Source organism: Myxine glutinosa, chromosome 1 (assembly GCF_964187855.1).
Source record: "Myxine glutinosa chromosome 1, kmMyxGlut1.1, whole genome shotgun sequence".
NCBI classification, from domain to species: domain Eukaryota; kingdom Metazoa; phylum Chordata; class Myxini; order Myxiniformes; family Myxinidae; genus Myxine; species Myxine glutinosa.
The window spans coordinates 53,553,199-53,625,287 of record NC_136261.1 but is presented as its reverse complement, the minus strand read 5'-3'; positions in this window follow the sequence as shown (position 1 = coordinate 53,625,287).

The window sequence follows — 72,089 nt, the reverse complement described above, 5'->3', positions numbered from 1 at the left end:
ACGAGCGAGTAACTCCAGAAGAGAACGAGTGATTCCCGGCTTCGTGTTGGAGCTACTGGCCGACCGTTCCTGCCGGCCTTGTGCGGTATTCCATCCTGTTACCATTTATGGTTTTGTGATCGAGCCAATAAATAATCGTGCCTTACCCCTAGAAGGCCGATTAAAACACAATTGTGTTTATTGCGTCTCTTGTTTTCACTCCGTGGATTACTTGAAGCCCGGACATTTACGTCCGTATTCCGTGCTGGGATACATTCCACAGACGGGATCGCGACAAATGGGTTGCTCGTCCTAGGATCATTCAAGTAAGAGCCATTCGATTGAGACGGGAATTCTGCAGTGGACGACATCTTCTGGCATCTGTTCATCGCCTTCTCACCAGCGGACGCCGTCTGGGAGGAACTTTCTCGCCGTAGGACGCTGTCTTGGGCAGAGAAGTGAATAGCCTCGGATCCCTCCAAACAACCGACAAAGAATAAGCGAATAGCCTCGGATCCCTCCAAACAACCGAAAAAAAAAAAAAACGTGAGTATTTGTACGTGGTATTTTTCTCATTGGCAATTTGATGTGCGGGTGATATTGCGTAGTTGTGTCGTATTTCCCCAACAGAGCGTTGTGTTTGAGCGTTGTGTTTGAGGTTGTGTTTTGTGCCTGGTCGTATGATAACTCGTAGCCAAGCTATGTCGACCAGGGAAGTGAGAGTTCAACCTGATCATGTTGACAGTCACGTGGGTGGCGAGGTGAGCGACGCAAGCAGCCTTGACCCGGGCACTCAACCCGAGATGTTAGGAAGCGATCCCATCATGACTAAATGCATGCGTTCGCCCTTCTGGACCGGGCTGACTCCGGTTCAACAACTTGACATGTATAACAGGGAGAATGACAGGGCAGAGGCAGAGCGTGCGGCAGCAGCAGAGAGAGAGCGTGCAGCAGCAGAGAGAGAGCATGCGGCAGCAGAGGGAGAGCGTGCGGCAGCAGCAGAGAGAGAGCGTGCAGCAGCAGAGGGAGAGCGTGCAGCAGCAGAGGGAGAGCGTGCTGCAGCAGAGAGAGAGCATGCGGCAGCAGAGAGAGAGCGTGCGGCAGCAGCAGAGGGAGAGCGTGCGGCAGCAGCGAGAGAGCATGCGGCAGCAGAAGCTGAACGCGTCAGAGAGCATGAGTTGCGAATGTTGACTGAACGACTGCGGGCAGAGGGGTCTGCTGCAAGAGTCCCGGAAACTGTTCATGTTCGTTTGCCGGACTGGACGGGAGACACGAAGCCAGAAGCGTATCTGGAGATGGCGGAGAAGTTGTTGGCTGCCGGTGGCATTGATGAGAGCTTGTGGGTCGGCCATCTTGTGAGCCATCTATCTGAGAAGGCGAGGGAGGTATATGCGAGGATGGCAACCGAGGACGCAAACAAATACAGGGCATTGAAGGCCGAGATTTTGAATGCCTATGCGGTGTCCGCATGTATTTATAGGAGAAATTTTTTCAGCTGGACTCGTGAGTCCAGTCAAACCTATGAGGAACATTCGCGGGCCTTGTTGGAACAGCTGCAGAGATGGTTCAAGGGGAGCAAGGTGGAGTTACCTCAAGCGGTTGCGGAACTCCTGGTGCGTTACCGTATCGATCAACAGCTTCCGCCTGACTTAGCATTGTTTCTTGTCGACAAAGACACTGTTTCCTTGGCAGACTGCGTCAACCTTATTGATAAACATGTTTTGGCGTGCAAAATGCTGCAAGTCACGCAGCCGCGTCGTACGACGGAGGAGTCTGCGATCAAGACCGCCCCCCGTCTGCCCGGCGGCTGGATCGAGGGGAAGGGTTCTCCGATGACCTCCACTGGTGGCGGTCGCGAGCCGCAGACCAGGGCAGGGCCCTGGTGCGATTTCTGCAAACGCGTGGGGCACGGTGAAAACCGCTGCTTCTCTAATCCCGCCAGTCCGGCCTACCGAGGCAACCCTCCTGTTAAGTCGGAGGGAGATCAGTGGAACTCATCCGCCGGGCCCTCGCACACGACGGTGGCATCGGTGACCGAGGTCACTGCCACCGAGGTTAATTCCATTCATCCACTGCATCAGGATTATTCAGGGACAGCCTTAGTGGGTGGCCCTGATTCGATGCTGAAGTTTGAGGCCAAATACCTTCGGGATACTGGGGCGACACGGTGTGTTCTCCGGGCGGGGGTAGTTCCGGCCTCTCAGATGCGTTATACCGGCGAGTATACCCTCCTTCGGGGCATTGACCGGGTTCTTGGCCGGTATCCCCTTGCCCTCCTCGAGGTTCGGAGTGACATTTTTAAGGGTCCAGTGACCTGTGTGGTAGTACCCTACTACCCGATACCCGGGGTCTCCTTGCTGATTGGCAATGATGCCATGGCCAGGGAGGAGTCATTGACTCTGACCTGTGGGGGGGTCACTAGATCCCAGAGTAAACAGGCGGAGAGAGTGGCGGAGTCAGACATATCTTCACTCGGGCCCGAGGAGCCTAGCGCCTCGACTCCAGTTTCCGACGGTGACGTTGCGTCAGCTGAAGCCCACCCGAGCCTCCCGTCAAGCCAACCTCAGGTGCCGTGCTCCTCAGGGACCGCTCCCGCCATGTCGCGATTCAGCAGGAACGCTAATGCTAAGGTATATGTGGGGAACCTGGGCAATGGAGCAGCGAGAGCCGAGCTAGGGAGGGTCTTCGAGCATTACGGACCACTCCGCAACGTATGGGTTGCTCGGAACCCCCCCGGATTTGCAGTTGTTGAGTTTGAAGATCCACGAGATGCTGAAGATTCGGTCAGAGCCCTTGATGGAAGGTTAATTTGCGGATCGTGTGTGTGCGTCGAAATGTCGAATGGCATGTCGCGGCGGCCTCGTTTCAGACGCCCTTTGGTCCGCAGGCCGTTCGACTCGAACGATCGATGTTACCAGTGCGGTGAAAGGGGTCATTACGCATATGACTGTCGTTCTCGACACCGGAGGAGTACCCGCCGCTCTAGGTCTCGGTCCGTTCCCCTCCTGTAACTGTTTCCCCACCGTGAGTTTGGCCCCCTTGCTTCTCTAGTGTGCTTTGTGTGAAGTGTAACTCTTGTGGGGTAGATGTTAATGGGGTGTATGGTGTTTAATATTGTGTGTGAAAAAAAAAAAAAAAAAAAACTTGTTCATTGTTAACCTGCCTGTTACCGCCTGTTTACCCTGTTAATGCCTGTTAACTTGTTGCGCTATTGTGTTGCGCTATTGCGTTGCGTTGTATTGTTGCGTTGTTGCGTTATTGTCGTTAATAAGTGTTAATAATTGTTAATCGCGTTAATTGCCTGTAGCGATTACCGCCATCATCTTGCCATGTGATTTGCACCTACTACAAATACTGGTTTTAAAAACGCCGTCTATTCGACGGGGTTTTTACTTAGGGGGGGAGGATTGTGAGAAACCCCCGGTGAAACCACCTTTGTTCTCACCCAAATGAGTGCCCCGCCCACAACGTGACGTAACCTCCTTGGAGCCTCACGCGATTGGGAGGCGATTCGGCACGTGATTGGTGGAGAGTCAGGAGAGCGCGGTCGCCATCTTATGGACGCACACGGCTCGAAGGCTCCGAGTGGGAAATATCATAAAGGGCTTTCCTTGAAGCCTCACGCCAGCCGAGTTGGGCTGGTCGATTACCGTTCTGTACTTTACGAGCGAGTAACTCCAGAAGAGAACGAGTGATTCCCGGCTTCGTGTTGGAGCTACTGGCCGACCGTTCCTGCCGGCCTTGTGCGGTATTCCATCCTGTTACCATTTATGGTTTTGTGATCGAGCCAATAAATAATCGTGCCTTACCCCTAGAAGGCCGATTAAAACACAATTGTGTTTATTGCGTCTCTTGTTTTCACTCCGTGGATTACTTGAAGCCCGGACATTTACGTCCGTATTCCGTGCTGGGATACATTCCACAGACGGGATCGCGACAATGTATGGAGACAAAAGGTCTGAAGGTGAATATCAGAAAAACTGGGAAGTGGAAGTGGAAAGAACTGGGAAGTGGCCGTGTGCTGTGTGCAGGAAGCATGTTGGAGTGAACTCCATTCAATGTACAATATGCGCTCAGTGGGTTCATCAAAAATGTAGTGGTCTGAGAGGGTCATTAACCAGTGTGGCGGCTACATTCAAGTGGAAGGTGTGCAGAGGGAGCTGCAGATGGAGGAAATGTTGAGCTGGATCTTGGAGACGGCGTGAAGCTGGAAGGTGTGAAAACATTTTGCTACCTCGGAGACATGTTGAATGGAGAAGGCGGATCCGACACGGCAACGGTTGCTAGAGTGAGATGTGCATGGAAGAAGTTTCGGGAACTGAGTGGCGTGCTGATGAGGAGGGGAGTGTTGTTGAAGCTGAAGGGAAAGGTGTTGCTGCATGTGTGAGAAGTGTTATGATTTATGGGAGGGAGACATTGGTAATGAACGTAGAGCAGCAACGAAGGCTGAAAAGGGTGGAAATGCGAATGGGTTCAGTGGATGTGCGGACTATCATTGAGAGAGAGGAAGACAAGTGATGAATTGCAAAAGATGATGGGAATAGAGCCTGTGATGGATGCTGTGAAGAGAAACAGTTTGAGATGGTTTGGTCATGTGTTGAGGAAGGATGAAAGTGACTGGTTGAGAACAATGATGGAAATGAATGTGGAAGGAAATAGAGGACGGGGATGACTGAGAAAGACTTGGCTAAAGGTGGTGGAAGAAGAAATGTGGGCAAGGGGGTTAACAAGGGGAAATGCAGAAAATAGGGCAAAATGGAGAAGATTGTTATGGGGCCCACAAGGCTAACCCCCACTCTCGCAGAGAAAATGGCCTTAAAATGCCTGTTGTTGTTGTATTTAAAAATCGAGGTCTAATGAGGTCTATGTTGTGAGGGGTGGGGTGGGGTGGGTGGAGCATTTGAGCTCCCCAAAATAGTTATTTGCTCACTCCTACGAAACTACACACACTTTCAATGAAATTTGGCCCCGACCTTCATCACCCATGATGCACCGAAGATTGTTCACAGCAACAAAAACTCGGAGTTCAAGGGGAAGTGTGGCGGGGCTGGGGAGGAGGGGGTATGAGCTCCGAAAATGGGTATTTTTTCTCTTATATAAAACTGCACACAATTTTGATCAACCTTGATCACAACCTTCATTAGCATGATGTAACAAAGTTTTTTCACAGCTATAGAAAAAAATTGGGGTCTATTGTCTCTATTTTATTTTTATTTTGTAAATTGCATTAAATTCCTCGGTGTTCCGTGTTAAACACTGCATTGAAGTTATCTGCATGGAAGAAGTGGTTTGTTATCTCTCTTTAGTCATGGAAGACTTATCCTCGTTTTCCGACACTTTTTTTAAAATATGAAGACGCTTCATTGTAGTCATATTGTAATCAGCTCCGTCTGTCCGTCTGAGTCATGCTATCTCCTCCTGAACAGTTGTGTAAAAATTCACAAACCTGGTTGTTATCATCACATGGAAATAAGGTGCAAGAGCAGTATCATTTGATCCTTCCCCCTGGGTCCATTACAGAAAATGGAATAACATAAAGTAGAAAACCAAAAAATGTAATTAGAGGTACATTTTTGAACATTTTTTTGGCATAGCCCATCGGGCAAAGCTGTCGAGAACAGTGTTTGTCTGTCCGTATGTATGTCCCCTCAAATGCACACCAATCAGAGCTGAAGATCTGGTCACATAACAGGGGTGATGTGATGTCATTACGGCTGTACAACGGCTGACTCCACACCGCCATTTTGATTATTTTGCTGTTCTGGCCAGACATATCGTTGAACCTGTCATGTATCACAATCTGCATGCTCTGCCTTTTCGTTTTTCATTCAGTGTGAAACACACGTGAAGTGAAACACGTGAAGTAAAACACGTGAAAATAAGGATCTTTTATAACACTCGATTGTTATCATGGCTGTGGTTGTTTGTGGGTTCCTTCTGTGTAGTTTTATATGTTTCTATTATCTCGCAAAATATCACTACTCTGTGTAATTTTGTATGCTTGTTCCGTGTCCTTCCAAAGCTGAGGTTCTTAACCTGGGGTATCCATACACCTTAGGGGGTATGGGGACAAAAATCTGGGGGTATGGGACTCATAATAAATTATAAGTTTATAGTTTGCTTTGTTTCTTTGTTGACGAGCAAAGAAATAAATAGGGAATGGGGAATCAGGCGTGGATCCCCGAACTTGACCCATTTTCTGGGTAATAAGTTACCAAATTTCATCCAAAAAAAAATAGGCAATTAAAGTAAAAACACCCCCCAGAATGCACCACAGACCACCAAGAAATCCCAAAAATTTATACGGGGACATGCCCCCAGTCCTCCTGAGCTGTGCGCAACTTTGATGCGCTTTGGTCAGTCAACAGTCTGGCGAAGGGGGTATTAGGACATCATGAGCAATCCGTTGGGGGTCTTGACAGGGAAAAAGGTGAAGAACCCCTGTCGAAAGGGTTTCTGCTGTCGTGGAATAATAAACGTTTCCGTTCAAACTGATGTCTGAATAAACCATACATCAGCGCTTCTTCCTCTTTCTAAACCTGCAAAGAGGCTTTTATAACCTGCAAACTTGTGATTGAACAAACCTTTTTTTTTTACAGCGTTTATGTTTGGTTCCTGTTTTTACAGCGTTTGTCTCTCCTTATGTATGTACGTCCCTCACATATTTATCCTATATATTGGGTGAGTTTTGTAGCAAACAATTACGCTTCTGAAAAGTAGAATGTAATGCCATTTGGCGTTGCCAGTTATGTTTCTTTCAACACCCTTTGGGGAACATTCATATATTACCTCGTATACCTGGTTGGGGCAAATTATCACACGATGATTGGGGGAACCTGGCAACAGGATGATATATGATGGGGGTGGGGGGGTGTGTGTATGCCCCCCAGATAATATAGAATTAAAACTTTGATGAAGGATTCTTCAAACATTGTAGCATTTCTTATGACTGCCTCCAACCACCGTAAGCCTGGTGTTGTTCAAGTCGTCCAATCTCCTGAAAGTCCAGGTCGTGTCATTTGTTTTACACTGTTTCCCTTCCCCTCCCCCTCCCCCAGCCCTCTCCCTTCCGCAGATCTACCACAGTCCCTGTCCTCTACTGTTGTTGTGCTTCCCTCTCTCTTTCCCTCTCTCTTTCCCTCTTGTCTCCCACTTCCTCTTTTGTGTTTTTAAGTGTTTTCTGTTTCTGTCTTTGTGCTATGTGTTGCTCTCACATGAGCCTCGACTGTGTTGCTCTTACATGAGCCTCGACTTTGTATAGAAAAAAAAAAAGGCATGTGCAGGTGAGGTCATCTGGAAGGGGGAACTAATTTGAAAATGGATATTCCTCAAAACATTTAGAACTCTCCTGTTCCAATGAAAGAGGAAAACGATGCATCAACAAAAGAATCCAGCAGCACTTCCCTGCCTAACGCCCACCAACTAATGCCGGCAGAGCAGATGCCAGTTTAACGGACGTCCAAGGGATGGCACATACATTGATGAATTACCTTCTCTTTAATTCCACCACCCCAAAACCTCTGTCCTCCCTCCACCAATCCCTAAATCACCTTCCCATCTTCCCATTCCTTCATATGCATAGTTCATGTTTTAAATTTTCCTCCGAGTGTCCAAAACTAATCAAGATGGCAATTAGCTCTGCCAGGCGGGCAGAGATTCAGAAACGAGGTTCGGCTCGGCAGTTTGAATGTGGGATCAATGGCGAGGGGGGGGGGGGGGGGGGTGGATGGTGGGAGGAGGGAGAGGGTTGAGGTGGTGTAGATGATGCAGAGAAGGGGGTTGGAAGAATTGTCTGTGCAGGAGACCTGATGGAAAGGTGACAAGGCCAGGAGGATAGAAGCTGTTGCACTCGGGTGTGGATGAAATGAGTCATGGCATTGAAATACTCGTTTCGGAAAAGATCACCAAGCAGGTGGTCAGAGTGGAAAGATGGGAGGCACGGATGGTTATGGCATGGGTGGTGTTTTAGAGGGAAATTGTGCGTGTTATATCTAAATATAGGCCACCAATGGTAAAGTCTAGGACAGAGAAGCAGAAATTCAGGAATGCACTGGAGAGGATGATGGGAATTGTTAAGATGGGGGTGATGCTGTATATTGTGAGTGAGTGTAACGCGCATGTCAGAGTAGCGGAGCCGGGTGAAGAGGAATGTGTTTTTGTCAATTTGGTTGCGGGAAAGGAATCGAGAGGATCAAGAGCTGGTGGCGTTGATGGCAAGGAATTGGATGTCCATGGCTGGTTCATTCTTTCAAAAGTGGGAAAGCCACAAGATTACCAATGGGAGTGGACAGAACAGAACTGGATTTGGTGGTGGTAAGGAAGTGACAGTGTGGAGGGTTAAGGATTGCACGGCCATGGAAGGATAGCATGTTACCTCCCAGCACAAGCTTGTGATGTTTGTGGTGAGGATGAAGAAAAGGTGTGAGGTTAAGAGCAGGCGTCAGAAAGTTATGAGGTGGGGGAAGTGTCGGGGAAACGTCACCGAAGATTACAAGGGGAGGGTGAGGGCCAGGTCTGAGCAACTTGGTGAAGAAGCGGAAGAATTGGAGAAGGAATGGAAGAAGTGTGGAGAGACATTCACAGGAATTGCAGAAGATTAAGGATGGAAGCGGAAGGCCAGTGACAGAGAGGGGTGCACGATTGAAGGTGTTTGAAGGTTATTTCAAAGAGTTGTTTAATCAGGAAGAAAGCAACAATGAGCTGGAGCTGCAGAGTTATGTGGAGGGAAAAGTCTAGTTCATGGAAGAGGAAGTGCGGACAGCATTGAAGAGGATGAAAAGGGGAAAGGTGCCAGATGTGGACGAGGTATGCACACAAATGATAATTGCATCGGTGGAAGTGAGAGTCAGGTGGACAAAGGTTCTTCAATGTATGTATGTGAGATGGGTCAATTCTGGAGGTGTGAAGGACAGGGTTAATTGTGCCAATTTGAAAGGGGATGGGGGATGTTCAAGATCTGAGGAAGTCCAGGGCATTACACTTCTTCGTCATGTCATGAAGGTGCTGGAGAGGGTTCTGGATGAGAGAACAAGGAAGAGTGTGGAGAAGCTTCTGTGAGATGACTCATTTGTAAATGAGTGTGTAAACTGTCATGGGGTGAACCATGTTTGTGAATGGAGTGAGAATGATTGTGGTGTGTATCGTGTGAATAAATGGTGTGCGAGGGATCGTGAAATGGCCGGTGTGTGTATGTTGTGTGTGTTGGAGAAGTACCACATGCGAGAGTGGGTGTGTTGAAGGTTACGGGGAGGCTCGAATGTGTGTGACGTCTGCAGAGGTTCCGCAGCACGAGCAGTGAATGTGGAGAACACGTTGGGGCTGCCCTATAGGAAATTCGCCGAATGTCAGTGCGAAAATTATTTAAATTAATTGGCAGGCTACGGAAGCACCGCCGAACTTCTCCACATGGAGGGACTCACTGAGGATAGAATATTGAGTACGGAAGGAGCTTAAAAGCTGCAATGCCAGAGCAATCGCTGCTGTTTGAACACGCTGGGTACCCGATGAGAAGATGCCTGCCTGCATGCCGTGGAGGGATCGCCTGCTGAGATTGATTGTGTTATGTTTGGCAGTCTCAATTGATGTCAGCAGTTGCTGAACATCCCGTCGGGCCACGAACCTATCCAAGGCACGGCGGCATGCAGGTCTGCAGGTTTGGAGGTCGGGGAGAGTCCGAGAAGTCCCACACATGATGCACCCCAAACACCGTGTCTGCAAGAATATTTTCAGTCTGTCTGCCGGCTTGGCAGTCAAACAAAATTGAAAATTATTCCAAACAGGAAACGTCCTGTTTCGAATGACATCATGAAGGACATAATCAACAGGCACCAATAACTAATGTACCGTGTTAGATCGAGTGATGGAATAAACACTGTGCAACTCCAGTAAAAATAAATTAAATAATTTTACAATCTTTATTTTATTTAAATTGAATTAAATACTTCAACACTGTTGAACATAAATCGTCTTGTTATTTCCAATAACCTCCAGTTTAGCAGTGCTTGTACATGTTAAATTGGGTAGTGTATAAGACTGCTTCAACAGCGCTCAATATCCGGAATTTTTCTTAAACAATCTTTAACTTCATTAGATTTAAATTGAAGTATACTTTGTGTGACGAAACGTGTTCTATGAACTCTTGAGATGGTTCTCAATGTCATTTCCCTGCAAAAGACAAACGCTGATTTGTACACAGGTGAGGTCGATCCTGTAAATGTGGATGGCAAACAACACAACAACGATTCATCTGTCACAGAAGATTCAAAATGTGCTTCTGCAAAGGAAGGTTCAGATGATATTCACATGACAAACGGAAGTGCTTCCTGTTTTGCAACTGGTGAGTGGAAACGTAAAAAAATTAACATACAATCTTTTGTGTTGAGAAAATATATAATTTTCAGAAAAGTGTTAAATATTTTGCATTTTTATTTTGACAAAAAAAGTAAATATTGTGTTCTTTGTTTCTGTAGAACAATCAAGAAATAATATGGGACAAATAAGGTCCAGTCGCAGCTTGACAGTGAGGAAGAAGCCTTTTTTCAAGAAACAATCACGACATCAAGACTCACTTCCTTTAAAATCCAAGTGCATGGCTGGGCCTTGCCACACCAAGATCAATATTGAATTAAACAAACACAAAAAGGTTCTGGAAAAGCAAATACGTTTTAAGTGTAATGTGTGCAGAATGGATTTTGCTTCAATGAGTAACATCAAAATACACATGAGGATTCACACTGGAAAACGCCCCCACAAGTGCTCTGTCTGTGTTGAAGTTTTCTTGACAAAAGGCAATTTGAATACACATATGAAGAGCCACACAGGAGAGCGTCCTTACAAATGCTCAATATGTGATAAAGGTTTCTCTTACAAAAGTGATTTGAATAGGCATATGATGATCCATACAGGAGAGCGTCCTCACAAATGCTTGATATGTGACAAAGGCTTCTCTGTAAAATGCAATTTGAAAAAGCATATGAGGTCCCATACAGGAGAGCGTCCTTACAAATGCTCAATATGTGATAAAGGTTTCTCTCGTAACAACAATTTGAAATTACATATGAGGATCCATACAGGAGAGCGTCCTAACAAATGCTCAATATGTGATACAGATTTCTCGCAAAAAATCAATTTGAAAAGGCATATGAGGATGCATACAGGAGAGCGTCCTTACAAATGCTCAATATGTGATAAAGGTTTCTCTGGAAAAGGCGATTTGAAAAGGCATATGATGATCCATACCCGAGAGCGTCTTCACAAATGCTTGATATGTGACAAAGGCTTCTCTGTGAATAGCAATTTGAAAAAGCATATGAGGTCCCATACAGGAGAGCGTCCTTACAAATGCTCAATATGTGATAAAGTTTTCTCTCATAACCACCATTTAAAAGTACATACAATGGTCCATACTGGAGAGCATCCTCATAAATGCTCGATATGTGATCAAGGCTTCTCTCTGAGCCACATTTTGAAAATGCATATGAGGATCCATACAGGAGATCGTCCTTACAGATGCTCAATATGTGATAAAGGTTTCTCTGGAAAAGGCGATTTGAAAAGGCATATGATGATCCATACAGGAGAGCGTCCTCACAAATGCTCGACATGTGATAAAGGCTTCTCTGAAAAAGGCAATTTGAAAAGGCATATGAGGTTCCATACAGGAGAGCATCCTTGCAGATGCTCAATATGTGATAAAGGTTTCTCTGGAAAACGTGATTTGAATAGGCATATGAGGACCCATACAGGAGAGCGTCCTCACAAATGCTCGATATGTGATAAAGGCTTCTCTGAAAAATGCAATTTGAGAAGCCATATGATGATCCATACAGGACAGCACCCTCACAAATGCTCGACATGTGATAAAGGTTTCTCTCAAAACAGCAAATTGAAATTGCATTTGAGGATCCATACAGGAGAGCGTCCTTACAGATGCTCGATATGTGATAAAGCTTTCTCTCAGAAAGATCATTTGAGAAGGCATATGACGATCCATGCAGGAGAGCGCCCTCAAAAATTATCTTTGTGATAAAGGTTTCTCTCAAAAAGCTATTTGGGATTGCTTATGAAGATCCATATAGGATAGCATCCTCACAAATGCTCGATTATGTGATAAAAGTTTCTCTCCAAACGGCAAATTTAAATTACATGTGAGGCTCCATGCAGGAGAGCGCCCTCACAAATACTTGATATGTGATAAAGGTTTCTCTCAAAAAGACTGTTTGAAAAGGCACATCACGATCCATACAGGAGAGCAGAAATCTGAAAAATGACGTCAAGAGGATTTTGAAATTGAAGAAACCTGAAATTGTACCAGTGATGGTTGGAGCAACAGTGAATCCTTATGGTCAAGAAAACCCAACTGAGTACTTAAAAGCATTCTGGGTAATATCACGATAAACATTCAACATGTGGAGGCTGTCAGAGGTTCAGTGAGGATTCTAAAACGAGCCCTTGGAACAAAGTTCTGAGAATGAAGCTTCACGAACTGGATCATGAATAATGATTCTTCAACGAAAAAGGAGTTGGAGATTTGAGTTCTGGGCGACCCTCTCCCACCTCCTGAAACCTGCATATGGAGATAACAACCAACGACAGCGTCCTTACAAAAGTTCTGTTTGGGACGAGGAGTATATTTCTAAATGGAGCTTTAACTTCCATAGTGCAACCCACGCTGGAGTGCTCGCATAAAAAATGCTCTGACTGTGAGAAGAGCTTTGCTGATAAAGGTTTGTTAAATTCACATCGCATTACCCATACGAGGTTTACGTGCCCCTCTTGTCAGCGTTCCTCAGCAGCAGACAAGATATTCAATGAACCAGTAAGGAGAAAGCTATTGTGAAAGCATGCAGCCCTTTGGGCATCTACCTTGTCAGCCCAACTCCTCAGAGAACCATCTGTAACCCCTGACAACAATCCGGCATGCCTGATCCCCTTGATGAAACCTTGATGAAAGTCATCTGGCTGGCTGTCACCAGAATGTCCACAACGATGACTGCAAACTGGTGTCCAAATGCAACAACAATCTCAATGCTTAGCCCATCCGTGTCTTTGCTACTCAAACTAAATTTGAAGACGACAGGTTAAAAAAAAAAAGTAAAATGTATTTATTTGGTTCTCCATGTTCTCATAAGAGCACTGTTGAAAAATCTATGCCAAAAATTAAAATGGTGCCATCACTTAATCTCTCAATCTGATCTTGGATCTCATCGTGCTTCTTTCAGGGCCTTCCTTCTATTGCAAGTTTGTAATTCTTGTCTCTGTCCGTCCCATTTATTCAGCCAAGTTCCATTTTAGTTTTTTGTTGAGTGTGACCAGTGTCTGAAAATTTGTTTTCACTTTGATTCACTTGTTTTTCTTGTCAGTTTTTGGTTATTCTCAGATGGCATCTTTCCATGGCAGTTTGGCCATCAATTTTTACTCAATCTTTGCTGTTGTCCATGTTTCATTGCCATGTGTGATATTGGGAGAATACCCTTGTTATAAAATCGTTTAGCAGAAGAAGACTCCTCCCTATGTTTTTCATAAAACTTGAACTTGTGAAGTGTTTCACAATAAAGAAAGGTCCTCAAAGCACAAATGCACTGCTTGTGTTCTTGTGAATATTGTTGCGGATATGAGAACTGTATATATATTTTTGATTGTGTGAATTGTTATTATTGTTTATTCTGCGCCCCCCTGCCTCCGGAGCTGTGTAAAGGTGAAAGGGCATCCCATAATTAGTCCACAAGCATACACGTCAGCCAAATAATAGAATACCCCTGTTTGATAGTTATCTCTTATTCTGTGTTTTAGGGTAAGGCGGTGTCTCCCATTAATTGAAGTACTCCATTGCACCAGTGAAAGAGAATAGATCCCCTTTCATTCCCATCCCCAAAATCTCCATTTCCTTTTACATCCCCTCTCGTGATTGCCGAGCCTCGATTGCCAATTACCTCCCCTCCAAAACCACCATTGAACATGTGCTCGGCTCGGGGAAGAAAGGCGTGCCCGCCCGTCGTCATCAAGGGCGGAGCGAGAGGGTCGCGTGACCAACCAGGGCCGAGGTGAGCACACCGATGGGCGTGTCCTGAAGGCCGGCGGCTTGATCGCTGGAGGCGCTATAAAAGGCGCGCACGCAAGAAGCAGTGGAGAGTTGGTCGTCAGAGGAGAGTCAGTCGTGAGTTGGTCGTCAGTGGTGGTGAGTGGTGGTCAGTGGTTGCGTTGGTTGCGTTGAGGAGTCGGAGGTGAAGAGTCAGTGGTTGCGTTGGTTGTGGTGAGGAGTCGGTGGTGAGGAGTAAGTGGACCAAGAAAGAGTTGAGGGTTTGGACCAACGAGTCAGACAAGTCCTGGGAAAGCAGCGGAGGCCACAGCAGCAACAACACCCAACAGCCACTTGGGGCCTGGACGGCGGTTTTGAGCAAGGCCGTGAAGGAACGGCGGCTGCTAAACGCGCCGATCGTGCTGCAGGACCCCCTTGGACCTTCCTCTCCCTCCAGCCATCCACCTCCTGCCCCTCCACCCTTCTTGTGGACATGAGTTTGTTCTGTGTGTCTTGTCCCTGGGTATTAATTAAGCTTGTATAAGTTAATAATTGCACTGTGTCTCTGATTCTTCTGTATATTATTTTATTATCTTTCCTTCTCCTTGGTTACTTTGAGCATGTAAATAGTAGGAATAAATTTCGTAGTATTTCCAACCTTTTTGTCTTCTTCTTCTTCTTCTTCACATCCGTGTCGCCTTTGTCTTTTCCCTATTGAATAGCTGCGGTGCGATCCGGCCAACGTTTGGGTGAAATCGGGTTCTAATCGGGGAGTAACTGTTCGGTCGCGGAGCCTTCGCTCGGCAAAGTAACATCTAAACCGCGATCAGTAACAATTGGTTGTCAGGAGTTGGGATTCGGACCTGGGACTAAATTTGTTAGGCCCAAATTTTGGAACACTAATTGTGTTATTACAGTAACAATTGGTGTCTGGGACTGAGATTCGGGGCCCGAACCAAAATTTTAAAACATCTAGAAAAAATTTGGTCGAAATTTGGAGCGGACGAAATTTGTTTTGTTTTAAAGCAAAACCCGAATTTTGAAATCGCGCCATGGCTGGTCAAGGCGACGGGATGCCGGTGGGAGAGATAGACAGGGTGGAATCGACCCAGGACCTCGGGGAAATGTATGTGGAGGAAAGGGAGGAGGAGAAAAATGGCAATGTGGTTGCGGAGGTTTCAGATGCACAAAATGGCGCTCTCGCGCACGTGGTTGAGGGGGCCACGGTCGCGGAACCAATGAGCGCGGCCCAAATACAAGCCTTCATGGCCCAATTCATGGTGGAAATACAGAAAGAAAACGACAGTATGGAACAAATGGAAAACAGAATAAGGGCTAATAGTGAAAAAATGGAAGACAGAAGGAGGGCTGATAGTGAAAAAATGGAAGACAGAAGGAGGGCTGATAGTGAGTGATTAGAGGGCCAAATGGGGGTAATGGGAAACCAAATGGGGGTAATGGGGAACCGGATGGATGCTCAGAGTGAGCAATTGGGGGTAATGAGGGACGAAGCGAGGGGTACCGGTGAGGGATTAGACAAGAAATTTGAGGGGTTAGACAATGGGATAAAAGAGGTGAAAAATGGGTTAATGGGGTTAGAAAATAGGATGGAGGACAAATTGCGGAAAATAGGGGAACAATCTGCCAGGGAAATCAAACGAATGGGGAACCAGATAGAGGAGGTGCAAATCGGGGTAGAAACCAAATTGGATGCTCAGAGGGATGAATTGGGACAGATGAGGGTGGCATCTACAAGGGAGATGGAGGAGATGAAGGAGGAGATACGACGAGGTGTGAGTGAGGAGGTCTCGGGGCTACGCGAGGAGGTAAAGCGAGGTGAGAAGCGTATGGAGAAAGAGGTGAGAAATAATACGGCTAGGTTACAGGGAGGAATAGAAGATCTGACGGAGGAGGTGGAACAGCTGACGGAGGGACAAACGGAGTTAGTGGAGCAGGTTCAAAGGAACACTGCAGTACTCGGAGGGTTAAAGGTGACACAAAAAGAAATTAAAAACGAATTAATAGCGACACAGAGGCAATGTCAGATGGTACGTGAGGAACTGACAATGAGGGTGGACGAGGTGACAGAGATAATGGAGACAAAGGACCGGCAGGTGAGGATGCACATAGTAGTGGGGGGGCCAATGTTTTCCCGTTGAATTCAAATGTTAATTTGTGGACACTGGTTGGGTTGTCTTTAGGGATGATAGAAGTTGTAGAAAAAATATGTCTCCATTTTTTTCAAGTTCTTTATAGCGGCCATTTTGGATTATCAAAATGGCGTTTGTTGAAAACCGAAATTGTCATTATCTTGGCTTCTAAATGACCTAGAGTGTTAATTTTGGTGTCCAAATGTACATATTTGCGGATACTTAATCCAATAAACACACATTTATACACCTACATATGATCAAAAGGGTTCTTATGGCAGCCATCTTGGATTTTCACGCACTTATGCCAACACATATATATATTTTTTTCCATCATTTTCACTTCTAAATCACATAAAGGCTGGACTTTAGTGTTCAAATGTACACTTATAATGTCTTTGTGCAATATTTTTAGTTGGCAGTGTTCATTGTTACATTGAAGGATCTCCATCCTCCTCATCATCAGTGTTATCGATTCCCATGGGGCGCTCCTGACCCGTGTTACCACACACCTCTTCATCTGCCCCACACATACACATCTCAGAACAGTTGAGATGCTGAGACCTGCATTGATCTCTGGTCGTGAGCGGGCCACGATCAGCATGCGCGCAAACAGTGACCTGTCGTCTTTCAGCTCTACAACCTTGTCTGCCAGTTTGTGCTTCACAGCTTTCCTGGCACTCTTCCACATCTTCAGTTTGACCTTTCCCATTCTGGCCCAAAGGTTGATTTCATTTGTGTTGATGCGCTCTGCAACAAACGTGTTATACGCTTTCTGACCAATCTCATCTTGGTTGCAGACATCCTTCTGTACTTCAGCTGGCATCACCACCTTGGTGATGATAGTCGTCAGGTCTTCACCCTCATGCGTCATGGGATTCATGGACTCTCTGATCACATTCTTCAGTCGACGAATGCTGTCTTCCTGCCGAGCCCAGACTGTGGTTGATAGGTCGTGGTGCTCCTTGCGTGTAGCTGATTGTGAGCCAGCCATCTGACGGGCTTCTTCAGCAAGCCTACTCAGCTCTGGTGCTGTCAGAAAGAACCTTTCGCGGGCACTGGCATTCTGGGTAATGCCCACAATACCCCCTGTCACCTTCATGATCCTGTTGATGTGCTCCAGTGCATGGTCCACACCTACAGCACAGAAGGGGATTTCATTCTTATGGACACTGAAGTTCCCATCCATGAACTCTTGGTAGATCCCTGGATCTGTCATCTTCAGGGCCTTCATCTCTGCAAGGTACCGGGGAGTCAGCCTGGCATATTTCTGTTTGTCATGTGCAAAGAAGTATATGCACATCTCATCCAGTGAAGACAGGTGAAGCTCAAATTGTCCATCACGGGTGGCACGGATGAATGTGTATATCAGCATTATCATCCGCATGTAGCGTCGCACAAACTTGAACAGTGGACTCTTGGCTTCTTTCCTCTCATCAAACTTTGCCATGGCCTCCAGGACTTCGTTTGACTCGAGGACAGCTAGCATGTTGTTCTGCGCGCTTGTCATCTCCTCTCGGTTGTGTAGATGACAGCTCTGGGCAACCTGTTGTGCTGACTGGGTACATGGGCCCCTCAGATGGGGATGCTCTTGGAAGAATTCGTCCACATAGAGGTCGAAGAGGGCTTGGACAGTGGTGATGTGGGCCTCCAAAGCCCTCTTCATGTGCTTGGCTTCCAGTATTTGTCTGGTCGTTGTTGGGCCATAGATATCAGCCTCAGACCAAGCCTCGTCAAGACCACTGTCCTCTATGGCATTCCCAGCAGCCCTCAGTGCAGCCATCACAGTGTGCATCTCCCCTAGTCGCAGTACCCACTTGCCTTTGCAGTCATCTCTGGTCATCTCCAGCTGTTTGGCTCGCTCATACAGGGCCATGTCTAAGGTGATCACTGTCTTCCTATCGGGACCCATGACCATGCAGTTGATTTGCTGTGTCTGTTTCAAGACTGTTATCAGTGTTTGCCATTCATGGGCTGGTGCTGCTACCAATGGCAGGGCGTTGACCTCTGTCAGAGGCTTCTAAGAGGAGAGCAGTGAGTTGTAGGCTGTCCAAGTTGGGATATCGTGATGCTTGATCCTACTGCCAGGTGGTTGTTTTGGATCGTGGACGAGTGACCCAACAGGGTCAGCATGCTGGGGTTCTGCAGCTTGCAGCTGGTCATCTGGTGGGATGATGTCGTCTTGTACGTCCTCAGCTTCAGCTGTTCGCATGATTGTGCGTGAAAGTAGCCACACTGTGTCCGTCGCAGAGTACGGCTTGGTGACATCTGGGTTTGACCGTGTCTTGAAGCTATACGTGGTACCTGTGGCAGATTGTTTGTTTGGTGCTTGGCAAGGAACAAAGTCTGGAGCAGTCAGAACCTTGAGTGAGCGGTGTCTGGCCTTTCGGTCATGTAGTGTCAGTGTTCTATGTTCATCTGTGGAGGGTGCATGTTCCCGTCGTTGGTAGAGTGCCCAGGCTGTAGCATGGAGTGTCCGCTTCCCATCAGGTGTGTCTTCATTGAAGTCACTGTTGTCCACTGCAAAGAAGACAAACGTCCCTATGCGCATGGTTCTTGGAAAGTATACACCCTGTTCTGTCGTAGACTCTATGACTGAGTTGGCCAGCTGTGTCTCCAACCGCAAGATCCGACTATAATCAACAGACAGACCGAACCCATGCAGGAAATCCAGAAGCTTCTTGTTTCTGGTGGACTGATGGACTACAATGGCAACGGCAAGCTGCTGTGGCCATTCTAAGCGATGGCGGAATGGTGCATCTGGCTCTTTGGGCTTGTACGTGACTTGGCGTTTTGACTTGTAGCCGTACATGATGTTCTGACTGATGGTTATAACATCTCGATGAATAGTGGCTGAGCGCATAGTCTCTGGCTCAATGCTCGTGGCTGGTCCTTCCAGTAGCCAGCGGAGGAAAGCATAGAGTACTTTGGGTACATGCTTTTCAGCATCATCAGTGTTCATTTCTCCTTCAAATTGCCATGGGTGCTTGTTCTGACAAGCAATGGCACTGCGGAGAACAGAGGCACTCTCAAACAGTTGTTCGATGTTTTTTTCATTTGTCTTCGTCATTGCATCTTCGACAGCTGCATCACGCACGGCAGTGGAGAATACACAGTCTGACTCGTTTCGACGTTTTGGTTTCATGAAGTGAACGTCATCAATGTGAGAGTTGATTTTCTCCTTCATGCCTTGGGTAGTAGGTGATGGGACATTGTGCACACCATTATTGTCAAGAATCCTGGAGTAAACCGACTTCAGGTCAGACATGTTGAGAATTTCACCAGCTTGGAGTAGAGAGCGAACAAGGCTGACAAACTCAATGTCTGCGGCTATTTTGATAACATTAGTTTCTTGCAGTATGTGTTCTTTGTCATCACTTGATGTCCCACTCTTGGGAGCACGTTGGACATTCTGCACCCAGCATGGGAGATGATACTTGACGTCGATCGCATGAGCATCATGTGCACTGATGGCAGCACTCAGCTGAACTTTCCACTTGTGGTTGCTGCCTTCTTCAACAGCTTTCTTCAGCTGTTTACCTGCGTTGAACGTGCATACAACATGTACACTTTCCTTAGTGACCTCTTGACAGAAGAAACAAAGGTCTCTGTTGAATGGAGTTGATGATGAACGTGTGAAGCGAAGAGTCTCGTCTTGCGTAGAACCTGAGGTACTTGCAGCGGCAGGTGCAGAAGAAGGACGTCCACACCTCTTATGAAGATGCTGGGTGTCGCCATGTTCGCAGGCTTTCTGGTGGCGAACTCTAGCACGCTCCAGGTGAGCAGTGTTGCATGTAGATCCATAACATGCCCGGTGCCACTTTGCTTTATTGTTCCTCAAGTCAGTGGCAGTGAAACAGCTTAATCGTTCGCTGATCTGTTTGAAGTCGGCATCACCATATCGTGCCCTCTCCTGGATGAACTGGAGAAACTTTGCATATGAGCCCAGTGCTGGCTCAGTCACTAGTGCACCTTGGGGATCCTGGCACTGAATGCAAAGTGTGAAATCAGTTTCTTTCTTGGTTTTCTTGCTTTTTGGCTCCATCATAGCTCAGGGTCACGAATCTGGAACATACAAATAACAAATAACAATTAAGATAGATGTGCATTAAGTTAGATTTTGGACACTGGTTCGGCTGTGCCATAAAAACCTATTTTTATCCCTTGTAGGTTATTAAAGAAGGTTTCATTCAATTCTCTATCCCCAAAAATGTACAACTGGACACCAGAATCGAAACTCTAGGTCATTTAGAAGCCAAGATAATGGAATTTTACGTTTTCGACATCCGCCATTTTGAAAATCCAAAATGGCCGCCATAAAGAACTTGAAACAATTGGAGACATATTTTTTCTAGAACTTATATCATCCCTAAAGACAGCCCAACCAGTGTCCAAAAATTAACAAGCAATTTCACCGGGCATTTCAATCTGCTACATTGGCCCCCCCACTATAGAGACGGTCACGGTAGTGTCGGAGAATGTGTTAAGACTCAGGAGACTCCAATATGACCGAAACAGCTTTATAAAGTAAGGATTTATTATAATTACTAAGTCACTTGTTTCAATTCAATAAAGACTACAATAGCTAAACGGATTGTTAATTCAAGTCGTTGGTTCTTCTTCTTCGGCCGGTCCTCTCTCAGCGCTGTTCACAGGGTTCCGTTCCGTTCCGTAGGTCAGAGCTTCTGGTGACAAGTGCTCCTGACTCATAGTTTGCTCTGGTTTATATGGGCCTTGTCGCGCTAATCCCTTCTCCGCAAATGCCCCGAGCTCATGCATGCTCGCCCCACTGGCACCAGCTCGCTCCCCTCCTGCTGCGAGTTCCATTTACCAAACAATAGGGGGGTGCTCCAGCCTGGGGCTGTGACCAGGTGGACAAGAGATTACCATGTTCGTGCACATTCTTGGCATTCATTTATGAAATCGTCTATCTGCTTCGTTACCAGTCTTAATCAATGAGTTACCAGTGCCAATCAATAAGTTACACTGAGTTACACTTCCACAATTCCCTCATCTTTTTGTTTTTGTTTATATTAACCATTAATCTAAACATCAATATAAGTAAACAATCAATCACTACAAGTAAACATCAATACAAGTATAAGTAAATAATCAATCACTGCAAGTAAACATCATTACAAGTATAAGTAAATAATCATAACTTTGGTAATCAAATTCCCTTAGGCATACACCGTCATCCTGCAAGAATCACAAAACATTTCGTTGGTCATGGCTCCTTCCATATTGTTCAATCTATTGCATTTGCATCACAAATATCTTTTCAAAACAACACTTCACCATCACCAAGATACAACAATTTCACTTCATTTTCAAGTTTTGTAAAGCATCTGCACCATCTGGCAAAAACGTTTGCCTCCACACAAATGTTGACTTTGTTTGAAAGGAAGGGCTGATCACTTGTGTTTGAATTCAGGTATGAAACATTTTCTTCTGTCTTTATGAACACCTGCACTACTTCGTGTAGGATTTCGCTGTTGTGGTAACGGTGCGGAGTCATAGACTGACCCTGCTCTCCATGTAGCATTCTTGCCACTCTTGCTGTGAACCATAATGATTCCTTGAACAAGGCCTTCGCCCAGTTGTAGTCGACTTGCCTCCTCCCTCATTATGAGTGGGCAGCAAGTGTTGGTGTAATGTTGATTGGCCAGCAAGATGTGGAACAGGGATGCCGGATGCATCCACAATGATGTTGGGACCATGGTGTTCAGGTCATTCATGGTCCTTACCAGGAGCAACCAGCAGAATCGTGCACAGCTGTTGTGACAAGGGCACAGCCGTTTTTTGCAGCTCCATGCTGGTTCCCCGGACGTTGGTGAAGTAATAACATATGTCCCCGCATTTCACAGAGGTTGCAGGTAAAATGTCGTTGTCCTGCAACTTCTGATGTGATGAATGTTCGAAGCCTTCGAACAAGAGTAAGTGATCGCCTTTCTTTCATATGTTGCAGTGTGATCCAGGCAAATGGTCACATAAATTTCCTTGGTGAAGGTAAGCATTCATCTCCAAGTTACACGGGAGAATGTCTTCATCATTCTTTGAGAAAGAGGGTGTATGCCACGATTAACTTCATTTTTTAGCCACAAATTTTCTTTCTCGAACTTCTTCCCAATTCCGTTAGCACTCCCTTCAAAATGTGATCTCGTCTTATCCTTATGCTCAGTCACATCTGAATCTGCTTTCCACACACACTGAATCAGATAGGGTACATCTTACCATGAAATCAGCATAATCATGTATATCTTCCGACAGTTTCACATTCAACAATTTGTTGTTTTCCCTTACAACATTCAAAAAGTTATATTCATTTATATGCGTCACACAAATAATATTCAATCAGGTATGTATTTTACTACTAAACTAAGAATAGCATCCACAATTGCTTTCAGGTTAATATAGTTCAAAAATTAACTTGTGCAGGTATTTTAGCACTACTCTAAGAAAATAAATTGTATATGATTACAATCACAAACAGGAATATCTAATTCCCAACAAAAATTTTCCCAAACCAACAAATTAAGCATAATGTATTATTACCATAATTCCTCTCCACTTTTTCTTTTCCCCCCTTTTTTTTTTTTTTTTTTTTTTTTTTTTTTTAACAGTGTGTCACTCGTGGTGATATGAGTTCACTGATATTGTAATTGACACAACTCATAACATTGTCGTTATGCCATTATCTTAATTCTACTGTATTCATTTGCAACATCACTTGATTTAATCTTTTAATCTCAGTATTTATGTCGCCATAAATGTCTTCCTTTTCTGGTTCCACATTTCTTTCCTCATTTGTCACTTCATGCGTTATCATCGTGTTGTTGGTTACCTTATTCAAACACACCGTCACTAAGGCTTTCAAGCAAGCCACCACTAAAACAATTGCCAATATAACTACTAAACCAACAAACAAATATTGGAGTATCTTAGCTACCACCCCTCCAAATGTGTTTCCCAACCATGCAAAGGCACCCCCTTTTATATAATCGTGGTATCTTGCTCCCTCTTGTCTGATTGTATCGGCTATGTTATAAATTTCTTCTGACTCATCAGGTATGTACGTACAGCAATCTGTACCAATGACTGCACATGTACCTCCTTTTTCTGCTAACAGCATATCTAATGCCATACGATTTTGTAATGCCATCGTTCTTGTTGCTGCCAGCTCTCTTGTAAGTTTTTCCAATCCACTAGCTGTTTTATTTGCCAACTTCTCCATAGCCAATGCCATGTGCCTGAGTTCTCGCCCTGCCTTCCAGGTTCCATAAAATGGAAATATTACCATTCCAATCCATTCCCCCATGCTAATAGTTCTTTTCTGCCTAGAATGCAGGATATGCGTTGGTGACTTTGTTAACAGGCGCATGTGTGGAAGCACAAACCCCAGAAAACATGTTCCGAACCATCCCGAGGGAAGATACGGATATGCCTTGTGTCCACATATAAAATACGTATTATTATATGTCCATGTGTTGTCCATTCCCCACATGCCTTCCCAATATAAAGCTAAACCCTTCGTGCCATTTGGTCCTAGTGGGACAGGTGTTCTCATCCAGCCTTCTTCATGACCATAATTGTGGCATTTCGAGGTTCCCATAGACCTGTTATGCGTAGGCGTTTGGGGTCTGGTGATACACATTAATCCTGTCATTTGCTGCTGGACGGTCATGTAAGAGGGCATTTTGTTCTTATCATATGTAGGTCTATAACTGTCCTTAAATTGGTTACAATTATATCCCCCTTTTTGCCATCCCACTTCCCCGGACAGTTGGCCGTTAAAATCTGATGCTATCAGGGTGTGAGGGAAGCGGCTACATAACTCCGCCCAACCAAAAGGAACTGCCTCCAATGGTACTCCGATCTCACTAGAATGCGGCATTTGTGTACATATCCAACAATTACTTTCATTTGCTATAGCAGCCCTTGTATGGGCTAAATGTAAAAAAGTATTAATCCCGTGTAATCCATCGGGTTCTAAAGGTGTGTCTTTATCCTTCATCAAACTTCTCTTCTGCTTTTGTCGTTCCGCATGATCATATATCTGTATATCATTTGCTGGTGTTGCGTTTTGTTCCCTCATTACCCCAAAATAATCCATACAACACAGAGTCCCCACTACTAGAGAACCCATTCCTAGGATGAATATCACCATTTTCAAGGAGTATCTGAAGTAGAAGTCTCTGGTTTCCCTCGATTGGTCGGCTTGTCTTGATAAGGTGTTTCCCTTTGTCCCACCTGTATCCATCTGTAAAACATGTGAGCTACCCCTTGTATATGTCCATACCTATAACATAATTACATGTCAATAAAATTCAACATCGTAACTAATAAACTTCCTAACAGGTTAATGAAAGAAAATCCCTAAAAATTCCTTATTATTTAACATCAATCTGATTATTTGCCTTTCCCTGATTCCCTCATATCCCGGGGTCCACCTAACTCCCTTGATCATGAGTGTAATTGTGCTACATTATCACTTATGCTGTACTAATATCAGTAGGTAATTGTATGTCATATAGGCAAATAAATGTCGCTATCTCAAGTAGGACTACTACATGATGAAATAAATCAATCACTACAAGGGGCGTTAAAATGTAATTCAAATGAATGTAAATCACGAGTATCATTTATCCGCCACTGAATGTTCTGCTGGGCTGCTAGGTGCAGCCTCATTTTCTGTGGGGCCATCCACTTTAGCACCATGTGCTCGCTTGCAATGAGAGGCATGAATCCAACTTGGTCTACCTTGGCATTTTACTGCAGTATGCGTTGTCAACAGCACCTGATGTGGTCCTGACCATCGTGGTGTCAACGCAGTTTTTCGTTTGAAAATTTTGATGTACACATAATCTCCAGGTTGAAAAGAATGACACTCATTCTCTGCAGGTTCTGGTAAAGCTTCCTTCACCTGGGAATGAAACATCTTCACGATTTTGGTCAATTCAATACAGAAAGAGTACATCAAATCATCCATCTGGTGAATATCCATCTCCTTGATCATCAGGGGAGGTGAATGAGGTACCCGCATTGGTCTCCCCATCAAGATTTCATGCGGGGATAATCCCGTTCTCCTATTGGGAGTAGCCCTCATTGCGAGGAGTGCAAGTGGAATGGCATCTGGCCATTTCAAGTTGGTGTCCGCACAGATTTTGGCCAGCTTGTTCTTTATTACTCCGTTATGTCGTTCCACTGCTCCCGCCGATTGGGGGTGATAAGGACAGTGAAGATGAAGGTTTATCTGCATTGTCTTACCCAATTCCTTAATAACATCTGCTGTGAAATGCGTACCCTGATCAGAAGAAATCCTGCAAGGAACTCCAAAGCGACATATGAAGTCCTTCAACAGAATCTTCACCACTGTTTTGGCATCTGCATGTCGACAAGGGTAAGCTTCTACCCATTTTGTAAACATGTCTACAATCACTAAGACAAACTGAAATCCAGCACACTTTTCCATTTGGATAAAATCCATCTGTAAATGTACAAACGGACCTGACGGTGCGGGATGAGCTCCTGGTGTAGTCTTTTCACCTTTGCCTGGATTATACGTCTGACACACCTGACATGTAGCACAACATTGCTCTGCCACAAGTGTAAACCCAGGTGCATACCATTGTTTTAACACTGATGCACACATTCCTCCTTTACCTGTATGACTCACTCCATGAGCCAGACGAGCAATCCATGGCAACAATTGGCGAGGAGCGACAACACGTATATCTGGAGTAGTCCATAATTTAGATTCTTTGTCAAATGTGCATCCAGTCTGTACCCACACCTCTTTTTCCCGGTCTTCCACCACTTCTTGCATAGCGCTGATGCCTTGCAGCGTCGGGGTATTTTCAGGAACCCTTACAGGTCCCTGTATGATCACCGGGTCTTGTTCCAAATGTGCCGCACGCTTCGCTGCTTCATCCGCCCTTGCATTTCCCTGTGAGACCTCATCTCTTCCTTGTGGATGGGCCTCACATTTTACCACTGCAATGGCCAATGGTAGAAGGATTGCTTCCAAGAGGCTAGCAATCAACCTCCCGTTTTTTATTTGGCTTCCCGAAGATGTCAAAAATCCTCTCTGTTTCCAGAGAGCACCATAATCATGAACGACCCCATGCGCATACCTGGAGTCTGTATAAATGGTTACTCTCTGGCTTTCCGCTAAATGACAGGCTCTAGTTAATGCATACAGTTCTGCCTGTTGAGCCGAGTAAGTGTTTGGTAATTTCCCACTCTCCCATGTCTCAGCATCTGTGCATACTGCATATCCCGTCAGTAGTGTACCATCCAATGCTCTTGATGATGATCCGTCAACATACAGTACCAGATCTGCGTCTGGGATGGGAATGTCCTTCAAGTCAATGCGAGGCACTAGTGCATGTGCCAATACCTCTGCACAATCATGGGGCTCACCATCTTCCTCTGTTGGCAACATAGATGCTGGGTTCAGCGTTGGGCAACGCTGAATGGTGAGGTTTGACGGTGCCAACAATCCTAGTTCATACGTTGTAGCCTTTGATGCTGAAAGGTGCTGTGTTCCTGCCTTCAGCAAAACCGTCGCCACGGCATGCTCAACAAGGAGAATTAAGGGGCACCCCAGGACTATTGTAGCTGTGGCTTCTACTGCATACGATGCTGCTGCCACTGCTCGCAAGCACTGTGGAAACCCTCGTGCTACTGGATCCAATCGAGTGCTGTGATACGCTATAGGGCGCAGTTTTCCCCCATGTTTTTGCGCCAACACCGATTGGGCAAATCCTCCTTTCTCATGTGAGTAGAGAAAGAAATTTTTTTCATAATCCGGCAGTCCTAAAGCAGGAGCTGATGCTAAGGTATCTTTCAATGTCGTAAAAGCTCGTTCAGCCTCCGGGGTCCATTTCAAAGGAATTGGACTGTTTGGTAAGCTGATGTCCAGCAGAGGGCGAGTCAGTGATGCATAATCAGCAATCCACTGATGGCAAAACCCTGTTGTCCCCAGGAAAGATTTCATCTGCTTGACAGTTGTAGGTTTTGGGAGTGCCCTGATCGCCTTTACACGTTCAGGGCAAAGTCGTCTCGTATCTCCTTTCAGAATATGTCCTAAGTATTTCACCTCTTCCTTACAGAATTGCAACTTATCTCTCGAGGCCTTGTGGCCTTTGTCTGCTAATGCTGTCAGTAGCACAACAGTGTCCTGTTTACATGCTTCCTTTGAAGTCGAGCATATGAGAAGGTCGTCAACATATTGTACCATCACTGAGCCTCCAGGAAACTCAATGTCGCTGAGGTCTTCATGTAGAGCACGTGAAAACAAAGTTGGGCTCTCTGTGTACCCTTGTGGTAGAACAGTCCAAGTGAACTGTGAGCCTTCGTACGTGAACGCGAACAAATAACGTGAATCCTCATGAATGGGTACACTAAAGAACGCCGAACATAAGTCCACCACGGAGTAGAACTTTGTATTGCTTGGAATACTTGACAGTACAGTGATGGGATTAGGGACCACCGGATAGGCTGGGATGACACAATCATTAATTGCTCGAAGATCCTGTACAAATCTCCAGGTAGTCTTGCCTGGCTTCTTCACAGGTAAAATAGGAGTGTTGCACATGCTCACGGTGCGAACTATAACTCCCTGATCCGCCAATGATCGAATCACTGGTGCAATACCAGCTTTTGCCTCTGGTCTCAATGGATATTGGCGCTTTCTAGGCAGTGGCTTAGAATCATCTACTGTGATCCTTACCGGTGCCACACTCTTGATCCGTCCCACATCATTCGGATGCGTTGTCCACAAGCATGTTGGTATTTGATCGAGTGGGTCCGGATCCCCGTTGGTGTCGGAGCTGAGTAGGTATAGCCCAACATTTTTAGTGTTAATTGGTTCATCAATCATGATGAAGGTTGAAGAAAGCGCCTGCTCTACAAGCTGCCAGCAAAATCCGTCTCCATCTAAGTCATAAAGTGGGGCTTATTGAATTTCTCCCATGTATCTCATGTTTTTGCAATCTTTCAAAGTTGCAATCATTGTTCCAACATCTTTTGCTTCATATCCTTGTGCCACCGCTAAGGTGACGTGTGGGGTTGTTGTTTCTGGTTGATTCCACAGGAGTTGTTGATCTGGCGTCAAAGACACTGACATGCCAATTCCCTGTTCTCCTACCCACAGTGATGTTATATGTACATCATACCTTGTGTCCAGGTATCTAGAAACCTTCTCTGCATAGGACACCTCCTTCCCTATAGGGTCATGACATGTCGTACAGTGAAGATCAGTCTGCCATTTCAGAGAGTCCATCAAGTAGCTGTCTACCCACTCCTGTACTTTGGGCATTGCAACCTTCAATGTCATAAAACTATCGTACAAAAGTTCTGCCATTTGTGTATCATTGATTTCCCATCGATGTGTTCTTGGTTCTATTGCGCTTTGTAGCATATCAATGACGAAGTCGTGGGAATGTTCTGGCATTTCTAGATACACTCCGTTTTTCTTACATATGACAGTACAGTTCAATTTGCACAATAAATCTCTTCCCATCAAATTTACTGGAACGCCAGATGCCACAAGAAAGGCATGTTGTGCAGTCAACGGGCCAAGTTGGACACGTATTTCCTATGTGACAGGCGTATGTATGGGAACCCCTGATACTCCTACCACCGTCGTATAGTGTTTTGACAATGGTATATTGGGAAAGTCTGCTCGTCGCAACGTGGAACGTGTGGCCCCCGTATCGACTAAGAAAGGAGCCTTGCATCCGCCTACTGTCAGATTAACATTTGGTTCCTGTGCAGCCGACCTTGAAATTAAAGGAAGTGCTGCCACTTGGTCATTCTGATCTAGTCAGAAGGGCATTGCAGACCATTTATTCTGCTGAGGTCCTCCCTTAATTGGGGCGTTCCTCAATAGAGCCCTATCTGTTGGCTGAGGTGGTGGTAGTTGGTAGTATCCCTGTCCTTGGTTTCCCTGTCGAAATTGTCTTCTGTTGGGGTATGGGCATGCCCTTTTCCAATGTCCCCTCTTTCCACAATTGAAACACCGGTTTCTGTCGTTACCTGGTATGTCCACTTGTTGACTTGTCTTGCTGGGTTGCATGTCTGGGTCTCCGGGTTGCCATTTTGACCTCTGGTTTTCTCCTGACTCATAGTTGTTGTCTGTTGCATTGTTGCGTTGTTGCATAGAAAACCTATTGCGTTGGTTCGTAGTCATCAGGGCTTGTGTCTGTAGTTGCATCAATTTTTCGGCATTTATAGCACTGTTCCTGGCCTGAATTCGCTGATGATGCAAAGCATAATTCAATATTTCTTGCATCGGCTTGCCTTCCCAAGCAATACACTGTCTTTCCACTTCACTCTTCAATTTCGGCAACAGACCATTAATAAAAAGGGGTTTTAGGGCATTGTCGATTTGTGCCCGGTCTATTCCCGAATATAGTCGAAAAACATCTCGCAATCTGTCTAAATAATCACTAGCATCCTCTCCTGTTTTCTGTTTGCATGTAACCACTTTATTCCAATCAGTCACGGGCGGCAATTTTTGTATGGCCTCTATTAATTTATTTATCTGTGCCATTTTAGCCTCCGCGGGTATGTCTAATTGTCCATTTACTGCATGTACCCAGTTTGCCTCACTCATTAATGTCTTCAAAGTGGTGGTATTAGGAATTACCCACTTTAAGAGTATTTCCATGTCTCTTATAGTCGGCAATTGCGTCTCCACAATCGATCGTAGCTCTTCTGCGAATTGAAGTGGATCTGTTTTGATTGATGGCATACCGCTCTGTAATGCCTTCAATTGGTGTATTTGCCAAGGTCTATACATCAAATCTGGGCGTTCCTCATTTGCCCCTGGAAATTGCCGTTGCGGGAAATTCATAACGCCACATTGTTCAAAACCTCCCTGTGGGAGAGTCAAGTTTTGAATGTTCATTGGCAGATCATATTGATCGTTGGATAGATTGGCATTCATCACAGAACCCTTACTCCTTGTATGGTGGTATGGGACGTATGTTGAAGTTGTTGCAGCTGGTTGTATTGCTTGCCCACTTTGAGTCGGTTCCTGTCCTCCAGTTGCACCCTCTGGGGTAGTTACCTCAACTGGGGCACTGCTTTCACCTGTCTTCTGTCGGCTAGAGCCAATCGTTTCACTCTGTACTGGCCCTTCGGCAGGTAGAGGTACAGGTACCTGTACTTCCTGTGGCTGATATACAATATTTTGCCGATAGGGTGGAGGAGTTTCCTCTTCTAGTTCATTTATCTCATATGACCTTGCGTCTGGGTACAATCTGGACTGGGATCGCTTTCCATTGCTAACTTCAAGAGGCATTTGAGTGGATACCTTTTCCAACCTATGTTGTATCTGCTTCATTTCTTTCTTCACACCCCCCATTTTCGTTTTGGTCTCCCTGTCTCTAGACTCGATGTCCCAGTAATAAAATGGTTTCCAATCCACCTTCAACTTCTGTCTGTCTCTTGCTTCTAATTCTTATCTGAGTGTTTCCAATGTGTTCCTGTCAAACGTGCCATCCTTGGGGAATTCCTTCTTTCTCCCTTTTGTCCATTCATGCCAAGATTCCAAATCTTTAAGTGAATGTGGACCATATTGCTGATACATGTGGTTGACGCAAGCACCTCTTTGGGACAAGTCCAGCTGACCTTGTTTACCCTTGCAGACTCCATTTCCCATTTTGCCTGTATGTGAATAACACTCAATATTCACTCAATGTACCAGGTAGATTACTAGGATCTGCGCTTTGGAATGCACCTGTACACACCTGTACTATATGTCCTATAAATAAAATCTACTGGAGTTTGTTCCACCTTTTATCAAAGTAGCGTTGGATGTGTTGTAGCTTGCTCCAGGTTCCTCTAAAGCTTCACTCGTACTTCCAGGAAGGATCTCTCCACCTGTTCACACGGTGATTTCCAGAGAATCTCTCTCACCTGTGGCTTTTGCACAATCCAATCTCACAGATCAGTATTTGCAGATGAGCCAAAGGGTCAGTATGAAATGGGTGAATCCTCAGGTATCCGCTCTGTTGAAGGGGAAATCACACAATGGTAACCGCACATATATATCTATATATAAACTCACCACCTTGCTCAATTTTCCAAGGTTGTCTTCACATTGATAATATCTCACAAAGATATCAAAGCTTCTTTCTTGAGACCGCATTTTCATCAATCAAACAATCAATATATTCAATTCAATTTATTCAGTTCAATTTATTCAGTTAAATTTATTCAATTAAATTTATTCAGTTCAATTCAATTATTCAATTTCAATTAATTTATCAATATTCATCAATAAATCAAATTAATCATTTTGGAATGACTCCTTGCATAAGCCCTTTCCCAAATGATGTCAGGACAGGTCCATCTATTGACTGAGTTCGAAGCTCCTCGGTCGTCACCTCTGGTTCATACCTCATGTCAATTGACGAATCACTGTTCTGTCCTAGGGTCATATCTGACCTATTTTTCCATTTTGCCTGGTCTTCACAAATTTTCTTTGCAACCACTAAAGGCAACTCATCCTTCATTCGTAAGACCGCCAAAATGGATGGCAGATATTAAAGTTCTTTGTGAAAAATATCTCATCATTTTTCTTTTAATAGTACCCAAATCTCTTGGCAATATAAATTTCGTAAAACTCCTGAAATAAGACTGTAAAATTCCTTCAATCATGCTAAATTTTGAAACTCCATCGCTTGTAACACCCAATTTATCCCATAGGGCTTGAAAGTTCTTTCCCAAGTTCATGCAATCATTCTGCATTTGAACCCTATGATATCATTCATAATAATCATCATGATTTTATAGTCATGGTCCTATCATAATCATCTATTTAAAACGAACATTTCCTTTATCACCACAGCTATGTGGTATAATCACCAATATAATAAAACTGTGCATAGCAACAGGCTACCTCATGGCCACTTAGTATACCTATTGACAATAAGTCATAACAATATCGAATAATCATTGAACAATTAAAAAATCGCTTCCACTGCTCCAGCCGCAGCATTCGTCATTTTGTCTGCTCATCCGCGTGACCAAAACGAAATAAAGGGAGCTCAACCATTACACAGCGCTTTTAATGGCGCATGCCATAGGAACTCAACGCAATTTCGACTCGGCCAGAAAACGAGCAAATTTTGCAGGATGTTAACTGGAATTAGTCGTGAAAATATATCCAAAATACACAAAAATACACACCCACAAAAATAAACAACAAAACCCAAACAAACCTAAGGTCGACCATCTTACACAGTAAATTACATCATTTCAGCATCGTATCGATTGCTGAAATATTCCAGGGTTTATACACACCTTAAAAGAGGTATGCGTGGTGTTGCCCCCTCCCACGTTTATTCCAGGGTTTATACACACCTTAAAAGAGGTATGCGTGGTGTTACCCCCTCCCACTTTTAATTCCTCATTAAATTCCTCATTAGATTACTCATTAAATTACTCATTAAATTACTCATTAAATTACTCATTAAATTACTCATTAAATTACTTATTAAATTACTCATTAAATTACTTATTAAATTACTCATTAAATTACTCATTAAATTACTCATTAAATTACTCATTAAATTACTCATTAAATTACTCATTATCTTAACTTACATAGTTTCAGCATTGTATTGATTGCTGAAATATTCCAGGGTTTATACACACCTTAAAAGAGGTATGCGTGGTGTTGCCCCCTCCCACGTTTATTCCAGGGTTTATACACACCTTAAAATAGGTATGCGTGGTGTTGCCCCCTCCCACTTTTAATTACTCATTACATCGTTTCCATTTAAAAAAACATCGCTTCTACTGCTCCAGCCGCAGCATTTGTCACTTTGTTTGCTCATCCGCATGACCAAAACGAAATAAAGGGAGCTCAACCATTACACAGCGCTTTTAATGGCGCATGCCATAGGAACTCAACGCAATTTCGACTCGGCCAGCAAACGAGCAAATTTTGCAGGATGTTAACTGGAATTAGTCGTGAAAATATATCCAAAATACACAAAAATACACACCCACAAAAATAAACAACATTTATTCCGTTCAACAGAACAAACATTTCCTATATCATGACATGCATGTCTTCAAAATTATATGACCAAGAGAAAAAGTAAAACTAATTAAAACTGCGGGCAGTGATAATCCGGGGACCATACCGCTCCATCCTGATTGGACGGGTGCGTGCTAAAGTCGTTAATAATGACAGTCCAGATCCGATTGTTCGAAATTTCAACTCAATCGATCGAAAAATGAACGCAGGGATGCATTTTAAAGGTGCAGTGGCACTAACTGAGTTGCCACGAATATGGCCACGAAATTGCCAATATGGCCATCACAAAATATTTTCCTTAATCAATTGGCTCATAGCATAACCAATCTGCAAGTATTTCATCCGAAGATGTATCTCTGAGGACTTTTAATTAAATAAGTCATTTATAAATCAACGAGTTAATTTATTAAATGATTAATCAATAATTCAAAATTTTCCTTGACAGCCACATCACTTGGTCAGTGTCATGTCCAAATATCAGCTTCCTTACTCAAAAGGTGCCTGAGTTAATGTAATGTAATTACTGTAATAAGATTACTGCAATTACTGTAATGATTACTGTAATTACTGTAATTACCGGAACTGTAATTACTGTAATTACCTCAGGTAATTACTGTAATGTAATTACTGTAATTTAATAAGAAATGTAATTAATTAAATAAGTACTTCATTAATCGCTAATAATTAAATAACCCGTGAATTCTTATCCGATTTACTTAACATTTGAGTGTCCCCAAAACGTTGGAGCAAAACGTTGCAACAACGAAAGTGAAACGTTGTAGCGACGTTGTGGAAACGTCAGCAAAACACAACATTTGAATGTTCCCAAAACGTTGGAGCAAAACGTTGCAACAACGAAAGTGAAACGTTGTAGCGACGTTGTGGAAACGTCAGCAAACCACAACATTTGAATGTTCCCAAAACGTTGGAGCAAAACGTTGCAACAACGAAAGTGAAACGTTGTAGCGACGTTGTGGAAACGTCAGCAAACCACAACATTTGAATATTCCCAAAACGTTGGAGCAAAACGTTGCAACAACGAAAGTGAAACGTTGTAGCGACGTTGTGGAAACGTCTTACAACAACATTATTTGGAAGTCTTTTGCTGTCAAAACACAATTTCTCTGCTGTCAAAGGCCCAAAACCCGGCCTCTGTGACTTCTCAGCCAATTGTCACTTTCTCTTGACAAAAACAAACATCTTCTATATTTATTCCATTAAAATCCCATTAAAATCCCATATCTTGTCACCCTTTGCATTGTTGAAAGCAATTAATTCCATAACTCAATATTACCTCACATCGTTACATCCTTACATCCTTACATCCTTACACCCACTTTTGTCCACAAATCTTTTTAGAAGTGAAACAAAATTTGTCTGTACTTTGTCTCATAGAATCCACAGTACCAGCATCGCAACCTCCCATCTGTCTATACCTTGTCACAACTCCAATTCATTCTTCAAGGCACAACCCAGAGTGATTTGAGAACTATACCCAGAGTTCTATACAATACCCAGTTTCAGAGAGTAAACAATTATATACTTTTTCATTATTTTTCCATTTAACTTGTTCAAAGAACGTTCATTTCGCAAAATCGAACCAACCACAACCTTCGCCATTAATATCTATTGTAAGCGTGCCGAATCAATAAGTATCACTTTTCCTATGAGCCTCGACCAGAGGGTGGTTGTTACTCACAAACACTCGTCGCTAGCTGTTCCATTGTCTGTTGATTTTCATTCTGCTGCCGATTTCCATTGAGCCATCAGAGTGGAATTTGGAATTACTATTTCTCTGAGCTCATGAAAGTGGTGACATTGGGTGGTTTGCCATTGCTTTTCCACAAAAGCACTTAATTATTGTCTTTCATTCAACCATGAAGCATGTCTCAAAGGCTTAGTGATGGACCTGGACAAAATTTGATGCCATTTTCATCCAATCGCCATCTTTCATAATAATTCTGGACCGGTATGAGATGGGGTTGTCTGTCATGAATTTATTTGTTGATCGAACGAGTTTTAGGTGTTTTAGAAAATGGCGGGAAACCTTGTACCCACGGCTTTGGTCCTACACAATTTCGTTTAATTTATCTAAAAAACATTCTGTGGACCTGTCGTCTTAATCGCACACCTTGAGCGGACAGCTCAGGGGTACGTTTTCAAGTGCTAAACAAATGTACCGGCCTTACAAGACTTGGGAGCAAATGGTCGCATGGTGCACTCATGCCCCGTTTGCTCCCAGGTCACAGTAAGGCCCTTAATGACCAGCGTCGACCTGGCGCATTTTATTTAGACAGCGCAAAAATAAGTATTTACAGAAATCATTTAGAAAAACACGAATAATAGCTACAATCGTTTAAAACGTTCCATCCGTGACTTTGTCCGCTTATTCACTATTCCTGATTTGCCATCAAGGACCTCGATCATTCCCCGGCGTACTAACCTCCGCTTTTGTAAATGAGATTTCAGCAGGATTACGACTCAAAGGAAAAAAAACGAGCAGACATTTTGTAGGACGTTACCTCGGACGATCGTTAAAATCGTTACATCTTAATCATACAAAAAATGGTTCTTTGGGTAGTAGCCACAGCACCCGGGAGTACCAGCTCAGCAATGGTTCTTTGTGATCCACTACCCAGCACCCTAGACCAACTCAAATGGATCTCTGTGTCGCGAGCACATCACCGGAGCCAAAAGGTCTCATCTATATCTTCCTTCTGAGGGCTCTCCTGCACCAATAGTGCGTGGAGAAGCCCAAACACCACTTTCTCCATATACATACAAAATAACTATACACAGGTTCGTATATCATAATGGTCAATCCACAAGAAGCCATGCTTACCTTGGCGATGTCCACTTGATCCATGTGCGGTAGCCACCAAGTTGTCGGAGAATGTGTTAAGACTCAGGAGACTCCAATATGACCGAAACAGCTTTATAAAGTAAGGATTTATTATAATTACTAAGTCACTTGTTTCAATTCAATAAAGACTACAATAGCTAAATGGATTGTTAATTCAAGTCGTTGGTTCTTCTTCTTCGGCCGGTCCTCTCTCAGCGCTGTTCACAGGGTTCCGTTCCGTTCTGTAGGTCAGAGCTTCTGGTGACAAGTGCTCCTGACTCATAGTTTGCTCTGGTTTATATGGGCCTTGTCGCGCTAATCCCTTCTCCGCAAATGCCCCGAGGTCATGCATGCTCGCCCCACTGGCACCAGCTCACTCCCCTCCTGCTGCGAGTTCCATTTACCAAACAATAGGGGGGTGCTCCAGCCTGGGGCTGTGACCAGGTGGACAAGAGATTACCATGTTCGTGCACATTCTTGGCATTCATTTACGAAATCGTCTATCTGCTTCGTTACCAGTCTTAATCAATGAGTTACCAGTGCCAATCAATAAGTTACACTGAGTTACACTTCCACAGTAGCCTTAGAGGACGAACTTGAGGAGACGCACCGGGAAATAAAAGAGGTTAAACAAAAATTAGAGGAAGTGGAAGAAGAGGTGAGTGAAATTAAGAAGGGACGGACAGAAACTAAGAGGGAGATAAAGGAGGAAGTCATGGAATATGTACAAGGTCGGTGCTCAACTCATGATGTGCTTCTCACTAACCAAATAAAGAGTTTGCAGGTGGCAAAAGAGGTGCGGAGACGAGGTGCCAAGGTGAGCGGCGATATAATCGGAAATGTACATGATGTGAGGAAAGCTTCAGTCGGCTTGGGGATTGGTTTGGATCCGGGTGTTCGTGAGAGGCCGTTGGTGAAGTGTGTGACAGGTCAGGTGTGCGAAAAAAAGAGGTGTGCGAGAATGTCCGACCATGGGGTGTGTGAGGAAAAAGTGCACGCCAAGGAGTGAGTGTGCCGTCAAGAGTGAGTTGGTCGAAGCGCGTGTGCGAGGGGGTACATGGAAGCGCGGTGTGGTAAGTGTTACGGAGGAAGTAACGAAAGAGTGTGCGCGAGAGGATGCGCGAGAAAGGTGTGTAACGGACGGGTGCATGGGGAAAGCGCATGCTGTCGGGAGTAAGGGTGAGTGCGCGACCGAGAGTGGAGGTGAGAGTAGTGAGAGTGACACGGAGCATGAGTTGGTTGTGACAGGTGAGCGAGGATGTACACCTGGAATGGAAGGATGCACACCTGGAATGGTAGAGCGTGTGTGGGAATGCACACTTGATTTGGTCGTGAGGCACGTGGTTGGGTGTGCGGGTGAAAGCACACCTGTGATTGTCACAGAGGAGGTGACCGAGGAAGGGGCGCGAAGAGGTGTGTTGGTGAGGTGTGCGAGCGCCGAATGTGTGCCAAGGTGTTCGGTGGTCAGGTGTGTGACCAAGTCGGTGAGCGGAATGAGTGTACCGATGTGTGTAAGGAAAGGTACGAGGAGCATGGGAACAGCTGGAGGTATGAGCAAGAAAGGGGTAGCGTATGCGTGTAAGCATCCAGGTGAGGCATCGACGGTAACCGGGTTAGAGGTTAGAACGACTTTTAGCAAAATCGGGCCCTCGGTGCGTGCCGGGCTTCGCGTGCCGCGAGGACCAGCGGGGATCCGAACCACGGCGGTTTCGAAAGGACTGCCGTACGCGATCCACGCTGGGCCTCGCTTGGAACGGCCGCGTCCGGGCTCCACTAGGCGGAGCGGGCAGCCCGATAGGAAGGGTCGTCATGGCGACCACTTTCTATTGAGACGTTCCGGCAGGTCGAGATCGGGCAATTGGATGGCTCCGCGCCGAGGTGGTGCGTGGGATGTCGGCACGGGTAAGCCCCCATCCCTGCACCGAGTGCCGGACGCATCCAGCTGCCGGCACCAAAGAACCCGCGTTCATTGCTCGGCTGTACGAAGCCGAGCTTTAGAAGGGAATTGGCGCACCGAGAGGATATAATAAGTAGACGAGTGATGAGGTTAGTGTTTTGGACCCAAAATTAGAAAAAGGCGAAATTTGATGATTGGTACGGTGATTAGCGGTAAATGGCAAATTTTTGATTTGTTGGATTTGGATGAGCGAAATTGATAGGACCTCCCCGATGTGGTGGGATGGGCAATCCACCATCCCTCACAGAGTGGGGCAAATGCGCTATAGCTTATGGGGTGTATGGCAGTGAAAACTAGCCCGGGTGGGTTAGGATATTGTGTGTAGGGCCCTAGAAGATGACATTAGGTAACGTTAAGGTTAGTTAGTGACGAGGATACCTGTAGTGGGGACGCAGGTAGATTAGTATGGATGATAATGACGTGGGAGCGCAATAGTTTAAAGGGACGACTGGGAAGCGCAAGTTTCAGAGGGGAGTAGTTAGAAGAGATGATGCCGTGGGTGTGAGGATTGAACAGGAGTGATTGCACAGGTGTGCAACTGAACAGGTGTGTGGAGCAGTGTATGAGTGAGTGAAGGTGATTGTGTATTGTGCTGACCCAATGGTCCAGGAAGAGGAGGAGGGTGCAGGTGGCACCCGGTGTGAGTGCACAGGTGTGCACCAACAGGTGTATGGAATAAATGGTATGGAGTATTGGAATGGATGGTCGTGGAGTGAGTATGGTGGAAATTGTGGAGTGGAGTGGATGGTGCGAAGGTGTGAATGGGGGAAGAGTGGACCCCCATCACGGATACCCGGGGCGGGTAGTGTAAGTGTTAGGTAGAGGGTATAGGTAAATTGTGGTTGGATATTGGCATCTGTGGTGCGGGTGAAAGAATGGTCTTTGGATGGGTGCATTAGTGTTGTGGAAATGGCTGGGCGTGTAGCCTGTTAGTGTGTGTAGTTGGTTGGGCGCTCCACCACTGTGAGGATGTCGGCCAGGTGAGGCCGCAGGTGGGCTCTGGGAGCCGGTAGTAGTTGTTGTGGATGGGGCCCGAGGATCCGGAGGACGGACCCGGGTAGCCCAGTGCCAGAGGGCACCGAGTGGGGTGACAGAGCCAGGAGGGGCTTTCCCCAGTTAGTTAGGTTAGGGTGAGGAGCTAGGTAAGCTCGGGTGGCAACTGCAGTGGTGGAGGTGTGCAGGTGGGTAGACCTGCTGGGAGAGCTACACGTCACAGCCCAGAAATTGTGCAAGGGCACCGGGAGATGAATCGGGGGAGTGAGACCCCAAATTGAGAAGCACCACAGTTTGGGCAATGGGAATTGGTTTTTAGAACCCAGAGTGTAAGTTGGCCAATGGATTGGCAGGGAAAGACCCCGGGTAGTGTAAGGTGTGTTAAAATCATTTAGAGGATAGTTAGGATGAAGGATCTCCTCGCACCATCTGCATCCACTCACCTGAGGTGACAGGTACTCCACACCATGCCATGTTTTGATTATTTTTTATGATGCAAATGTTTGGATTGTGAGACGCATCATGACGTGGGTGTGACATTGTGCTTGATGTTCCATCTCTTCCTCCTTATGAGGATTGATGATGAATTTGGTGATGGCAAATTTTGGATAGAGGGATTGTGGTGACGAATTTGGTATAGGAGAAATATGGGGAAGACGTGACAGTAGTGACGAATTTGTAAATGGGTAGATTTTGTAAATATGGGGTAAGGGCAAGGGTAGTGTAGGTGACAGGGGGGTGACGTACGGTAGGGGGGTGAAAATATTGACATTCAAGTCGATGTGGCCACTGGCCAGACCAAGGAGCAAGAATTATTCCAAAAACAGATCCTTGCAACAACAGACCAATCATCCTACTCCCAATCATCAGCAAGGTCATGGAATCCATCATCACTTCTGATATTAAATCCTTCCTCTTCTCCAATGGCTTGATGGTTGGATCATCAATATGGATTCAGACAAGGCCACTCTACTCTGTACATGCTCCTTCGGCTGTCTCAACAATGGATGGATGTCCTCCACGCCAGGCAGGAAATCAAAGCCATCTCCCTTGACATATCTCGTGCCTTCGATACTCACTCACTGACTTTCTCACATACACACTCACTGACTGACTCACTCACATACACACTCACCTACTGACTGACTCAATAACTCACACTGACTGACTGAGTCATTCACTCACTCAGTTCCTCACTGACTTGACTCGCTCTCACACTCCATCACTTACCTATGCACATTGCTCGATCATAAGTTTAATGGACTCAAGTCCAGGTGAGCTAAAAACGAGTTTCTTCCGTGGTAAAAAGTCAGACAAGTTTTAGGAATTGTTTTTAACGTTACACAAATGTAAGTACACATGGGAATGGTGCGAAGTAACTCATTTATTTTATATCAGTAAATTACAAAAAACGAAGAATATCAATTAATTATTAAATGGGGAAATATCATTTCATTATCATCCTTTCCACCTCAAATTGAACTTAATTTATTTATTTTTTTGTGTACAGAAATGAGGTTCATGTGAGATCTAACACATAGAACATGAAAACATGCACAGACACATACAACATACAATGAAGGGAGCGGGAGACAAGAGGGGGAGGAAGAGGGAAGCACAACAACAGTAGAGATCAAGGACGTCGGTAGATCAGTGGAAGGGGGAGGGAGGGGGTACACGGTATAAAGCAAATGAACACTACCAGGAATTTCAGGAAAGAAGTTGGGGATTGAAAGAGGTGGATTTGGGATGTTTTAATGGTGGAAGAAAAGATCAAGATTTTGGATGGTGGAAGACAAGAGATTGGGATGAACAGCTGTTTTGAAGACCTGGAGGCAGGAGTGGGATTGAAGAGGGTGTTGGCAGATTGTTCCAGAGGCGGGAGAAAAGAAGAATGAAAGACTGAAGGTGAGCAGAGTCTTGATTTTGGCAGTTTCACCAGAAAAGGGTTGCTGGCAGATCTTGTGCGTCCTGCAGGAATATTTGGGGGAAAGTGCAGGGGGAGCAAGGCCGGATCAGAGTCGGTAGAAGACAGAAAGACCACCTACCTGCCTGTGGTGAGAGAGAGGCCCTCAGGATCAGCTTCATTGCGGGAGATTCCAATGATTCTGAATGCTTTGGTTTCAACCGCGTGAAGCCGAGCAAGGTGTGAGGCAGGAGCGCCAGCCCAGAGGGGAGAGCAGTATTCCATTGAGCTGTGGATGAAAGCTTTATATGTGGTGAGGAGCTCAGGTGTGCCCAGAATGGACTTCGCACGACGGAGGATGCCCAGTCGGCGACTTGCTTTGGAGGCCAGCTTGGAAATGTGGTTTCCCCAGGAAAGATCGTGGCAGATTGTGAGACCCAAAAGCTTGAGTGACAGAACTTCTTCAAGAGGATTGTTCAGAAAGTAGATGAGAGGGTTGTCCAGACAGTCTTTTTGGAGAGGCAAAGTAAGAGTGTGAGATTTGTCAGGATTAAAAGACATGTTCCACTTCTTTGACCAGTTTGTGATATTGTCCAGGTCTGCAGAGAGTGAAGAGGCTGCTGGAGCGGCAGAGAGTGGAGTCATCAGCAAAGAGAAAGAGAGGATTTTCCAAAGAGTCAGAGAGATCATTAATGAAGAACAGAAAAGGCACAGGGCCCAGAACACTGCCTTGAGGAACTCCAGCCTGAACAGGAAGGGGAGATGAGAGAATTCCATTCAGGGCGACATGTTGATTGCGACCAGTGAGGATGCGTGGACGTTTTCATGGACACCATATGAGGAGAGTTTGGTGAGCAGGGTGGGGTGCCAGACCTTATTGAATGCACGAAGGAGTGCGTTTGGTGAAGGAGTGTTGCATCACATAATGTCGGATATGATTTTACATTGATCGTTTCACAGGGAATCGCATGGATTCACTGGATTATTGGATTCGATTAAATTTGTGTTATAATGCTAATATACAGTGTATTATGGAAATGTGCAATGCAAGTATACTTGATGCATGTATACATGTCACAGGATGTGATGTAACACAGGGGCAGAGTCTTGCGTGTTGAACTGGCGGTGAAGGATGTGTTGTTGTGAGCTCTTGGGCACAGCCTTATTATCTGACACCCAAGTAGTGACTGGTTTGCTTTATACGGTAACTAGCAGGAGTACCCGGCATTGTCGGGGTGAGAGGAGGGGGAGGCAGGAGAGGGAGGGCTGAGGAAGGGAGTGGAAGGGGGAGGGAGGAGGGGAGAACAAAAATATTGTCCTGGCCGTAGCCAATGAACACCAGCCTTGGACGAATAGCCGAACGGTCCTTGATTCCGAGGCGAGTAGCCGAAGATGACGGTTATTTTTATGGCGCGTGCTGGACAGAAGGTTGCGAAGGCACTTACCTGAACGTAAGCACACGGGTTTATTCCCGAACCCACAACGAATTAACAAACAAAACAAATGAAATATGCAACACAATTAATTTAATGAAATTAAATAAAAAAAGAAATGAATGTTGAGGTAAACTAATATTTTCTACTGTGAGGCATCTCCCCTCAGTCACAAATACAATACACAGGGCAAAGATTTTTTTAAAAGATGTTCCTTTAGCCGGCTGGTCCTCAGCTTTGGCCCCAAATGATTTTTAGGAGCTTGGTGGTCGTCAATCCTCAAATCCAACGCGTGGGAAGCGCACAAAATGGCAAGGAGTCGCTCTCCACAGTGCCACAAACGTGAGGTAATTCGTGAGGGCCGGCCTCTTTCATGTCCCTCTGCCCAAAGCGCCAAGAGCCCCACAAACCGCCGCCTCATTGCTCCTGTTTAACGGCCGCATCAGCCTCCTCCTCAATGTGCTAAAAGTCCACACAGCACAAGCACAGAAAATGCCCAGAACGGACAAAAATGGCCCAGCTTTCTTGTCCGTGCAAAAAGACCAAAGCAGCGACTCCTCTTGCTTGAAGCTTCTCTGCTCTGACGTCACCATGACCAATCGCAAGCTCAGGGGCGTGGCCTGCCGGTTACGATCTTATGGATGTGGGGTTTAGTTTGGGAGCCTGTTTGTTGGCCTTTGTTGGTGGTTCTTGTTGCTTAAATGAAGGTTTTTATGGCCACCCTTATTATAGTTGTAAAAACGTAGGGAAAAGCCACAGGGGCAATAACATACTGGGGGAAAACTAACCTTAATCCCTGTCTAGTTAACACAGCTTCATCCCCCACACCCCCCCCCCCCCCCCCGTGTGAAAACACGTAAACGATTTTAAGCACCAGTTTTCCGACTTAAATACATTTTCCCTACTTAAATACATCGCTATGTCTCCCATGCGTCCACGGTCCATGCTATAACTATACAATCCTATCTTTACTGTGACATTCCATCATCTACCCCCACAAACGTAACAATACATGACATATTGTAAATAATAATCCCTTGTAAATAATCCCCAAAAATATCCCCTCTTCTAATGTTAAAAGAGAGCACCATAGATAGGCCACGAGCAACACGTCGGACACCATAGGATCTTCTTTAGTTATTTCATTAGTATGTGTTTCAGGTAAGGCTCTGTTCCCAATAGTTTGAATCTACGTTGCATTAATGAAATAAGGATAGGCCCTACAGCTCCCTCAACATCAGTGCGATTGGTTTTCTAACCCATGCGACGCCATTACGCACGTGGTCGTCTTGGAGAAGAATGGGGAGGAGTCAGCCAAGCGCCAGGAACAAGGCGTGGCCCTGTCAACGCCTCATCAAGGGGCAGGACCGGTGAGCCCTCGCGACCAACCAAGGCCGAGGCGAGCTCACCGGTGGGCGTTTCCAAAAAGCAGGCGGCTTGATACGCGGGTAGCCAATATAAGCGCCGCCGCGGACTACTTACGGGGTCGAGCTAAAAAGGGGAGAGAAGGCATGCACAAGAGAGTTGTGGAGAAGGCCTTGGTTGTGTTCATGAACTTGTTGGAGGCGCGTGCCGTGAAAGAAGGGTTGGAGAGGGCTCGCTAGCACGACTATCCAGCTATTACGTACGCGAAGGATCCCAGCTTTCCCCCGCTGTATATAATTGTCCGGCCGCGTTCAACGACACGCGGAGCTGGTTGCCGGGTTTCGCCTCGAACCCGGAGCATTGACCGGAGCGTGAGGTTGGGGCCGGAGCTCGATGCCTACCATCTGCCTGGACCCTTCTCTTCCTTCCCACCATCCCTGCGATTCCATCCTTTCGTGTAAGTGTGTTTGTTCTGTCCTGGGCATGTTAATTAAGACTGTGTAAGCTTGCCCTGTGTCCTTTTATTTCCTCTCTTGTATATTCTTGCCCTTTCATTTCCTCTTTAATCATTACTGTACAAATAAACCATATTTGTTCTTTCTTTACCCCTTGGTTTCTTCTCATCCGATCGCTTTCGTCCTGTCCCCAATTGATATACGTGGCACGATTTGGCCAACCGCTTAATCGGGTTTCGTCTTATTGCTAACGGCCCGAGTCGCGGCTCGCTTCGCTCGGCGTATCCATTAACGCTGCGGCTCGGGCAGAAGTTATCTCCCTGTTTTGCGGAGAGATTGGCAAAGGTATCTGGGAGCCCATCTTGACCAATCACCCTGGCCAATCTCAACCCCGCAAAGGAGCGTTATAATTTCCAGGACTGGGGGATCGGCCAGTGTAAAAGACAAGGGCATTAACCCCCCCCCCCCCTTGGTAAGGGGAGCGCCGACCCCCGGATCCACAACAATTGGTGTCCGGGAATGGGATTGAACCCGAACCAAATTTTAATACATCTAGAAAAATTTGGTCAAAATTTCGAGCGGCCGAAATTTTATTATAATATCCAAATTGAGTCGTGCCATGGATACTCAAGGTGATCGGATGCTGGTGGGGGAGAATGAGGAGGTAGAGGAAGAGTTGGAGGCAACCCAGGACCCCAGGGAACAATTGGGAGTGATGGAGGAGGAGGTTGAAGAAGGTGTGGTAGAGGGGATTGCAGGCACACAAAATGGCGACGCCTCGCATGTGGCCGTGGTAGCCGAGCCCGCTGTACCAGCGGGCTTTGACATGCAGCAGTTCATGGCACGGTTCAGCGAATATATGGCGGAGTCAAAGTGCGACGATGAAAAAAGAAGTAGGGAAATGAAAGAAATAATGGACGAGGTAAGGGGGAGCAGGTGTGAATTGACCGAAAGAATGGGTGGTCACCTGAAACAAATGAAAGAAGGGTTAAATAATTTGGAAAACAAAATGGGGGAGCCAAATTGGGGGGCTAGCAGCCAAATTTGGGGGGTTAGGAAGCAAATTGGAAGGATTCGGAAGCAGATTAGGGGGCATAAATGCCCAAGCCAAATAAATTAACGAGGGGCTGGTGAGGGGGCAAGCCCTGTATGTTGCAAAAGAGTATGAGAGGGAGAGGGACCGCAGGTCGAGCGGGAAAGTCACACGGGTGCACAACGAGGTAACGCAGTTTGAGAAGCACGGGGTGAGCGAAGGTGAGCAAAGCAAAGTCACGTGGACGGGTATAGAAATCGCGACCCGGGGTATGGAAAAGCCAACGGCCGCAGAATTAAAAGAAAATTTTTTGAGCGCTTCGGCGGTCGTTGGGCTGGAAAAATAAATCGAATCAATCGAACCAATAGTTGAAATTGGGTTGGAAGAGACACCGGACTTAGAAGAGCAACAGCGGAAGGCAGAGATGGAAAATGCACAAAGTCTGGATTCGCATCGTGATGCTGTGCTTATTAACCCGAATAAAGATTTGCAGGTGTTGGAGCGGGGAGGAAGAAGAATCCCGAAGGTGAGCCTGGTGATATATGGTGCAAAAAGATTTTGCAGGAGAGTGTTTGCTGCGACAAGAATTTTCGCACGCTTGGGATCGAGACGGCACCTGGGCATTTGTGGGAGGTCCGTGGTGCGCTGTGTGAGAGAAAATGGCACGCGTGTGAGGAAAAAGTGTGCGTCGAAGAGTTAGTGTGTCACAGAGTATGGAAGTGAAACCGAGAGCGAGGGAGAATGCACATCGGAGTGTATGTGTGATGAATGTGATACAGAGAGTGAGTTGGTTGTGGCGAGTGTGCGAGAATGCACACCTGAGTTGGTTGTGGAGCGCGTGATTGGGTGTGTGACGAGGGATTGCACACCCATGAGTAGGTGTGCGCTGAATGGGTGGATGCAAGAGTGCACCCCCATGAGTGGTACGGAGTACGTACCAAGGGAGAATGCACGAGGAGGTGCGTTAATGAAGTGTGCGCCAAGGTGTGTGGTGGTCAGGTGTGTAACGAAGTCTATGAGCAGAATGAGTGTGCCTGCGTGGTGTGCACGGAGAGAGAGTGCGGTGACAAAATGTGCGGAGTGTATGGAGACACCTGGATGTATGAGTGTAGAACGGAAAGCGTGGTGTGAGCATGCGAGGGGAGCATCGACGTTAACTGGGGCAGCGTTTAGGCCGACGTTTAGCCGACGCGAGCTCTCGGTCCGTAGTGGGCTTTGTGTGCTGCGGGAGCCCGCGGGGATCGGTGTCGCGTCGCTCCTGTTCGGAGCGTCGTGCATGATTCGGGCGGGCTCCGCCCTGCACGGTCGAGTCCGCGCTTTGCCAGGCAAAACGGGCGGCCCGGTTCGAGGGGAGGTAGGAGGGGTCGGCGTGGCGCCCCCTTGTGGTGGCGACGCTCCGCCCGGGCAAGGCTGGGCCACCGCGCATGGGAGCGAAAAGCCCTGTGCCGGGATGGTGCTTGGAGCCTTGGCCCGACAAAACCTCCTCCCCTGAATCTGAATGCCGGACGGACCCAACCTGGAGGAGACCAAACCACCCGTATGGATCGCTCGGCTTTTCGAAGCCGAGCTATGATGCAGATGTAACAATGTACCGAGAGGCTCAAGCATAGTGGACGATTAATGGTAGCAGTAATTGATGGCAAATGGTATATGGTGTCGAGGGATGGTAGATTTACCATCCCTCACATCATATCTTTGGTGGCACATGAGCTTTAGTTTTATGGGGATTGGCTGTGAAAACTAGCCCGGGAGGGTTAGGTTATTGATAGGATCTAGGAAATGACAATAGGTAACTTTAGATTTAAGTAGTGACATGATACCTGTAGTGGGGACGCAGAATAGATTGGAGGGATGATAACGACAAGGGAGTGCTTAGTATAAGGGAAGACGGGGAGCACGAGTTATAGAAGGGCAGTAGTTAGATCAGATGATGCAGTGGGTGATTGTGCATTGTATTGAGTGAATGGTCCTGGAGGAAAGGAGGGTGCAAGTGCCACCAGGTGTGTGGGCACAAGGTGTGCAAGTGGAAGTACAGGTGTATGGAGAATGGTCGTATGGACTAGATGGTATGGAAAAATGGAGTATGGAATGGATGGTGTGGAGTGAGTATTGTGGAATATGTGGAGTGGAGTATATGGTGCGAAGGAGTGGATGGGGAAAGATGGACCCCCTTCACGAGTACCCGGGCAGGGTAGTTTCAAAGTAGGTGGAGGGAGTAGGTAAATTGTGGTTGGATATTGGCATCTGTGGTGCGAGTAGTAGCACAGAAGTGTTGTGTTGGGTGCATTAGTGGAGTAAATTCACTGGGCGTGTGGCCTGTTAGTACGTATGGTTAAATGGGCACTCCGCCACTGTTAGTCTGTCGGCCAGGTGTGGCCGCAGGTAGGCTCTGGGAGCCAGTAGTGTTCAATGGGGCCCGAGGATCCGGAGGACGGATCCGGGTAGCCCGATGCCAGAGAGGGCGGTAGTGGGGGTAAGGGAGCCAGAGGGCCTTCCCCAGGTAGGTTAGGGTGAGCAGCAGGTAAGCTCGGGAGGCAACTACAGTGGTGGAGGTGTGCAGGTGAGCGGACCTGCTGGGAGCGCCACACGACCCAGCCCGGAAATTGTGCGAGGGCACAGGGAGTAGAATCGGGGGAGTGAGACCCCAAATTGGTGAGCACCACAGTTTGGTCAATGGGAATTGGTTTTTAGAACCACATTGAGTAAAGATGGCCAATGGTTTTGCAGGGAAAGACCCTGGGTAGAGTAAGAGTGTTAAAGTCATTTAGAAGGTAGATAGGATTGAAAGTCTCTTCGGACCATCCGCATCCACTCACCAACGTGACAGGACTCCACACCACCGTTTTTTTTTTGCAAATGTCTGGGATGTAAGACGCATCATGACGTGGGGGTGACATTGTGCTTGTGATTCCATCTCTTCCTCCTTAGGAGGGATTGATGAGAAATTGGGATTGATGGCAAATTTGGTATTAGGGGAGATATGGGGAAGACAAGACAATAGAGATGGAATTTGTAAATTGTGTAAATACGGGGTAGGGGCAAGGGTAGATTAGGTGACAGGGAGGGGAGCGTACGCTAGGGACGACCTTTCTCCGCTCGCTCTCCAGCGCCCTTCCTGTCTGCATTACCTTGTATTGATGTGTACCCTTGCGATCTTGCCCCGCTGCTTTGCTTGTCCTTCTTCCCCCACTCACAGATTTGTTTATTTTGGGCCCGGGGGGAGTGCGCAGGTGTCCGCAGTTGTGTGCCCGCGCCCTCGCTGCTTGCCTGCCTGGACCGGTACACCACTTATGGACCACAGGTCTGTGGCCGAGCACCACATTTATGGACCCCACCTTTTGGGGCCTGGCACCTCTGCTGGGGACCGGCCATTGTGGCCAGCGAAATCTTGCTTGCGGACCACGGTTGAGGTGGCACCTAAGCCATACATGTGGCCCACCCTAGTTGGCCCCTGCTGGCCATAATTAAAAGAAAAGCGGACGCGTTGTGTGCCCTTTTTATTTTCAAATAGGCCGCAAGCAAGAACAAGAACATCAAGAGACATCGGCCCAGCACAGCAGAGAAGCAAGAAGACATCATCGTCAATTATAATAACAAATGTGATGAATGTGCACTGGATGGTGCTGACTGTGGTGCTTTTGGTGCTTTTTGTTTATTGGTGCTTATGGTGTATCGGTGCAGTGCAGTGCATGACTCTTCCTCTTTTCAAAAGATATTTTTTGTCTCCCAGATGACAGGTCCTGGGTTCGCGTTGTCAATACAAAATAGTGTTCTTGTAAATAATGCTCCCCACCGTCAATGTGTAGTTTCAAAATAATTCCGTAATTCGGTTATTCTATGGGCGCGAGTCAGTTAGATAGAATGCAACGCAGCAGGCGGGACATACTTAATTGTTTTTAAAATGTCACACTCAGGGTGAAGTTAATAGTAGAGGGTTACCACACCTAAGTGTCACATTAAAGGAGAACGGACATGACCAAAACAACTTTGCAGATTTCGAAACATAAACATATTGTTACGGTCCGCGGATATGGATGTTGTTTGCCGAGCGAAGGCACCGCGGCCGAACAGTTGTTCCCCGACTCACCCGATTCACCCAGACGTTGGCCGTATCGTGCCACTGCTATTCAATCGGGAAAAGACTAAGACGGCGAATGCAAAGAGGAAGAAGAAGACGTACAGAAGAGTAACGGGGTTTATTATTATTTACACACACATAAGCAAAAAGAGCAGTCACGGGTATTTACAGCGGACATGAAAAAGCAGGTAACACAGTGCAAATTACTAGCTTATACTGACTTAGTTTACTACCCAGGACAGCACAAACAGAACAAACTAACGTACGCAAATGGATGGAAGGGTAGGAATCGTTTGGAGGGATGAGCAGGTGAGATCACAGGGCACAGCGAGCAGGTCCACTCCGGGCGGGAAGCGAGGAGCCGGCAGCTCCTTGTATTCGGCTTCACAGCGCACGCCGGCAGGGTCACTCGCTGCCCCATCAGGGCTTCACGCGGCTGGTTGAAACGGGGCTGGTTGAAGCGGCTCTTTGTCAAAGGCTTTTCGTATCTCTCATGCAACTCCGGTGCAACTCTGAACTCTCTCCCGGTGGACTGCCAACCCTCTTACTCACCTGGACTCATCTGCCGTATCCCTCGTGTAGCTTGTCCCAGCGATCGTCGCACCCTTCTGTCCAAACTGTCGCACCCTTCTGTCTGTTGAGATCTCGCGAGATCTTGGAGACGGTGGTCAGGGGTTTTCGACGGTCCACACGGTCTCCACGTTTTTCAAAGTTAAGTCTGTTCACAATTGTATTTTGTCGAAACTGTATTTATCGTTCGGTGTGTGAACTTATAGTGTCCCCCTTGGAAGTTTCTTGGTGTTAACTTTCATATATTAATCGCTTGTTTGCCGCGTCGCGAGCAAGGCCTTGCAGCCTCAGGCTTCCCCCGTCGAAGGTTGTTCATTCCTTCGCTGTTTTGCTCGCTTTTTTGATTTCCCCTTCTCCACCAAGCTTCACCAAACATCTACTATTTGTCTAACGTTGTAACCCCCACACCCCCCCCCCCCAAAAATACAAAAAAAAAAAAAAACAACCAAAAAAACTTTTATTTCCCTTTCTCCTCGTGTGCTTTTGCCTCTGCCCACGTGCGCTGTCTCGCCCCGCCCCCATTTTCCCCTTGCCTTCCACCTTTTGCCCTGTTCAAGTGACTCGTGGTCGTCGCGCTAGGCTTCCTCTCCCCATTGGTATTTTTGTGAATATACGATTGTTCTTCACAGTTCTGTTTAAATATGTTTCAACTATCCCCTTCATTGTTTTATTCAGTGGTTTATTACAACACGCTGTTTTTCTTCTTATTTAAAAGGCTCCTTTCAATTTCCTCTTCATCTCATTCCATTTCAAAAAAATATTCAATCTCTTATGATTCCAAATCACTCCATGCTCTAAATTCTCATTCATTCCATCCCTCCTCCATCGTTCTTAAACGAATCGCTAACTTGAAAATCACAACAAACCCAATTTGTTATATATGTGCATCTTTCATTAATCATCCACTTTCTAAACTCCCACCTTGCCCCTCCCCTTCAAATCTCCCCCCCAACCATCCCTCCCAAATTCTCCCTCCTCCCACCTCCTTCTCAAAGCTGCCTCCTCCCCACTTCCTCTCCCTCCTATGTCATACCCCCACCTCCCCCAACCTTCTACTTTCCTCTGCCCCCCCTCAAACAAACTCTCACTGTGCCTCATTCCATCACCATCAAACCTTTCGTCCTCCTCATCCTTCCCTTTCTTGTAACTCCTCTGTAATCTCTGACACACTATCAACTGCTCTTCCTACATCCCCCTCTCACCCTTCATCTGACCCTACCCCTCCCCTCCCCTGTCCTGCACCCGATGCTCCCCATCTCTCCTCACTAACGGTATGGACCTCAAACATCCGGAGCCTTCGCTCAAACCTGATTGATCTCTCCATTCAGGTTGCTTCTGAAAATCCAGACTTGATCTGCTTAACAGAAACTTTCCTCCTTCAAGATGTCTCTGATTCCTTAATATCTCTTCCTGGTTACTCCCTCCTCCGGTACGATAGACCTGATCCTCGTCCTGGTGGTGGGGTGGCTATCTTTATCAAAAACTCTCTTCCTCACTCTCCCTGCACTGCCCTCTCTCCACCCCACCCACAGGAGTACCTCTGGCTACGGCTTCCTCTCCGCTCCCACCTTTTGTTCATATGTGTTCTGTACCGTCCTCCAAACAGTGATGACTCCATTTACATTTCTCTGTCGGACAACATGGACCAACTTCTATCAACTCATCCAAACTCTCTCTTCCTCATATGTGGTGACTTCAACTGTCATCATGCCAGCTGGCTGGGTGTGGGTTCATCTCTCACCAGCCATGGCACCTCAGCAAAGGACTTCTGCGACTCATTGGGACTGACACAATCTGTCAATTTCCCAACCCGGATCTCAGTCAATGGAGTATCTTCTCTTCTGGACTTGGTTATGACTAACTTCCCTGCAAATGTCTGCTGCTCTTATTCTGCTCCAATCGGTTCTTCTGATCATGTGCTTGTTAAAGTGGACATCTCACTGGCCATTCTCAGAGAGCCTCCTCAGCGCCGACGAGTCTGGCATTTCACTCAGGCCGACTGGCACGGTCTGCAAGCAGCCATCAATCAACTGGACTGGTCTCCCATCTCTAATGCCTCTGACATCAATTCTTCCTGGGAATTCTTCCAAAGCAAACTGCTCTCTCTTATGCACAGATTTATCCCATCTCGTCTTCAGTTGTCTTACCCTTCCTCCCGTCCATGGTACACAGAATCTTGTGGTGAGGCAGTTGCCCTGAAACAACTTGCCTTTGCCTCTTGGAAGGCAAATCCAACTGAAGGCAATCTCAGTTCCTTCCACCAAGCTCGAAACAAGTGTGTTTCTACCCTCAGGAGTGCCAGGAAGCACTATCTCTCCACACTCAAGTTTGAACTCTCAAACCTGTCTCCTTCCTCCAAATCCTGGTGGCGTCTGGTCAAATCCGTTTCTGGTGTTTGTTCCCCCTCCATCCCCTCCCTTACCTCAAATGGCTACACAGTTGACACCGCACGTGACAAAGCCGAATGCCTCAACTCTGTGTTTGCCTCAAAATCTTGTGTCCCAAACCCATCTCTCTCTGTTCCCACCTTTCCCAGTCGAACCCAACTGCTCCTGGACTCTGTGTCCTTCTCTCCTGACAAGGTGGAGAAGTTTTTATCAAACCTCGACTCTGATTCTGCAACTGGCCCAGATGGCATCAGCCCTCGGGTCCTAAAATCCTGCTCTGCCGCTCTATCTCACCCTCTCTCTGTTCTTTTCACCCTCTCTTTTGCTCAAGGTCATCTGCCAGCATCTTGGAAATCAGCAAACATTACCGCTTTACACAAAAAAGGTGCAAAAACAGATCCTTGCAACTACAGACCAATCAGCCTGCTCCCAATTATCAGCAAAGTCATGGAATCCATCATTGCTTCAGATATCAAATCCTTCCTCTTCTCCAATGGCTTGATCTCTGATCATCAATTTGGATTCAGACCAGGTCATTCTACTCTGGACATGTTGCTTCTGCTGTCTCAACAATGGATGGAGGTCCTCAATGCCAAACAGGAAATCAGAGCTGTCTCACTTGACATATCACGTGCCTTCGATACAGTCTGGCACCCAGCTCTGCTCACCAAACTCACCTCCTATGGTATTCAGGGAAATCTCCACTCATGGCTTGCGGATTTCCTCTCTGGTCGTAGGCAACGTGTGGCCCTGAATGGATTTCTCTCATCTTCCCTTCCTGTTCTGGCTGGAGTTCCCCAAGGCAGTGTTCTGGGCCCTGTGCTATTTCTGGTCTTCATCAATGACCTCTCCGACTCTCTGGAAAATCCTCTCTATCTCTTTGCTGATGACTCCACTATCTGCCGCTCCATTCCTCATCCCTCAGATCGGCAGTCTGCAGCCTCCTCACTCTCTGCAGACCTGGACAAAATCACAGACTGGGAAAACAAGTGGAACATGTCTTTCAATCCTGACAAATCTCACACTCTTACAATGTCTCTCCGAAAGGACCGACTGGACAACCCTCCCATCTACTTTCTCAACAATCCTCTCCAAGAAGTTCTGTCGCTCAAGCTTTTGGGTCTCACTATCTGCCATGATCTTTCTTGGGAAAACCACATTTCCAAGCTGGCCTCCAAAGCCAGTCGCCGACTGGGCATCCTCCGTCGTGCGAAGTCCTTCCTTGGCACACCTGAGCTCCTCACCACATACAAGGCTTTCATCCACAGCTCAATGGAATACTGTTCCCCCCTCTGGGCTGGTGCTCCTGCCTCACACCTTGCTCGGCTTCACGCTGTTGAGGCCAAAGCTTTCAGAATCATTGGAATCTCCTGCGATGTAGTCAACTCCGAGGGCCTTTCACTCACTCACCGCAGGCAGGTTGGTGGTCTTTCTGTCTTCTACCGACTCCTCTCTGGCCTTGCTCCCCCAGCTCTCTCTGTGCTCTGTCCCCCAAATATTCCTTCAGGTCGCACAAGATCTGCCTGCAACCCTCTTATGGTTAAACTGCCAAAGTCTAGGCTCTCTGCTCACCTTCACTCTTTCATTCCCCTTTTCTCCCGCCTCTGGAACAAACTCCCCCACTCCATTCAATCCCACTCCTCCCTCCAGGTCTTTAAAACAGCTGTTCACCACCATCTCTTATCTTCCCCCATCGAAAACCTTGATCTTTTCTACCCCCGGTAATTCACCCCAGAGTCCTTGCAGCGTTCATATGTTTTATTCCTCTCCCACTTCCCCCCAAGTCCTCCCGATGTCCCTGCTCTCAAATGTTGTGTTTGTGTCCTTCCCCCTCTCTCCCCATCTTGTCTGCCGCTCCCCTTGTTTTTTTGTGTTTTGTGTGTCGGTTTGTCTTTTTTGTGATTATTGTTAGCTCTTTCACGAGCCTCGATCTTGTATACAAAAAAAAAAAAAAAAAAAAAAAACCTTCAGCGCGGGTCTGACACGCCCTCCTCGGTTTCGCTACCGCCCTTCCCCCCCGTGCTCTGTTTCGTGACCTTGTATGGTAATCCCACGGGCTTGTCTCCTTATTTGGGCATGGTGCCGACGGCACGCCCCTCGTGGCGAGCCACGGGCTTGTTTCCTTATTTGGGCATGGGGCTGAACAGCCCCGCCCTTCGTGGTGCGCCCTGGGCTTGCCTCTCCCGGGCGACCCCGCCCTTCCTGTTCAAACAGAGCATGGAGCACATATTCACTATAGCAGCGAAATGAGAGGGCGTGCACCCCACGCTTGTGAATTGCTTTACCCGCAGATGGAGAGTTTGGCTGGGAAATGGAAGTATTGAAGGGGAGCTATTTTTAATTGATTCGATGCAATGGAGTATTATTTTAATGGAAGACAAGGCCTTACCCTAAAACACATAATAAGATATAAGCTACTGAACAAGGGTTTTATCGGGTCCTTCAATGTGGTGTTTCATGGAATTAACGACCGAGACGCCCTTTTTCCTTTACACAACTCTGGAGGCAGGAGGGGCCATATCCAACCAATGTTACACAACAATTTACCACTACAATACACACAATCAAAAAAAAATGCACTCCTCATTATCTGCAACACTGCACCCTCCTCCTCTTAGGCACGTCCCGGGCCTATAACTTTAATTTAGTGTGACACGTAGGTGTAGTTCCCTCTACTTTTAACCTGACCCTGAGTGCGACAGTTTTAAAACATAGATAAATATGTCCCGCTGCTCCATTGCACCCTGCCTAACAGACTCACGCCCACAGCTAACCGAATTGCGGAATGGTCTTCAAACTACACACTGACGGTGGGGAGCATTATTTACAATTGACGCTACTTTATTTACAAAACGCAACCCAGGACCTGTAATTGTTCTTTCTGGGGGGGAGACAGTCTGATCTGCATCAATGCACCATGAAAGCACCCAAAACCGCACCAACACACCCTCAAGCCCCAATCGGTGCAGTCACCACAGTTCATCAGTGTTCACTGAATAAAATAAATCGACAACCCCTAACCCTGGAGGTGGTCTCTTGCTCTTCGGCTCCCTCTGCTGGCTATTTGCTCTCTTCCAGATGTTATCATTTTCTTTGCTGGCGGCCTATTTGTATTACAATAAAATGCACCCAACGTGTCCATGTTATTTTCTTTATTTATGGCCCACAGGGCCGACTACGTGTGGTTCACCTGTGGGGCATCGGTGCCCTGTGGCCAAGGTCCGCCAGCAAGATTTCGGGCCCTCATGGCCGGTTCCAGCAGAGGGGCCATGCCCCAACCCATGGGGTCCATAAGTGGTGCTCGGCCACAGGCATGTGGTCCATAATGTGGTGCATCGATGCAGACGGCTGGTTCTGGGAGTTCCGGGCGCACAATGGAGGACTCACGCACGCTCCCCTCGGCGCCCAATGGCGCACAGGTCATGTGGGAGACAAGACAGATGAGCGAGGGGTAAGGTCACAAGGGTACACATCAATAAGGCAATGCAAGGAGAAATGCGTACGGAGAGCGAAGTGAGAAAGCTCGTCCCTACCGTACGTCACCCCCCCTGTCACCTACACTACCCTTGCCCTTACCTCATATGTACAAAATCTACACATTACAAATTCGTCGCTACTGTCACGTCTTCCCCATATTTCCCTTATACCAAATTCGTCACCACAATCCCTCTATTCAAAATTTGCCATCACCAAATTCATCATCAATCCTCATAAGGAGGAAGAGATGGAACATCAAGCACAATGTCACACCCACGTCATGATGCGTCTCACAATCCAAAACATTTGCACAAAAAAAATAATCAAAACAACCTGGCATGGTGTGGAGTACCTGTCACCTCAGGTGAGTGGATGCAGATGGTGCGAGGAGATCCTTCATCCTATCTACCCTCTAAATGACTTTAACACTCTTTACTCTACCCGGGGTCTTTCCCTGCCAATCCATTGGCCAACTTACACTATGGGTTCTAAAAACCAATTCCCATTGACCAAACTGTGGTGCTTCTCAATTTGGGGTCTCACTCCCCCGATTCATCTCCCGGTGCCCTTGCACAATTTCTGGGCTGAGACGTGTAGCTCTCCCAGCAGGTCTACCCACCTGCACACCTCCACAACTGTAGTTGCCACCCAAGCTTACCTAGCTCCTCACCCTAACCTAACTAACTGGGGAAGGCCCCTCCTGGCTCTGTCACCCCACTCGGTGCCCTCTGGCACTGGGCTACCCGTGTCCGTCCTCCGGATCCTCGGGCCCCATCCACAACAACTACTACCGGCTCCCAGAGCCCACCTGCGGCCTCACCTGGCCGACATCCTCACAGTAGTGGAGTGCCCAAACCAACTACACACACTAACAGGCTACACGCCCAGCCATTTCCACAACACTAATGCACCCATCCAAACATCATTCTTCCACCCACACCACAGATGCCAATATCCAACCACAATTTACCTATACCCTCTACCTAACACTGACACTACCCTCCCCGGGTATCCGTGATGGGGGTCCACTCTTCCCCCATTCACTCCTTCGCACCATCCACTCCACTCCATAGTTTCCACCATACTCACTCCACGACCATCCATTCCAATACTCCATTTATTCCTTACACCTGTTCCTTATACCTGTTGTTGCACACCTGTGCACTCACACCTGGTGCCACCTGCACCCTCCTTCCTTCCTGGACCATTTGGTCAGCACAATACTCATCACCATCACTCACTCAAACACTGCTCCATACACCTGTTCAGTTGCACACCTGTGCAATCACACCTGTTCCTCACACTCATTTACTCATACCCTGCTCAATACACTTGAATACACCTCCAACACTCACATGGCATCATCTCATCTAACTACTCCCCTCTGGAACTTGCGCTTCCCAGTCGCCCCTTTAAACTATTGCGCTCCCACGTCATTATCATCCACTCTAATCTACCTGCGTCCCCACTACAGGTGTCATTGTCACTAACTAACCTTAACGTTACCTAAGGTCATCTTCTAGGTCCCTACCATTATATCCTAACCCACCCAGGCTAGTTTTCACTGCCATACACCCCATAAACCTAGTGCTCCTTTGCCCCCCCCCTGTGAGGGATGGTGGATTGGCCATCCCACCACATCGGGACGTCCCACTATAAATTTTGCTCGTCCAATTTCCACAAATCAAAAATTTGCCAATCATCTGCCAATCACTGTACCATTACCAATCATCACTCTGCCAATCCTTTGCCAATCATCAAATTTTGTTTTTCTAATTTCGGGGCCAAAACACTATCGTCGTCATCACAGTCTACTTACTAATGCCTCTCGGTGCGCCAATTCCTGTCCAAAGCCCGGCTTCGTAAAGCCGAGCAATGAATGCGGGTTGTTTGGTGCTGGCAGCTGGATACGTCCGGCACTCGGTGCAGGGAAGGAGGTTTACCCGGGCCGAGATCCCAAGCACCACCTCGGTACGGAGCCATCCAATGGCCCGATCTCGACCTGCCGGAAAGCCTCAACAAAAAGTGGTCGCCATGACGACCCTTCCTATCGGGCTGCCCGTTCCGCCCAGCGGAGCACGGACGCGGCCGTTCCAAGCGCGGCCCAGCGTGGATCGCGTACGGCAGTTCTTTCGGACCCGCCGTGGTTCGGATCCCCGCTGGTCCTCGCGGCACGCGAAACCCGGCACGCACCGAGGGCCCGATTCGGCTATAAGTCGCTCTAACCGCTAACCCGGTTACCGTCGATGCCTCGCCTGCATGCTTACACCCCGCAGCCCGTTCCTTGCTCGTACATCCAGCTGTTCCCATGCTCCTCGTCATCGCACCTTCTCTTACACACCCAGGTACACTCATTCCGCTCACAGACTTGGTCACACACCTGACCACCGAACACCTTTGCACACACTCGTCGTTCGCACACCTCACCAACACACCTCTTCGCACCCCCTCCTCGGTCACCTCCTCTGTGACAATCACAGGTGTGCTCTCACTCGCACACCCAACCACGTGCCTCACTACTAATTCCAGCGTGCATTCCCATACACGCTCTACCATTCCAGGTGTGCTTCCTTCCATTCCAGGTGTACATCCTCTCTCACCTGTCACAACCAACCCACGCTCCGTGTCACTCTCACTACTTTCACCACCACTCTTGACAGCAAACTCACCCTTACTCTCGACAGCGCACTCTTTCCTCACGCACCTGTCCATTACACACCTTTCTTGCGCAGCCTCTTGCGCACACTCTTCCGTTACATCCTCTGTAACACTCACCACAGGCGTGCATTCTCCCTTACTCTCGACCGCGCACTCTTTCCCCATGCACCCGTCCATCACACACCTTTCTCACGCATCCTCTTGCGCACACTCTCCCGTTACTTCCTCCGTAACACTCACCACCGGCGTACATTCTCTCGTTACATCCTCTGTAACACTCCTCACTCCGCGCTTCCATGTGCCCCCTCGCACACGCGCTACGACCAACTCACTTTCGATAGCACACTCACTCCTCGGCGCGCACTTTTTCCTCACACACCCCAGAGTCGGACATTCTCGCACACCAGACCTGTCGCACACTTCACCAACGGCCTCTCACGAACACCCGGATCCAAATCAACCCCCAAGCCGACTGAAGCTTTCCTCACATCATGTACATTTCCACGTATATCGCCACTCACCTCGGCACCTCGTCTCTGCACCTCCTTCGCCACCTGCAAACTCTTTATTTGGTTGGTGAGCACCGACCTTGTACATATTCCATCACCTCCTCCTGTATTTCTCTCTTAGTTTCTGTCCATCTCTTCTTAATTTCACTCACCTCTTCTTCCACTTCCTCTAATTTTTGCTTCACCTCTTTTATTTCCCAGTGCGTCTCCTCTATCTCGTCCTCTAAGGCTACCTTGACCGTCTCTATGTGCGTCCTTACCTCTCGGTCCTTCGTCTCCATTACCTTTGTCACCTCGTCCAACCTCGTTGTCAGTCCCTCACGTACCATCTGACATTGCCTCTGTGTCGCTATCAAGTCATTTTTTATGTCGTTTTGTGTCGCTTTTAACCCTCCTAGTACCGCAGTGTTCCCTTGTACCTGCTCCGTTAGTTCTTTTTGTCCCTCCGTCAGCTGTTCCACCTCCTCCGTCAGGTCCTCTATGCCCCCCTGTAACCTCGCCGTATTATTCCTCACTTCTTTCTCCATACGCTTTTCACCTCGCTTTACCTCCTCGCGTACCCCCGAGACCTCCTCACTTACACCTCGTCGTATCTCCTCTTTCATCTCCTCCCTCTCGTTTGTAGATGCCGCCCTCATCTGTCCCAATTCATCCCTCTGAGCATCCAGTTTGGTTTCTACCCCGATTTTCACCTCCTCTATCTGCTCTCCCATTTGTTTAATTTCTCGGGCGGATTGCTCCCCTATCTCCCGCAATTTGTCTTCCATCCTATTTTCTAACCCCATTAACCCGTTTTTCACCCCCTCTAACTGATTCTCCTGGGCAGCCATTCTATTTTCCACCCCCGTTAACCCATTCTTTACCTCTTTTATCCCATTGTCTAACCCCTCAAAAAAATTTTCTAATCCCTCACCGGTACCCCTCGCTTCGTCCCTCATTACCCCCAATTGCTCAATCTGGGCATCCATCCGGTTCCCCATTTCGCCCCCCCATCGCTCACTATCAGCCCTTAATCCCACAATTTGGTTTCCCAACCGCTCACCCTGAGCATCCATCCGGTTCCCCATGTCATTCCTCAGGTCTTCACTTGTCTGGACCATGAGCGCCTTTATTTGTATCATAAAGAGGTCCCAATTCACCGGTGCTGCTACGGTCACGGGCGCCACCAGATTTGGTGCCGCTGTAACCGCGTGCGCAAAGGTGCCATTTTGCGCGCCCGTAACCTCGTGCGCGAGAGCGCCATTTTGCACGTCTGAAACCTCCGCAACCACATTGCCATTTTTCTCCTCCTCCCTTTCCTCCACATACATTTCCCCGAGGTCCTGGGTCGATTCTACCCCGATTTTCTCTCCCACCGGCATCCCGTCGCCTTGACCAGCCATGGCGCGATTTCAAAATTCGGGTTTTGTAAAACAAAAGCAATTTCGGTACTTTGTAATTTTGAGCGCGTTAAACGCTTCAGGTCCGAATCCGACACTCCTGACACCAATTGTTACGGTCCGCGGATATGGATGTTGTTTGCCGAGCGAAGGCACCGCGGCCGAACAGTTGTTCCCCGACTCACCCGATTCACCCAGACGTTGGCCGTATCGCGCCACCGCTATTCAATCGGGAAAAGAATAGGACAACGAATGCAAAGAGGAAGAAGAAGACGTACAGAAGAGTAATGGGGTTTATTATTATTTACACACACATAAGCAAAAAGAGCAGTCACGGGACATGAAAATGAAAAAGCGGACATGCATGAAACAGCGGACATGAAAAAGCAGGTAACACAGTGCAAATTACTAGCTTATACTGACTTAGTTTACTACCCAGGACAGCACAAACAGAACAAACTCACGTACGCAAATGGATGGAAGGGTAGGAATCGTTTGGAGGGATGAGCAGGTGGGATCACAGGGCACAGCGAGCAGGTCCACTCCGGGCAGGAAGCGAGGAGCCGGCAGCTCCTTGTATTCGGCTTCACAGTGCACGCCGGCAGGGTCACTCGCTGCCCCGTCAGGGCTTCACGCGGCTGGTTGAAACGGGGCTGGTTGAAGCGGCTCTTTGTCAAAGGCTTTTCGTATCTCTCATGCAACTCCGGTGCAACTCTGAACTCTCTCCCGGTGGACTGCCAACCCTCTTACTCACCTGGACTCATCTGCCGTATCCCTCGTGTAGCTTGTCCCAGCGATCGTCGCACCCTTCTGTCCAAACCTTCAGCGCGGGTCTGACATGCTCTCCTCGGTTTCGGTACCGCCCTTCCCCCCGTGCTCTGTTTCGTGACCTTGTATGGTAATCCCACGGGCTTGTCTCCTTATTTGGGCATGGCGCCGACGGCACGCCCCTCGTGGCGAGCCACGGGCTTGTTTCCTTATTTGGGCATGGGGCTGAACAGCCCCACCCTTCGTGGTGCGCCCTGGGCTTGCCTCTCCCGGGCGACCCCGCCCTTCCTGTTCAAACAGAGCACGGAGCACATATTCACTATAGCAGCGAAATGAGAGGGCGTGCACCCCACGCTTGTGAACTGCTTTACCCGCAGATGGAGAGTTTGGCTGGGAAATGGAAGTATTGAAGGGGAGCTATTCTTAATTGATTCGGTGCAATGGAGTATTATTTTAATGGAAGACAAGGCCTTACCGTAAAACACATAATAAGATATAAGCTACTGAACAAGGGTTTTATCGGGTCCTTCAATGTGGTGTTTCATGGAATTAACTACCGAGGCGCCCTTTTTTCCTTTACACAACTCTGGAGGCAGGAGGGGCCATATCCAACCAATGTTACACAACAATTTACCACTACAATACACACAATCAAAAAATAATGCACTCCTCATATCCGCAACAATATCTTAAACACTTCTATTGAGTTCATTTGACAAATATCTTCGCGGTTTTATTAGAATTTGTCAAAATATCGCCGAACAAGCAAAATCAGTTTTGTCAAAACCGCAAACCGGAAATGACGTTTGCGAAGTAACCCAGTTTTTCGTTCTTAAAGCCTTGTTGGCTTCGTGCCGATCAGAACATCGCTTTGTTTTCGTTACGATCAGTTGGAATCATGCCCAGTCATTGTGTGGCTGCTGCTAGTGCGTGCCCGTACGTGTGGGGAGGTAAGTACGTGGACATACGTACTTTGACATACGTACCAAAAATAAGGCCTCACTGTCTGGAAGTTCGCATATCACAGTTACGATTAATCGCAAATTAGTTTTAATGGCCAAGTATTCAATTTTCAAACCGCGAGGCAGAAACAACAAACACACACGGTTCCTTCGCTGTCGCTTGACCATACGTGCAAAGAAAAATTAAAACTTGCATCGTTCCTTCGGTCTTCGCTCTCGTCCTTCGCCGTTCCTTCGCTCTCGTCCTTCGCTGTTCCTTCGTTCACATACAAAACGTATGTGTTTGCTAAATAAATGGCCATAACTTGGTAACCACTTGTCCGAATAATAGCAAACCTTGAAAAGGCACATCCTCAGGTCCCCAGCAATATACCTGGCAAGTTTCACTTAGACCGGACCAGTGGTTGTCGAAAAACAGCGGTCACAGACATACACACAGACAGACACACAGACACACAGAGATTGCTTGCATTATAGAGAGTGCTATAATGATACAATTACAACTGATACACCTGCAGTGCTGCACTAAGTCAATAAAGTCGTATTTCGTATCTGTGTTTCTATCCATTTCTTGCCTCACGGCACCGAACATTAATTAAATATTAGTTATGTATTCCATTGACCAGAAAAAGAAACTTTTTCAATTAAAAAAGAGACATAAAAATGAATATCATTCAGTATTTTGGAGGCGCCCGAGATCAAAACCGATCACCGTTGTGTCTGTGTCCAACGATTTCTCTTCTTCACTCTCTGGACGGTATGGTTCGTATCTGTATGGGAGAATCGAGTGTGATTCCCCAAGATTATTAACTTTCTCTTCATTTTCCGCATCAGATTGGTCAGAAATATCGCTGATATCCAGACTTACGCAACTATAGGAGTCGGTGTCTGCCATTGTTTACTATTGCGCAGTCACATCAGCTTCCTCCGATGACGTCACGATGATGATGATAGTCATCACGAGATGCTGGCCGGCGCGAGAGAAATTGTCTGCTATTGGCATTTTAAAACTCGGATATCTCACGATTCACGCATGCTAGAGCAACAATTTTTGCGCCAAACTTAATCTTTTTTGTTGCTACAATTAATCAATCTTCAGCATTTGATGTCTATACTCATGTCCGTTCCCCTTTAAGTTAAAGTTTTTTCGGCCCGGGCCGGGCCTGGAGGAAATGAGGGTGCTGTGTTGCGGTTTTTAGAACCCTCCACTTTGTAAATAATAATCCCTTATAAATAATCCCCTGTAAATATCCCCTCTTCTAATGTTGAAAGAGAGCACCATAGATAGGCCACGAGCAACACGTAGCACACCATAGTCTTCTTCTTTAGTTATTTCATTAGTATGTGTTTCAGGTAAGGCTCTGTTCCCAATAGTTTGAATCTATGTTGCATTAATGAAATAAGGATAGGCCCTACAGCTCACTCAACATCAGTGCGATTGGTTTTCTAACCCGTGCGATGCCATTACGCACGCGGTCGTCTTGGAGAAGAAGGGGGGACACGATTTAATTGGACAAGGGAGTGCCAAGAGGCCTTCCTAAAATTGAAGGGGTGTTTGACATCCGCACCCATTCTAGTCTACCCCACTAGTGACGGGACATTTACCCTGGACACGGATGCAAGCCAGGAAGGATTGGGCGCAGTTTTGTCGCAGACACAGGAGGGCGTGGAGAGTGATTGCTTATTATAGTCGGGCCTTGAGTAGGCCTGAACGAAATTATTGCGTCACCCGCAAGGAACTATTGGCTATGCAGGCTGCCATGAGCCATTTCCACCCGTACCTGTACGGGCAGAAATTTTTGGTTTGAACTGACCATTCCTCCTTGCAATGGCTCCTTCGGTTCAAGGAACCAGAGGGCCAAATTGCAAGGTGGTTAGAAAAGTTGCAGCAGTACGATTTTAATGTGACCCATAGGGCCGGGAAGGCCCATGGGAATGCTGACGCACTCTCTCGGCGTCCTTGTCTGGGGGAAAACTTCAAATTTTGTGTGAGACACGAGGAGAGGGAGCAATTGGGGATTCTGCCCCTATCCTTGTCGCCCGTGCAACCCGGGTGAGCGGGCCAATTTTGCCACTAACAGCAGACGATGAATTTGGAACTTTGGCGTGCAGCACGGCCCAGCAGGGGGATCCCGTCCTGGGACCGGTGTACAAATGGGTCAGATTGGGGTAAAGACCTAATGGGGAAGAGGTCACCCCCCTCAGGGCACAAACAAAGGCATATCGGGCTCAGTGGCAGACCCTGGAATTGAAGGATAACATCTTGTATCGCAAGTGGGTGGAGGTTCCCTCTGAGAGAACGTCCTGGCTGGTGATAGTCCCTGACAAATTTAAGAACGTCATATTGCAACAGGTGCATGGTACCCGCTCCGGCGGCCATTTGGGCAGGACAAAGACGACATCTCGGGTCCACCGGAGGTTTTATTGGGTGAATATGGGGCGCGACATGCAGGACTGGTGTCGGAGATGCGATGCCTGTTCTGCCAAAAAGGGACCAGCACGGAGGATGAGGGCCCCCCTTCAATTACACCAGGTGGGGGCCCCCCTTGAGCGGGTGGCCATGGATATTCTAGGACCACTACCCCGCACCCACCAAGGTAACAAATACATCCTCGTTGTAATGGAATATTTCACCAAGTGTCCGGAGGCCTACGCCCTCCCCAACCAAGAAGCCGGGGTGGTAGCGCAGGCCTTCGTGGAAGGATTTGTATGTCAGCATGGGATTCCACAGGAGCTGCACACTGATCATGGACGAAATTTTGAAAGCCAATTACTAAAAGATGTGTGCAGACTCCTGTCAATTAGGAAAACCAGGACAATGCCCCTAAAACCCCAATCTGACGGGATGGTGGAAAGGTTCAATCGAACATTGGTCCAACAACTGGCCTTGTTCACCACCACCCGTCAGGATGACGGACGAACATCTCCCATACTTATTGATGGCCTCCCGAACTAGCCTGCACGGGGCCACCGCATGCAGTCCAGCGTTGCTCATGTATGGGCGGGAGTTGCGTGCTCCCGCCGACTTGCTATGCGGTCCCGTGCCAGACACCACCGATACACCGCTGAGGGAGGGTTACGCACGTCACCTGGAGGAAGGCGTGGAGAGGGTCCATGCCTTCGCCCGCCACCAGCTACATCTGGCGTGGGCCCAGATGAAACGCAGGTATGACCACCGGAGCCAGGGGAGCCAGTACGCTCCGGGGATGAAGATTTGATTCTTTAATCCCCGGAGGCAGAAGGGTAGGTGCCCAAAACTCACCTCTCCCTGGCACGGCCCAGGGGTCGTCCTGTCGCAAGTCTGTGACGTGGTCGTAAAGATCAAAATGGGGCCACGAGCCCTCCCTCGGATCGTCCATGCCGACCAGAAAAGACCTTGTACCGGCTAGCAGACGCCCTCGTGGATTGCCTCGGCTTTAGATGCCGAGGCACGACCTAGTACTGCTTGTGAGGGCGGCTCATAGTGCCAGAGGACTGGGGGGGGAGTGATAATGGGAGATGCCCGTTGTTGCCACCCCTCCCATCCACCAGGGCACATGAGCAATAGTTTATGGGGTTTTGGCTGTGTAAACTAGCCTGGGAGGGTTAGGATAAATTAATAGGAATTTAGAGAAAAATGACCATAGGTAACTGTAGAGTTCAGTAGCGACTTGTACCTGTAGAGGGGACGTAGCAGATTAGTGGATTATAATGACGTGGGAGCGCCTAGTATAAGGGAAGACGGGGGGCATGAGTTTCAGAAGGGAGTAGTCAGCTTAGATGATGCAGTGTATGATTGAATAATTGTGATTGTGTATTGCATTGAATGAATGGTCCTGGAGGAGAGACGGGTGCAAGTGCCACCAGGTGTACAGGTGACACCAGGTGTGTGGGCGCAGGTGTGCAGGTGAAGCACAGGTGTATGGAGAATGGTTGGATGAAATGAATGGCATGGAATACATGGAGTATGGAATAGATGGTCTGGAGTGAATGGAGCATGGAGTGAATGGAGTATGGAATCGATGGAATGGAATATGGAATGGTTGGTGTGGAGTGACAAGTGTGGAATATGTGGAGTGGAGTGATTGGTGCAAAAGGAGTAGATGGGGAAGATGGACCCCTTTCACGAATACCCGGGGAGGGTAGTTTATGAGTAGGTAGAGGGTATAGGTAAATTGTGGTGGATATTGGCATCTGTGGTGCGTGTGGTAGAATGGTGTTTGGATGGGTGCATTAGTGGAGTCAATTGGCTGGGCGTGTGGCCTGTTAGTGAGAAAGATTAAATGGGCACTCCGCCACTGTTAGGATGTTGGCCAGGTGAGGCCGCAGGTAGGCTCTGGGAGCCAGTAGAGTTGTTCAATGGGGCCCGAGGATCCGGAGGACGGACCCGGGTAGCCCGACGCCAGAGAGAGCGGTAGTGGGGTGTGAGCGCCAGAGGGCCTTCCCCAGATAGGTTAGGGTAAGGAGCAGGTGATCTCGGGGTTAACTGCAGTGGCGGAGGTGTGCAGGTGAGCGGACCTGCTGGGAGCGCCACACGACCCAGCCCGGAAATTGTGCGAAGGCACAGGGTGAAGAATCGGGGGAGTGAGACCCCAAATTGGTGAGCACCACAGTTTGGTCAATGGGAGTTCGGTTCTTAGAACCACAGAGTGTAAGATGGCCAATGGTTTGGCAGGGAAAGACCCTGGGTAGAGTAAGAGTGTTAAAGTCATTTAGAGTATAGTTAGGATTGAAATCCCTTCGCACCATATGCATCCAGTCACCAAGGTGATAGGACTCCACACCATGTTTTTTTTGTTGCAAATGTTTTGGAATGGTGAGACGCATCATGACGTGGGGGTGACAATGTGCTCGTTCGTTCCATCTCTTCCTCCTTATGAGGAATGGATGAGAAATTGGGCTTGATGGCAAATTTAGAAATTGGGATTGTTGACGAATTTGGTATTAGGCAGATATGGGGAAGACGAGACAGTAGGGACGGAATTTGTAAATGTGTAGAGTTTTGTAAATATGGGGTAAGGGCAGGGGTAGGGTAGGTGACGGGGGGGGGGGGGGGAGGGGGGTGACATATTGTAGGGACGAGCTTTCTCCGCTCGCTCCCATTCGCACCTCACCTCTGCATTACCTTGTATTGATGTGTACCCTTGCGACCTTGCCCCGATGCTTGCTGTGTCCTTTCCTTCCCCACTCATGGCTTGTTTCTTTTGGGTCCGGGAGGAGGGGGTGGGGGGGGGGGGAAGTGCACAGGTAGCCGCACTTGTGTGCCCAAGCCGCCGCTGCACAGCCTGCCTGGACCGGTACACCACCCGAAGGACCGCACGACTTGCGGCCGAACACCACTTTATGGACCACACGTTTCTATGGCCAAGCACCACACACTGATGGACCCCACGTGTTGGGGCCTGGCCCCTCTGCTGGGACCGGCCATGACGGCCAGAGCAAAGCTTGCTTGCGGACCACGGAGAGGTGGCCCCCTTTGCCATACAGGTGGACCACCCTTAGTTGGCCACTGTTGGCCCTAAATAAAAATGGATGCGTTGTGTGCCTTTTTATTATTTCAAATAGGCCGCAAGCAAAGAACAAGACAACAGCAAGAAACATCAGACCAGCAGAGCAGGGGAAGCAAGAAACAAGAAGAAAGGTCATCAGTTTGTTTTTATGTGTGCAATGAGCACTGGATTGTGCTTTGGTGCTTTATTGGTGCTGATTGGTGTTTTGGTGCTTTGTAATGCTCTTGTGCTCGGGGGTGCACTGCAATATCAATTGTGCATCCCCGCGCATTTGAGTATGGTGTATCGGTGCAGTGCAGTGCATGGTTCTTCCTCTTTTCAAAAGATCTTTTGTCTCCCAAAATGACAGGTCCTGGGTTTGCAGTGTAAATACCAATTAGTGTTTTGTAAATAATGCTCCCCACCGTAAATGTGTAGTTTCAAATCCATTCCGCAATTCGGTTATTCTGTGGGCGTGAGTCTGTTAGGGAGGATGCAACGTAGCAGGCGGGACATACGTAGTTGTTTTAAAACTGTCGCACTCAAGGGTAAGGTTAATAGTAGAGGGCTACTACACCTGTGTCAAATTAAGTAAAGTTATTTCAGGCCGGGACGGCCCAAGAGGAAAGACGGGTGCTGTGTTACAGTTTTTAGAACCTTCACTAGTAAATTTTAGTGAATGTTTCCCTTATAAATGATCCCCTGTAAATATCCCCATCAATTGGCTTTGTTAAAGATCGCACCCTACTTAGTCCATGTACAACACGTAGCGAACCATAGGACCTCTCTGTAATTATTTCATTATTATGTGTTTCAGTTAAGGATCTGTTCCCAATAGTTGAATCTGCATTGCATTAAGCAAATAAGATTGGCCCCATTCCGTCCATTTTGCTCTCTCCCTCTCCAAATTGTGGTACTTTGCTTGCCAGCAGCATTCGCCGCCGTTTGCATTGGACTGTTTTGCTGGCACCACGCCGCCATAAGCCATGCGGTTAAGCCGAGGAAGAAGGGGGTGGGGCCACAAGAACAAGGTGTGGCACGTGAACTCGTCATGAGAGGTGGAGTCAGCGAGCCCTTACCGGCCAACCAGCGCCGAGGTGAGCCAACCGGTAGGCGTGTCATCGAAGCCGGTGGCTTGATTCCTACACGGACAATAATAGCGGCTGCGAGGGGCTGCTTGAACAGACGAGTGAGAAGGTTCATGAGGAGATGAGTGAGAGGGATGAGTGCGTCAAGCGATAAAAGAGAGGAGAGCTGAGTGCAAAGGATCGGGAGGCAGAAGAGTGGGTCCACTGACATTAAGCCATCCATTCACGTTGTCAGCCCGCGTGAAACGAATATGTGCAGCTGTCGCGGGGTTTCGCCTCGAGCCCGGAGCGTGGACTGGAGCCAACCTCGCCGCTGCGCACCGGCTCGGACCTTCGATGCCTACCATCTGCCTAGATCCTTCTCCTCCTTCCAGCCAGTCCTTCCTGCCATTCCCTGTCATGTGAGTCTGTTTGTTTGTCCTGGGGTATAATGTAAGACTGTTTAAGGCTGCCCTGTGTATCTTCTTCTTCTTCCCTGTACATTCCCTTCGTGCCTCTTTGGTTTTGGTTTTGTATATAATTATTAATAAATATCTGGTATTCCTTTACTTTGGTTTCTTCTTTCCCCCGATCGCTTTAGTCCATTCTTCCCATTGAGTACCTGTGGCACGATTCGTCCAACTGCTTTATAGTCGGGTTTAGTCTCTTGCTAACGGCCCGAGTCGCAGCTCGCTTTGCTCGGCGCAATCCAATCACGCTGCAGCTGGGTGGGAGTATTTCCTCGCTTACGGCCGGTGGTGGTACTTCGGTATTAAGACAAATTGGGCTTACAACCCTACTTACCATCGACTGGAAGTGATGTCATACCCCCAGGACCGTTCGGACGGCCAGCTTAACAGGACAAGGGGATTAACCCCCCCCCTTGCTAATGGGAGTGCCGTCCCCCGGATCCGTAACAATATATATTGTTACGGGGGACACCTGGCACGATAGCCTGCTTGAACCAGTCGTTGGTTGACGAGCCTTCTGGATACAGGCACATTTGTCAGTTGCTGCCACTCAGCCCTAAGGCGATTAGCTGACTTGGTACGGCCATTGCAGACTAACCGGTGCAGCTGGCGATCATCTCTCCTTGTGGTTCTGCATGGACGTCCTGGCCTCGGTATTGGAGTAGGGACACCCCTCTGAGCATTTCGTTTCAGTATCTTTGACACCTGACCTTGAGTGATGCCATACTGCTGAGCAATAGCACACTGTTTCATGCCAGAATTTCGTAAAGCCACCACTCCATGACAAACAGCATTGTCAAGTTGACGAACCATCTCCAGAGGAAGCGGCAATAACTTTTGTAGACGTGCAGCAGTTGTTTTCCACTAATACAGAACGCAACAACCCTTATATACCCGATTGTGAAGCCAATCGTCAAATGTACCTGTCCTTACATTTTGTCACGCCACCTGTGATATAATCCTGTTATTGACTTCTTGCTGCGAAAGACAATCAGTGACATGGTTCTTTCAACAAAGACATCACCGAAGGGTAAAAGAAACTCACCAGATTGATATACTGAGTTCAGAAAGTAAACCCAAGTCAAGAAAAATATATATATTCCATATTAAATGCCGTGTGTGTGTGTGTGTGTGTGTTTGTGTGTGTGTGTGTGTGTGTGTGTGTGTGTGTGTTTTTTGTTTGTTTTTTTGTATACAAGATCGAGGCTTGTGAAAAAGCGAACATTAATCACACAGAAAGACAAACCGACACATAAAACAAATAACATTGGGAGCGGTAGACAAGATGGGGAGAGAGGGGGAAGGACACAAACACAACATTTGAGAGCAGGGACCGAGAGACATAGAGACATCGAGAGATCTGTGGGAAGGAGAGGGCTTTGGGGGGGGGGAGGCATGGGAAGGGGGGGTGGGAGAGGTATAAAACATATGGACACTTCCAGGAAAGAAGTTGGAATTTCAAACAAGGTGGATCTGGGGTGAATTAGTGGGGGTAGAAAAGATCAAGGTTTTGGATGGGGGAAGATAAGAGATGGTGGTGAACAGCTGTTTTAAAGACCTGGAGGGAGGAGTGGGATTGAAGGGAGTGTGGGAGTTTGTTCCAGAGGCGGGAGAAAAGAGGAATGAAAGAGTGAAGGTGAGCAGAGAGCCGAGATTTCGGCAGTTTAACCATCAGAGGGTTGCTGGCAGATCGTGTGTGTGTGTGTGTGTGTGTGTGTGTGTGTGTGTGTGTGTGTGTGTGTGTACGTACGTGTGGGTGTACATGTGGGTGTGTGTCTGTGTCTGTGAATAAGAGAGAGACAAAATTGTGAGGAACAGAAATGAAAAAACCAGATGTGTTTGTGTGTATGTGTATATGTGTGTGTACATGTGTATGTATGTGTGTGGGTGTACGTGTGTGTTTGTGTGTGTGTATATGTGTGTATGTGTGTGTGGGTGTGCACGCACATGCATTCACGTGTTATCAGAAGTAAATACATTGTGTGGATTACATCATTTGTGCATCTGATAAATTGCCAGTAACCATTTTGTGAAACTGAATGTGCAGGTGCAGCATCTAACTCAATATGTCGAAATGTCACACATGTCCATGCCCGTGGGATTCTCACGGGTGACCCCACTAGTTATAAAATGTTAGATCAGGTCATTGAAAGGATCAGAACATGCATGATATTATAAAATGTTAGATCAGGTCATTGAAAGGATAAGAACATGCATGACATCATAACATGTTGGATCAGGTCATTGAAAGGAGCAGACCATGCCTCGCCATTCTAAATTCCTGATGGTAACATTTACTTTCGTGAGGATGTTGGGGTGGGGGAGGAGAGAGGCAATATCGAAATCCACAAAACCCCTTCAGGATTGGGGATATTGTTTCACAACATCTATATTATAATAGCCGTAGATGATTCTGTCTGTCTGTCTGTCTATCTGTTGGGTGTCTGTCCGGGGTGTGGCTTACTCGGTTTGCAGAGTAGCTCCACCCATAGCTCCACCCATTCTGGGAGTGGCTATAAACAAATATCCACCATTTTATTAACTCGCATAGCTTTGAGTCCTGTTTTGTAGGCCCGTGGTGTCTTGCTCTCCCCCAGTTTTATTTCAAATCAAATTCGATAAATCATTTCATTTTTCACAGTCGCTAACATAGTTTTAGACTCGGTTGAAAAAAAACGGGAAGAAAATCCGATGAAAGTTGCCGTTTATAGAACGAAATGAATTCTCAAAGGCCTGTAACTTCAAGGCCATTGAGTCTCTCTCACGCCTTTATCTCCAATCTAACTCACCATATGATTTCATTTTTATCGATGGTTTTACTTTTAGACTCGGTGTCAGCAATAATTGAGAACAATCCACACACGCGGGAAAATGCAGAGATATATTTTTTAAAATCGCGTCATGGTGTATCATACACCGCCCAACATGACACCGCCGGCAATGTGTCGATATATATTAAAAATTCGCTTTTGCTTTTCCGTTATGATATATTACTATTTCGTTTGATGATAGGTCGTCACAAAAACGTCAACAATGATGCCGACATATATTTCTTCGTTTTTATTTCATTCAACATATTAGCCGGAAGTAAAATATGTTTCAGGAAA